Genomic DNA, 60,948 nt, shown 5'->3' on the forward strand with positions numbered 1-60,948 from the left:
GGGCAGGAAAGACCATGAGATTTCTATCTAACAAACCGGCAAAGAGCCAGAAGTGGGCGAGTGGGCCAGCCCTGAGGAAGGAAAAGCCAAGGCATAGCACCAGGCCCTGAGTTCAAGACCCAGTACTGACAAAAACAAACCCACCAGTGTCCACTTCAGCCTGACCCCCTGCAAAGAGCCCAGGACTCGCACATTAGGCCCGTGCTCTGACACTGAGCTACTTTGACCGCTTTTCTGAGGAAGCTTCTTTCTCACTGACCCCTGCTCAGTGCTCACAGCCCCGCCTGCTCACCATGTGCTCTCCACCCAGAGAGGCTCTGCACCTCAGCGCAACCCTGGCTCTGGGCTCCTTCCTCTGTCCTGGCCTCCTGTGTCCACCCCCCCCCCGTCCCCCGTCCCCGACACACACACACACACACACACACACACACACACACACACACACACACACACACACATGTCCAGCTCCTCACTACCTTTGCACTTTCTGTGTGATCTGGCTGAAATACCTCTCCTCTAACCAGCACATGTCTCCTCTAGCTTGCCAAAGCCTCCGTTTCAATGTCCTCCAAGCTGGGCTTAGAGACATATTCCAGTAGTCCCAGCTTGGGAAGCTGAGACAGGAAAGTCACTAGAGCTTAGGAATGTTATGCCAGCTTGGGCACCGAAATGAGATGCTTTTTCTTTCTTATTTTTCAGTCCTGGGGCTTGAACTCAGCGCCTGAGCACTGTCCCTGGGCTTTCTCAAGGCTAGAGCTCTACCACTTGAGCTGCAGCACCACTTTTGGCTTTTTCTGTGTATGTGGTACTGAGGAATCGAACCCAGGGCTTCACATATGCTAGGCAAACACTCTGCCACTAGGCCATGCTCCCAGCCCCTGAGGTGCTGTGTCTTGAGAAGACCTTAGTTGAGCGAATGTCCTTCGGCCTCGGGGAGGCCCTCTCTGAGAACCACATCTCCACTGTGGCCCAGTCCAGCATGGTTTCCTGCTTAGTCTTCATCTCAACTTGAGTATCTCCTTTGCCCCCCCTTCTCCCCCCTCCTGGACTACCAGCGAGCCACATGGCCTGCTGCCCATGTTACCTGACCCTGCTGGAGCCCGGGGCCCTGGCAATGTCACCTGTGACCCCGCCGGAGCCCTGTGGGCCCTGCCAGGCAGTGCAGCCCCACGGGAGCCTCTCAGGGCCTGGCAGGGGCCCAGGGCTGCCCAGGAACCGGCCTCCAGCTTGTCTTTGCCACCTGTGCCTGAACTCGTCAGCAGGCTGAGAGCTGGGAACTGTAAGCCGATCCCCAGGCAATCCCCTCTGGGGGCTACCCGGACAACACTCTAAACAAAGTCCACAGAATTGCAAAAGGGTGTCCAGGGGGCTGGCATTTACCTGCTCCCCCTCCCCAGCAGACAAAGACTGCCCTGCTCAGATGCAGGCTCTGGAGTCTGGTTTCAGTCCTGTGCAATTTAATGCTGCCCAGAGTCCTGGGGCCTCCCCTCCCCCTGGGCCAGAGCTCAGGATGTGGCACTTGGTCCCCAGCAGAGCCCTGCTGGGGCCTCATGTCCCCCCTCCCCCGCCCAGCACCTATGCCTGGCCTGATCGGACACCAAGCGGATGGATGGTCAGACCTGGCTGGTGGAGGGGGACCCGCTCTGTACCTGGCACACAGGGGCCCCTGGAGCCCAGAGTCTGCCCCCTGCAGCCCTTCTTCCACCAGCTGGGGAGGCCATTCTGGGGAGGCCTGCAGAGTCCCTGGGGGCTGGCCACCCCTGTGCTGGCAGCGAGCAGCTGGGGACAGGAAAAGTGGGGCCTGCCAAGTCAGCAGGGTGAGGCAGAGCACTGCCCACGCTGCTGCTCCCTTGTGAGCAGAGGCCTCACAGCCGAGAGCTCAGCGTGCCCGGGGTGGGGGCGGCCTCCAGGGCAGAGATGGCTCCAGAGGCTGGGCAGCGTGCGGGGGTCGGGCTGCCTTGTGCCAGGGACTGTGGACATCAGTAATGGCGTCACGGCGGGAACAGCACGTGGAGGCGAGGGAGTGTGGGCTCTGACTTTGTCCTTCCTAGAAAGTGACCAGTGCCTGTGGACTTGCAACACACACTGAGCACGGGCAGGAGTCGAGCCCCTGTGCCTGGCACAGGCTCAATCGAGGGCCACCACGGATATGCCACAGGGCCGAGCTGGTCCTGCATTCCTCCAGCCAGCTGAGGGCCTGGAGTTGGCAAGAACGCTTGGCCAGCCAGGCGCAGGGGCTCACAGCTGCGCCCTAGCTATTCCGGAGCTGTGATCTCAGGATTGTGGGTCAGAGCCCGCCTGCCCAGGCAGGAGAGCCACAGAGACTCTCATCTCCAATAAACTGCCAAAAAGCTGCTCCTGAGACCTCAGCTGGATCCCAGAGTCGGCTGGACACAGGGCACCCCGAGGGCATCTCAGTGGCAGAGGTCCCAGCCGGGAAGAGCGGCACAGGACAGCCTTGGGCTGTGAGGGAGCCGGTGGAGCAGCCCGGCCAGCCTGCGTGCTGCCAGCCACTCCCCTACACTGCTCCCGGCAGGGACAGCCCACTCCTCTCCAAGGTGCTCAGGAGGCAGGAAGGCTGGGCCTTGCCACTCAGTGGACACACCTCGAGGATGATGCCTCAAAGATGGGCCCCCGCCCAGCCCCCAGAGCGGTAGCCTGGTTGGAGAAGGGGCCTCTGAGATGCAGCCCAGGTGAGCTCCTGGGTGTGGAAGGGGCAGAGGTGGCCCTGCTCTGATGACAGGCAGACGCTGGATCCCAGTTACTCGGAATCTGGAGGAAGAGGTCAGTGCAAAGCCACCCAGGCAGGAAAGCCCCTGAGACTCTTATCTCCAGCTAACTGCCAAAAAGGTGGAGCTATGGCTCAAGTGGTACAGTGCTAGCCTAGAGCAAATGAACTCAGAACAGTGCCCAGACCCTGAGTTCAAGCCCCAGGACCGACACAGGGTAGGAGTGGGGTCAGAGGGAGATCTCGGACACAGAGTGACGCTGAAAGATGGCAGTGAGGTGAAATGGCAGCCCTGGTGTGGTGTGACCAGGAGCCCAGGGACGCTGGAGTCACAGCCCTAGAAGAAGCCTCTGAGGGAGCCCCCAGACCACACTCGGTTGCCGGCTGGGTTTTGGCCTCCAGAGGACTTCCGCTGTAAATCACATCCACGGTTCCCGTGGTGACAGCTCAGGTGCCATCCTGAGGCTCAACAGCGTGATCCTGACCTTCTCCAGCTGGACCCTGCCCGCACCTCCTTCCCTGCCCCCAGACTCTTCCGGTGTGTCCCCAGGAGCCTGGGCTCACTGAGTGAGTCTGAGTGACTCCCGTGAAGTGGGAGGGGGTTCAGGGAAGTCATGGGGGCACCAGGGAAGAAGGCCGTGGGAAGCCTGGTGCCGGGGGTTCACGCCTGTAATCCTAGCTGAAATCCAGAAAGCTGAGCTCTGAAGATCACAGTTCAAAGCCAGCCTGGATAGGAAAGTTTATCAGACTTTTATCTCCAATCAACCAGCAAAAAGCCAGAACTGGAGCTGTGGCTCCAGTGGTAGAGTGCCAGTCTTTTCTTTTTTTTTTTGCTAGTTGTTGGGCTTGAACTCAGGGCCTGAGCACTGTCCTTGGGCTTTCTCAAGGCTAGCGCTCTACCACTTGAGCCACAGCACCACTTCCAGCTCTTTCTGTATATGTAGTATGGAGGAATTGAACCCAGGACTTCAAGCAAGCTAGGCAAGCACTCTATCACTAGGCCACACTCCTGGCCAAGTGCCAGGAGTAGAAAAGCTGAAGGGCCATGCTCAGGCCCCGAGTTCAAGCTCCAGTACTGGAACAATTAGTTAACTGTGGGCAGAGAAGACAGCAAGAGCAACACCTGCCATGTCTGAGGGAGCCCCATCATGGGGTGGTGAGAGATGGGAGGGGCATTGGGGCTGGAGGTGTAGCCCCAACCAGTGAGTAAACACACCAGGTACCCAGTTCAAGTCTGCGACTCAGACGTTAAAAAAAGAAGAGAAAGAAAGGCCTGGGGCAGGGGTGGGGGAAGCAGGGAGCAGGGGGGTACACACCGGTCCCCATGCCCGCCCAGCTGGTATGCCAGCCGTCAGGCCTGCCTGATGCAGCTCCACCTGTGCCCCCAGCAAGATGACAGGTGCTGTGAAGCCAGGCAGGGCCCTTGACCCTCCCCTCTCCCAGCCACCTGCCCAAGGAAGTCAGGTCCCTCCTCTGCCTCCTCCTCCTCCTCCTCCTCCTCCTCCTCCTGCTCCAGCCCAGCCCAGCCCAGGGCCACCTGAGCTGCCGCCCCCTCGCCACCAAAACTCAAGAGAGAAAATAGATGGGGCTTCCAAGGGGCTGCTGAATGCAATCAGCCAAAAAGGCCCCAGAGCTTGGGGAGATTTGATTCATCAGCGTAATGGCTTTGCAACCTGAGTCTGCGGAAGGGGAACTGGGGTTCAGGCTTTTGTCTCCATGCCAGCGCCTAAGCCCCAGCAGGTAGGAATGCAGGCTCTGCACCCTGTTCCAATCCCAGCACTGAAACCCGAGCAGTGGTGCAGGCACTGTTGACTTTGGCTCCTGGGCCTGGCCTGGGCTTCCTTAGACTGCCGGATTCCGCTGTGTGCAGAGGGCTTCCGGGCGCTGTCCTGGGATCCCGGGTTAACTATGGCCATAAACCCTTTTTGTTCCAAAATGCAGACTTTATGCCTCTTACTTCCGGACAGGGATTTGCGGTAGACAGAGGGGGCTGGGGCTGGGTTTGTGATTCCATGAAAGGTAACTATGGTTACATTGCCCCCACCCAATGGCACTCTCTTCAGGAAGGCAGAAAATGGCCAGACCTGGCCTTCTCTTGTCCAGATACCCCTGGACAGCATGGACGGAAATGAGACTAGCAGGAAAGCCAGGAATCTGGAATTCATGTCCAACTTTCATCTCTCTTTTACTTTTGTGCCAGTTCTGGGACTTGCCTGGGTGCTGTACCACTTGAGCCACAGCTCCACTTCTGGCTTTTGGGTGGTTAATTGTGAAGATGAGAGTCTCATGGACGTGAAAGCCCGGGATGCATTCGATCTGCAGTCCTCGGATCTCAGCCTCCTGGATAGCTGGGATTACAGGTGTGGGTACCCGCGCTGGGCCTGCTCTGGTCTGTAGGTTTGGATGGTCTCACCGTCTAGTTTCCACGCACTGACTTCCCTGGAGCCCCAACGCCAGACCAAGCACCGTGTGTTCCATTCATCCACAGACTGGGGACCCAGGCTCCAGGCATACCCCAGGTACCTTACAGGTGACACGCCAGCTCCTGGAGTGTCACCAGTAAGGACATGTTTTGGCAGAGTCCTGGGTTTGGATGGTCTCGCCAGCATGGCTCCAGTCTCAGTGCTTTCTGGAGCTTTCAGACTTAGCACAAAGCTCTACTCGTGGTCAGAGTGTGCTGGGGGTCTGGTGGGGAGCTGGGTGGCCATGGAGGGCTGAGTCTGTGAGGGACCATCCGTCCCCCCTGTCCTCAGGGCTTGGCTCCTCTCAGGATGCAGGCCTGGAGCGGGAGCGGGGGGGGGGGGGGAGGAGAGCTGGCTTCGCCCCTGCTTCCGAAGCACCCATACACTTTGCACAAATACAGTGACCTAAAGTTGAGCTGGGAGCGCCAACCTTTTCACGGAGAAAGATTTAATTTATTGGGAGCGCAGAGTCACAAATCATACGCCTGGAGATTTATCGCCTCCAGAGGCGAAATTGACCAGGGAGAGAAGGCGGCCGTCCAGAGCTGGGCCCACTCCTTTAATAAAGTTGGAAACGTGAAATATGCCGTCCCACCCGGGCAGGCGGGAGTTACCGAGGAAGCCACAGGACCCAGAGGGAACCCCAGAATATGAGGTTCAAGTGGTGCTTGGGGGAACAGGGATAAGAATAATGATGGTGAAGCTGGGTGCTGGTGGCTTATACGTGTAACCCTTACTACCCAGGAGGCTGAGGTCTGAGGATGGAAGTTCAAGGCCAGTCCAAGCAGGAAAGTCCCTGAGATTCTTAATTCCAGTGAACCACCAGAAAATAGGAAGTGGTGGTGTAGTTCAAAGTGGTAGAGCGCCCAGGCCCAGAGTTCAGACCACTACTAGCATAAAAAGAAAAGAATAAATAATGACGATGAAGCCCGATGCTGGCAGTTCACCCCTATAATCCCAGCTCCCGGGGAGGCGGAAATCTGAGGACTGCAGTTCAGAGTCAGCTGAAGAAGGAAACAAATCTATGAGAGAAGAGTCTCATATCTCCAATTAACCAGCAAAAAAAAAACAAACAACAAAAAAAACCCCAGAAGCACAGTTATGGTTCAAATGGTAGAGCACTGTCTTGAGCACAAAAGCTCAGGGACAGTGCCCAGGCCTTGAGTTTGCAAACACACACACACACACACACACACACACACACACACACACACACAGACACACACACACACACACACACACACACACGAGTAACCCAGTCGTTGAGGCTGACGTCAGTTGTGAGGAGCTGGCACTCACTCTTCATCCTCACTGCTTTGGAAGCTGGGGGAGGCCGTGCACTTCTTATCCTCCCTTTTATCAGCAGAGGACATGTCCGGCTGGGGACGCCACGCATCTGCTGGCCCCTAAGCCTCCCAGCTTCCCAGCGGCCACAGTTCACAGGAGACACAGCTCAGAACTCAAGCCACGGGGGGCTCACGTGGAGGAGTCTGCTCTGACCACGGAGGCAGGGCTAGGACCACGGGAAAAAGCTCAGGGCCACTGGAGGTGTGCAGGTGCTGTGAGTGGCGGGGTCCCCACGCCCACCATTGCTGAGGACTTGCAGGGCTGAGCCCTGAGCTGCCCTTTCTCCACATCTGGGCTGGGCCCTAGGGGAAGTGGGCAGTGCCGGGAGGGCCAGGCGCAAGCTGGGCCGAAGTCACAGATGGAGCTGAGTGGCCGAGGGTCAGGCCATCCTCTTACCTCTCCGTGGACACCCCACGGGTCCCTGCCCTGGCCAGAGGCTCCTTCTGCCCTCCTTTCTGCGGAAGACCATACACACACCCCTTAGCAGAAAAACCAATCCCTGCCCTGGTCCGCTGTAGGGCACCAGTTGGGAGCTGCTGGCCCCAGACCCGGGTGCTGTGGGGGAGGGGCCAGGCGTGGCCACTTAGTGTTCTCTATGGGGCCCCCCCTCAAGGGGACCCCAGGGGTCAGGGCAGGGTCTGAGCTGGCTCCTCAGAACATTCCAGAATCAAAAACAAGGCCTGAAATCCAAGCCACCAAGGATCTACAGGTGGCTCCAGCTAGTCTTCCAACAGGCAGACTCAGTGGTGTCAGACGACACCACTGGCCCAGGAGTCTGTTTTCTGTGCTGCTCTCCAGTGGGCCATCTGATCTGATTCATTCTTCCACCAGGCAGCACCTGAGACCCGAGGATTGTGGTTCGAAGCCAGCCTGAGCAGTGGAAGTCCGAGAGACTCACCTCCATCTAACCACCAAAAAGCCTGAAGTAGAGCTGTGATTCAAGCGGGAGCATGCTAGCCTTGAATTGAAATGCTGTGGGCCAGTACCCACGTCCCGCACAGGATGGGGGAAGAGAAAGAGGGCCAGGCTGAGGAGAGCCAGGGGTGCGTGTGCACTTGAGTACAGTGGGTTTGTGTCTGCACGCCCACGTGCACAGACAGTGCAGGTGTGACGTCACCGGTGGCGTGTGCACAGGCGCCCACACGGGGCAGGCAGCTCTGTCGGTGGCATGCGTGTGCCCACAGGTGCTCTGACACGCCAGGAAGGCTCCCTTCCGTGGTCTGCTCTCTCAGTCTGGTGTGCAGGCTCTGGCAGGAACACTGTGGCATCTGCTGGCCCCTGTGGGCCTGCCCTGTCCCTCACCCACGCCCAGCTGCTCAGGCTGGCACAGCAGGTCTTGGCCCCCCAGTCCTGAGGCTCGGCTCTGCCAGGGGCTGTTTTCCCTCAGCTTTGGGGCCACCTGCCTGTCCAGCCCCCACCCTCACCCCCACCCCGGCACTCTACTTACTGTCTTTCTCATCAAGAGTTTTAAATTATAAGCCTAAATGAGGTCTATAAATTTGACTTCATAAAATCCCATTGCACATCATCTTCCAACAGAAACAGCTCTCTAAGAAATATTTTCCTGGCCACCCTCTAGCCCCCCTAGGGCCATATAACATTTATCCTAATATTAAAATGGCAGGTGTTCTATAAATCGTGACTCTCCCCCCATCCTCATTGATTTCCCCACAGCCTCGGACTGGCGTGGAGAGCGAGTGTGAATATCAGTCTATTCGATTGAGATTCATACCCTATTTGGGGGTCAAAGGGCGGGACCTTCTGAGCTTGAACTCCTATCAGCCTAAAACTGATCAATACGTGGGGATATATTGGGGCTCAGCTGCTCACACAGATTAAGTACCACAAGTGGACACTGAGGGGCCGGCTGGCCTGGCGGGGTGCAGCACCCAGGATCACACTGCCCCCCTGGCCAGAGTCTACGGCTCCCTCTGGGCCCTGAATGGAGACAGGGCTGCAGGCCAAGGTGTAAGGACAAGACTGACAGGAAGCCTGGCCTGGTGGATGAGGGCTTCAGGCCTGCCTCACCCAGCTGGAGCACATGGGAGCTCAGAGACAGCCCCAGAGGCCTGGGAGTGGGGTGCTTGATCACCAAAGTCAGGAGTTGGAGGCGTGGCTCAGTTGGTAGAGCGCTAGCTGAGGAGTCAATGTGATAGGTACCAATTTCAAGTCCTGGTCTCACACCTAAAAAAAAGAAGTAAACAGCCCTTCAGTCAGGCACAGTGGCTCACGCCTGCCATCCGAGCTGCTCAGGAGGCTGAGCTCTGAGGATCGAGGTTTAAAGCCAGACCTGGAAGGAAAGTCCATGAGACTCTTATCCCAGTTAATCACCAGAAAACTGCAAGTGGCGCTGTGACTCAAAGGGGTAGAGCACTGGCCTTGAGCAAAAATGCTGGACAGTGCCCAGGCCCAGAGTTCAAGTCCCAAGACTTACCAAAAAAAAAGTCATAAAAAAAAAAAGAAACAACGTGGGGCTGGGAGTTTGGCCTAGCGGTAGAGTGTTTGCCTAGCATGCACGAAGACCCGGGTTCGATTCCTGGTACCACATACATAGAAAAAAGCCGGAAGTGGTGCTGAGGCTCAAGTGGTGAGTTCTAGCCTTGAGAAAGTCCAAGGACAGTGCTCAGGCTCTGAGTTCAAGCCCAGCACTGCCCCTTCCCCCCCACCCCTCACAAAAACAAAAACAAAAACAAAAAAACAATTTAGCCAGGTGCTGGTGGCTCACGCCTGCTGTCCTAGCTACTGAGGAGTCTGAGATCTGAGGATCACAGTTCAAAGCCAGCCTGGGCAGAAAAGCCCCTGTGAGACTCTCATATCCAATTAACGAGTCAAAAACCAGAAACAGCGTTGTGGTTCAAATGGTAGAACTCTAGCCGTGAGCGCAAAGAGGCTCTGTCTTCAGGCCCCACAGCTGAGTAAAATAAAATTCAAACGCAATTTACACGTTAGCTAAGGTGCTCTGTTTCCAGGTTCAGTAAACCTGTCCTAGGCTCTCGCTTCTCAGTGGACTCTGGGGCTACCTCCTTCCTCGTGGGAGTCTCCACCCTTGACCCTGGGCTTGCAGGGGCTCTTCTGACCCTGATTCACTTCAGACCATTTTGTGAGGAACCCCAATACCCCGAGGGCAGGGCGTGCTCTCTTCTCTGCAGTGGGTGATGGGGGCATCCTAGGACTTCCTGGGCACAAAGTCAGCCTAGCAAGCGTCCAAGACAGCCCTCCCAAGTTCTTGTCCCGTCCTATGCTTTGCAAAGGGAGCCATGGAGAGAGCTCATGGACTCCTCCTCTAGAGCTGTGAGCTGGGGCCCCCTCTGCAGGGGTGTCCTTGCTGAGTCCTGTGGTGAGTCCCCCAACTCCTGTGTCCTCATAGATCACTGGCCTGGCTGCCGTGACACCTAATGTATGCACGCGGTTAAGTTATTAGGGAGATAAATAATTTGAACTGTGACCTTTTACCTTTTCCCCCAGCAGGCGGCCGCCCACTCAGCCAACCTCCGCGCCGCCCCAGGACTCATTTCATTAAGGAGCACGGGCAGCTGGCCGGCCTCCCAGGAGCCCCTCCAACAGAATTTCTTCATGGAGATGAGAAATAGGAATATGAAAATTTAAGCCGAGTGGATGTAATTTAACTTTGCATTATTCATCGGGGACACAAATCCCTTCTAATATTGTCGGATTTGGAAGGCCAGAGCAGGGTCACCGGTCACCCTTTGGGTGGCCAAGGGACTTGTCCATCCCCTGCCCCCTCTCCCCCAGCCCCATCAGCCATGGAGAAACAAGGGCTCTGCTGGGCGAAGGGGGGAGGGGCCGCATGGGCTGCAGGTGCCCCCTGGGTGGGGGGGAGGGTGGCAGGCCTCAGATACCAGGACATCAGCCTGGGCCTGCTCCCTCCCTCAGAACTCCCGGGTGCTTAGACCAAGAGAGAGCCACCATCCTTTCTGGACCTCCTGGGGGCGGGGCAGTGCACAGGAGTGGCCTTTGCCAGCTGGGGGAATGGTGGCTTGTATCCATATCGCTTGCCCTGCGCCTCTGCAGCTGCATGTCCTTCCTGTGCTGGCCCCAGATGTCCCATGGCTGCCGTCCTGTCACCTAACCACACCCTTATTTCCTAAGTCCTGCTCATGGGAACCCAGTTCAGACCTGAATGCTTCTTTTTCTGTTCCTGGGCTTGAACTCAGGACCTGGGCACTGTCCCTGAGCTTCTTTTTGCTCTACTACTTGAGCCACAAAGCTAAGTCTTAGGGACTTTCCTGCGGGAGCTGGCTTCAAACTGGTCCTCAGAGCTCATTCTATCCTCTTTTATGGTATGTGGGGGGGGGTTGGGGAGACGCAGCTCAGGACAGGAAGTGGGGCAGGAGATACCCGTGGGATGCTCCGAGCTCCAAACTAAGCAAAGAGAATTGGACATGGTAAACACCAGTACTCTTTTTGTATTTTCACATAAAAGATGATTCAGCACAGTTGCTTTAAATATTCAGTTACAACTCTCTCTGCTGGGTCATAGTTGGCAGGGAGACATAAGTGTGAGGCCAGCTGGGGCTACAAGAGCGACCCTGTCCCAAAAAAGAAAAAATGAAGTCACCACCAACAAAAATAATCTCTCCTTGTTGCCTAAGCGTTTATGCTTACCTTATAAGACAAGCTCTGAAAACCTTACAGATCAATTACATTCCCTTAAACACTGAAACTCAATGTTGGATTTCTTTTTCTTCATTTCTGGCGGTGGTAATGGGCTTGTATTAGGGTTTGATCCCAGGGCCTCATACTAGGCAGGCACTGGACCACTGAGCTGTGCCTCTACCCCTTTTTTGTTTTGTTTTGTTTTGCTGGTTGTGGGACTTGAACTCGGGGCCTGGGCTCTGTCCCTGAGCTCTTCCATTCAAGGCTACAGTCCTACCCCTTGAGCTATAACGCCACTTACGCCACTTCTGGTGATGAGTTGGAGATAAGAGTCTCATGGTATTTAGTGCCCCGGCTGGCTTTGAACCGAGATCCTCAGATCTCAGCCTCCTGAGCAGCTAGGGTTACAGGCGTGACCCACTGTGCCCGGCTGCACGAATCTTTGGTTTTTTTTTTTTGAGATAAGGTCTCCTCTCCTGCCTGGCACTTAGTGCTAGTCCAAGGCGTCCTTACTTTAGTCTTCCCACTCTAGCTGGGACGAGGGACACGTCCCACCAAGCTCAGCTTCTTCTGCGGAGATGGACTCTCTTGGGCTTTTCCATCTGGGCTAACCTGGAACCTCCGTCTTCCTCCTCTCAGTCTCTTGTGTGGCTGTGATGATAGATGGTTGAGAAATGGGGTCTCTCAAACTCTTCTACCCAGGCTGACCTGAAGCCTCGTTTGTCCAGCTCTCCATGAATTTAGGGTTATAGGCAGCCAAGTTTGTTTGCTTTTAAATTGGTCTCAGTTGTTAGACATTAAAAAAGAAAAAAAGTTCCGTTTGGGAATGTGGCTTCGTGGTAGAGTGCTTGCTCAGCATTCATGAAGCCCTGGGTTCGATTCCTCAGTCCCATATAAATAAGAAAAGCTGGAAGTGGTGCTGTGGCTCTAGTGGTAGAGTGCTAGCCTTGAGCAAAAGAAGCTCAGGGACAGTGCCCAGGCCCTGAGTTCAAGCGCCAGGGCTGGCCAAAAAACAAGTAAGTTCCACAGAAAGCACTGGATAGGCCAGCAGGAGCTTCTCAGTCCCCCACAGGACCCAGGACCCACCCAGAAGCCCAATTCCTTCCCCTGAGCCCTTGGCTGGGATGCAAGCTGTCTTATTACTAACGGGCACACGATGTAACCCAGACAGAAGCCCCAAAAAGCAAATATGCAGACTTTAACCCAAACTTGGAAATGTTCCTGCGCTTAGTTTTTGTTTCCGTTTTTTTTCTTCAGATTCTTTTTCCAATTCAATTATACTTACTGTGAAAAATAAAAAACAAAACAAAACAAAACCCCAAGATACCGTTTGGGTGTAACTTTCTGAAACTAGGGTGGGATGGGGCCGCAGAGACACTGACTGCAGCTGGACCTGAAGCTGCCCGGAAGTCCTGCTGACCCCCAAAGCAGTCTCCTCGTCTCTGCGCTCTGCTCTGCCCTGACCTCCCTGCCTCCCCCTCCCTGGCCTCCACCTCTCCACCTCTCCTCAGGCCCCATAACCACACTCAGGAATTGGGATAGCAGCTTACACAAGGAGACATGTGGCAGAGCCCGCACAGGCCCAGGGGACAGCCAAGGACTTCTCAGCATGAGAGGACGGTCAGCAGGCCCTCTGGCCTCTCAACCCCCACTGTTGGACTGCAGGCGCCTGTCAACCTCTTAAGACAACTCTGTTTAAAAACCCCTGGGTGGGGAGGGGTGGTGAGGACCAGGGCAGGAGGCAGGCCAGGCCAGCCTGCAGGGCGGGGCACTGACCCTCCCAGACCCTCAAGCCACGCCCACCTGCCTGTGGGCTGCACACAAAGGGCCAGATGGGTGGCCAGATGCAGGGGGAGTGGGGTGCAGGCCGGAGGATGGGTGTGGGGATGGATGGACCAGGGCGCTGATCCGCACGGCCCCCCTGCACAGGGGCTGGCTTCAGTCCTGGGCCAGCCGAGCCTCTCCTGCCTCTCCGGAGCCAAGCCCACCCTGCTGTCGGTTTCCTAGGTCAGCAGTTCACCTCCTGGGGAGGGGACAAATGCCTGCAGCCTGGGCTGAGGTCTAGATCCAAGGGGCTCAAGGGCTGCACCAGGGCCTCTGGACGGGAAAGTATCAGGAGCAAGGGCTGCAATGCCCCGAGTGAGACCTGCCAGGGAGGTGACACTGTCCCTGAGAGAGGGGACGCTGCCCGATGGGGACCCAGTCCATTCATGGTGGCTGCTGTGTCCTCCTGGTTACAGTGGGACAGTTTGGGGGGGGTCTCTGAGCCTCTGGGGCTTCCCCCTTCATTCCTGACTCATCTTTTCTGGGACACCCCTCCTCTGCCACCCCTCCAGGGCTTCTACCCCATAGTGTTTTGTTTTGTTTTGTTTTTTTGCCAGTCCTGGGCATGAGCTCAGGGCCTGAGCACTGTCCCTGGATTTTCTCAAAGCCAGAGCTCTACCACTTGAGCCATAGTACCACTTCTGGCTTTTTGCTATATATGTGGTACCAAGGAATTGAACCCGGGTCTTCGTGCATGCTAAGCAAGCACTCTACCACTAGGCCAAACTCCTGGCCCCCATAGTGTGGTTTTAAATGAGACACCAGACTCCAACATCTAACCCCATACCCAGGGCCTCCTCTCCCTCCCCTTGCCCCCTCCCCCTCCACACCTGGGCAGGCTACTTCATGGGCTCGTGCCAGGACAGTCACCAGCAGGCCCAGGAGCCCATGGGCAGGAGCTCAGGCAGGCCCCAGGCACCCTGTCCTGTGCCACATCCCTTCTGAAGGAGGCCTGGACTGGAAGGGACCTGGCTGATACCCTCTCACTACCCTGTCATATCCCAGCCACTCTGGGGGGCCCTGAGCCCCCCAGCAGCAGAGTCACAGCACTCAGCAAACCAAGGTAGGAGTCAATTTACTATCAGGGCAGCAGCTACTCCCCACCTTCCGGCTGACAGCAGGGCTGCGCGTTTCAAGGCGACACCACACGCAGGCGGTCGCCTTATGACGTCCACCATCAATACCCTCCAGGATGAGACCACAAGAGTAGGCTAAGCATCTTTTACAAGAACAAAACCAACTTGGCAGCTGAGCCTGCCAGGCTATTCCACAGCCATTCTCATTCCGATTCCTTCCCCACCAGTCACAGCCCACACTTGAACCCTCCAAAATTTGTCCTTGGAACCTGTAGGTGACAGCTCCTCCGCCCCCAGGGACCCTGGAGGCGCAGGCAAGGTGAGGAGACCAAGGAAGAGGACAGGCAGGCCCACGGGCCACGTGAAGACACATGCACACCTCCTGCCTGAAGGCACCGCAGGCTCTGAACTTGATTGTCCTTTGATGACCCACTGTGGAGGAGTGAGCCACAGGCAGGCAGACAAGGGGAAACCAAAGATGGGAACAATCTGAGAGACACAGCCCAAGGGGCAGAGGTGGGGTGGGAGAAGGTAGAAAGGTGAGTGCGCCTGGCACTCCACAGGGCTCAGGGTCCCCACGTGGTCCCCACCCCACCTGCTTCCACACGGTTATCAGATTCCCTGGAGAACAACCCTTCCCCCACCTTCTACTTAGAGAAATGTGACCACCACGGAAGAGCTGGGAGGGCAAGCAGAGCCCTGGCCAGGCTAAGCCACAGCCACCCCGAGAGGATCCATCCATAACCGTGCCAGGTCCTGCGTCCAAGGTCCTCCAGACTCCCCTGAGCTCAGGCAGCTCCCTGGGTGGTGGCCTCAGACACAGGGCCCCCGTGTGGGGTTTTGGCCCTGGTCTCTATTTCTGGCTCTCCGCCTGACTCCCAAGCTTACCACACACCCCACAGGGCCACAGTCTAAGAAACTCCAGGGCTCTCAGCTCACCGGAAGGAACCAGCGGGCGTGGTGGCTCACGCCTAGCTACTCAGAAGGCTAAGAGCCGAGGATCCAGGTTCAAAGCCAATCCAGGCACTAATTCCAGGAGGCTCTTATCTCCAGTTCCTACCAGAAAACTGCAAGTAGTGTTGTGACTCAAAGTGGCCGAGTGCCAGCTTCGAGTGAAAAAGTGCAGGGTCAGAGCCCAGGCCTGAGTTCAAGCCCCATGCAGGACTAAAATAAAACCAAAAACAAAACAGAAAATAGGAAAGACCTGTTGACGTTGGGGCAGGAGCTCCATTAGAGGTGGGAATCTGTGGGCAGCGTGAGGAACAGCCTTTCCAGAACATTCTAGAAAGTAAGAGGAAGGCTAGAGGAGGACACATGCCGCCAGCCTTGAGGCTGCAGACGCCGCCTGTGCTGTGACTGGGCGCCCTGGAAGGCAGCTGACAGCCAGCTTGCCCCTGTCCAGGCTTCTCCTGGGGTCAGGGATCACTGGGAAGAAGCAGAACTTCTCAGGTGAACCCAGTCCAGGCAGAAGGCCAAGTGTGGCTCCAGAGTCTGGACTGACCTCAGGACCTGGCCGTTGTGAGAGCCAAAGTGCGGGGCAGGGCCTGGGGCCATGAGTGTGGGTGAATCCATGCCAAGAGGGTCTCCCTATTCTGTCTGGAGACTCAGGGCTGACCGGGCCGGTCCCGGAGTGGAGGGAGCGAGGAGAGGGCCTCTATCCTGAGTCTCTAGAGCGCGGTGGACCTGTGGTGTTAGCCCCCTAAAATAACACCCCTCTGACAGTCTGGCCAGTGCAGCCCGGCTCTTTCTCCCGAAGGCTAAGGGCACAGGTCTCACCACCCCAGCACTACGACAGCCAAGGCCTGGTGTGGGCCTGAAGAACAAAACTCCTCTTCATCCATCTCTGTCAGGGGTGTGTGGAGGGGTTACCTCAGCCCCACCCCCAGCCACCCCATTTCCTCTAATGGGACACTTAGTTTAATGAGGAGAGTTTGCATAAGAGAAACCTGCTAATTAAAATTTAAACCTAGTCCTGCTGAGACTAACTGCAGCTCAGAACAAAACATTAGAAAGTGGGTGGGGCAGCCAACCTCCCCAGGGAAAGGGGGGGCCCAGTCCCCACCCCCTAGCCTGGCCCTCGCTGCTCCTCCCGGGCACTGCCTGAGGACAGGATGGTCAGAGCCCACAGCGCCCTGGCCCTGTCTCACCCCATGCCTGCTGCCTGCCCCGGGGGCCCTCTACCTGGGGGGGTGGGGCTGGGGGAAGAGTGGTTGACGGTTGCCCCTTTCCCCCTGGCAGCTGCTGCCTCAGCCATTCTCCTGGGGTGGGCAGGGGCGCTGCCTGGCCTTCTGTGCTGCATTGTTCTCCTAGCAAAGGAAGAGTGGGGCACCCGGGCAGAGGTCAGGTCGTGTGTCCCCGTGTCACTTCCGAACATCACAGGCCTCAACCTATGACCTCTCAGAGGTCAAACAAGGCTGCCAGCCAGGGTGGGCCAGCTCAGCTCTGGGATAATGGGGCGTGTGTGTGTGTGTGTGTGTGTGTGTGTGCACGCGCATGTGTGTGTGTCCTGAGGCTTGAACTCAGGGCCTAGCCACTTAAGCATTTATACTTAAGGTTAGTGCTCTACCACTTGAGCCACAGCTCTACTTTTTTGCTAGGACTTGAACTCTGGGTCTGGGCGCTGTCCCTGAGCTCTTTAGCTCAAGGCTAGCCCTCTACCCTAGCAGAGGAGCCTTCTGGGGTGGCGGCAGCTCTGGGTGGGGGAGGGCTTGTCTGGGGCTCTCCCTGGGCTCTGCACTGCTCACAGAACTTCCAAGCAGTCCCGTGGGCAGACGGCCTGCAGCTGGACAGTTTCACTCAGGCTGCTCCAGCCAGCAGAGGACATTCAACTGTGCTCCCCCTTCCTGTCACTTGTCACTTCCCAGTTCCCACTCCCTCCCCTTTGCCACAGTCTCCGAGGGTGTGCCCTTTCTGGACAGCAAAAAAGTCTGGAGTATGGCATTGCAGGTCAAGTCCACTCTGCTTCTTTCCCCTGTGGAGAGTCCCAGCGGCTGTGTGTGTGTGTGTCTGTGTGTTTCTGTGTGTGTCTGTGTGTGTGTGTGTGTGTGTGTGTGTATACCTGCACGCATGCTGGGACTTGAACTTAGGATGCTGTCCTTAGCTTTTATTTTATTTTTTCCATCAAGACTTGAACCACTTGAACCACAGCTCCATTTTGCTGTGATTCTCAGACCTCAGCCTCTGAGGTGGTGGCTAGTATCACAGGTGTGAACCACAGCTGCCGCCTGCCTGGCTTTGTTGTATTATTTTCAATAGGTGCTCACTTTTTTCATGAGGACTTACTTTGCCGCTGGGATGGCAGGTGTGTTCCACTTTTTAGTGGTTGAGAGGAAGTCTCGCTAACATTTAAAAGCTTGGCTGCAGTCGGGGGCTCGGGGGCTCCGCCTGTCATCCTAGCTACTCAGGAGGCTGAGATCTGAGGGTGAAGGTTCAAAGCCAGCTCGGGCACAAAAGGACCTGAGACTCTTGACTCTTATCTCTTGTTAACCTCCAAAAAAACGGGAAGTGGGGCTTAGCTCAAGGCTACGGCCATAGCCTTGAGCTGAAGAGCTTAGGGACAACGCCCAGGCACAGAGTTCAAGCCCTGTGACCCCCAATAAGTAAATAAATAATAAAAAATAAAAAAGCGCGGCTGGCCTGGAACATTTCCATCTCTCACATAAGCTGAGCCCCTGTTCTAAGCCCAACTTACTGTTTCGTTTTAAAGCTTCCATTCCTCGGGGGAGAATTTCTTTGTTACATTTCAACAGTTGTATTTATTTATTTATTTATTTATTTTAGCAGCGCTAGAATTTGAACTTGGGGCCCCAAGCACTGGGTTACTGGAGTCCAGCTATGTTGATTTTGTTTCGTTTGTGCAGGGCGGGGAATTCACCCCAGATCTGAAGAATGTTAGAAAAGAGCTAAGATGAGCTCCTGGAGCCCAGCATGGGGTCTGACAACCATTCCATGGAGAGTGGCTTTCCCACCAAGGCTGGCACTCCACCGCTTGAACCATAGCTCCACTCCAGCTTTCTGGTAGTTAACTGGAGATAAGTCTCTTGGGATTCTTCCTGCCCAGGCTGGCTTCAAACTCTGATCCTCAGATCTCAACCTTTGGAGTTCTACGATTACAAGTGTGAGCCCTCAGCCCCCAGCTTCCCTTCCTTTTTTTTTTCCCCTTTGGCGGGGGATGAGGGGAGTTGGTCACGGGGCTTGAACTGGGCTTGGGCGCTGTCCCAGAGCTCTTCAGCTCAAGCCAAGCCCCACTTCCCATTTTCTAGAGGTTAATTGGAGATGGGAATCTCAGGTCCTTTTGTGCCTGGGCTGGCTTTGAACCTTGATCCTCAGATCTCAGCCTCTTGAGTAGCTAGGATGACAGGCCAGGCTTGAGCCACCATGGCTGGCTTTTCCTTTCCCTTTTTAAAGGACGCCCTCTGCCTGCCTCCCTCCCTCTCTCCCTTGCCCCTTCCCGAGTGGTTCCTCTGCGTGCATCTCTCCCTGCTCCCTCTCATCCTGAACCATGGGAGGATGTACTTGTAGCCCTGCAGGCTCAGAGAGGCTGATGGACTTGCCCCAAGACACACAGCGCAGCCAGTGAATGGAGTGGAGGTCAGGCTCCCTCCCTCCCTTTCTCCCTCCTTCCCTCCCTTTCTCCCAGGCCTGGCTGTCTCTGACCCCCAGGGTCACTCTGAGCTCACTCTGAGCTCCCAGGACCCTGTCCTGCCCCAGTCCAAAGATACAAACAGCCCACCACCTGGCTGAGCCATCTCACCTAGATACTGGCAGGGACAGGGAGGGGGTACCATGCTGGGCTGTGTGATACCAACAGAGAGGACGACCCGCTCTCGCCCAGTGCACCTGCCTGGAGCTTGGGCTCCACCCCTAACACCCCGGTGGGAAAGAACCATGCCTACACCTGCTTTTAAATGCCAAGCTGGGTCTCGGCTGCTCAGGGTGGAATATTTTTATGATAAAAAATGAGCAGCAGCAGCGTGGGCTCAGGAGGGTGGGAGCCGTCACCCGCTGCCCAGCAGACTGATGAAAATTCAGCTTATGAAGTCGCTGCTCCCCCATTAATTAGAGGGGAGGGGGCGCCCCCGTGCCTCACGCACTGCGCCCACGGCCAAAAGCTTGTCAACATGCTCCAGGAAGAATGAAAATGTAAATAACTTTCAGATGATTCAATGTCATCAAGGTATGGAAAAAAGGTCGCCATACTGGGCTGCCATTTATCTCGTTGTGGATTTAAAGAGCTTTTTTCTATTAAATTTCTTAAAATTAATGTTTTATGTTGCTCCGAGTAATTTGAACAATTACGGGCTTAAGGAATTGATCATTATAGCCCCTGGGCTTTAGCGCTTCAGACGGGCTGTGGGTAAACCCACTGATTTATCAGGCTGCCCCTGTGCAGGTGCAGGGGCACACCTGGGTTTGGGACTCGCCTTCCGTCAGCTCAGGGGCCCAGGGCGCTGAAGCCGGGCGCGGTGGCTCACACCTGTAATCCTAGCCACTCAAGGAGGCTCAGATCCGAGGACTGCAGTTCAAAGCCACTCCGGGCACTAAAGTCCGTGAGACTTATCTCCAATTAATCACTAGAAAACCAGAAATGGTGCTGTGGCTCAAAGGGTAGGGCGGTCGCCTGAGCTGAAGAGTTCAGGGACAGCGCCCAGGCCCAGAGTGCAAGCCCCATCACCCACAAAAAAAAAAGGAAAAAGAGAATTAATTATTATGTGTTCCTTGCAAGGACTGTTTTGCCTTTCGGGAACCTTCGTTTAAGAACGTCATAGGCGATAGACTGCAAAGTCGGCAGGCGATGTGCTGTGCAGCCCTTCTGTGTCCAGAGGCCACAGCCGGGCCAGGGTTCCCAGCCAGCCAGGCCCCAAGGCGATGGTGCAGGGTTGGCTCTGCTGTCCTTGGTTGAAAACCCACGAGCTCGACAGTAGCTTCCCGGCCCACACCCCTCGGCTCAGGTCCCGAAGCTGGTAGCCACCGGCTCCCCCTCCACTGTCCTCCCCTCTCTTCCCAGGGGCCACCCCTCCCCATCACACCCAGAATTCTCTCTTGGGCTTCCCAGCTCCAGCCCCAACACACGCCACGGAGAGACCAGGTGCAGGGACCGGCTATTCCGGGCAGACACCCGAGCACTCCACAGTCGGCTGCACCTCTTCTCCAACCTCAAGAGACCTCTGCAGACCTGGAGCCCGGCATCACTCTTCCTCCCCCGCTCCTTCCCCACTGTCCAGCTCGCTTCTCCACCCCCAGCCTGGAGTCCGTCTGGGATTGGAGCCTGGTTCCAGGGCCTGGGTCTGCATTCCAGCCAGCAGGCTGAGAGGCTCAGGGCTGGGGTTCCATGCTGGCCAGTTGCTCAGTCCCTCAAGAGCCTGCCTGGACCCCCAGGATGGGCTTGGGTGCCCCTGTGGCCAGCCCCAAGGGCCCCTCACGCCCCCTGGCTCAAGGAGGCCAGCAGGAGGTGAGGCTGCCCGGCCAGAAGGACTAGCAAAAGCCCCCAGGGGCTTCATTAACTGTCAGGGCCTAAAAAGCCCCCTGGGGCATGGGGGAGGGCGGCTGTGGTCCTGCATAGCAGGGGTGAGGCTTCAGCATTTGTAACCGCTCAGAACTGCACCCCTCCAGCTGCTCAGGCCCCTGAAATCCTGGCTCCCTCTCCCAGCCAACCCCACCCCCCTCACCCCCTGCAGAGAATTCAAAGCACCCAGAGTCCTGCTTAGAATCTGCACTGGTCGCTAACCTCTCCCCCAGGCCAACCCAGGACCACCGCCAAGCCCTGCACTACCAGAGGCTTCCATGCCCACAGTTGCAGGACGCACGTCTCCAAACCCAGGGCTGCCCTGGGGTTTTGAGTGGCTTGCGGGTTCGCTGAGAGCAGAGCACTCCCTCCTCCCGGCTGTCAGGAGCTGAGGAAGTGGCCAGGGGACCTGGGCGGGCCACCCACTGCCTTTGCTCCGGTCACCTTAGTCCCCTTACTGGGCAAGGGCCAGCACCGGTGGCCCTGGAAACAGATGTGTGGAAGGAGGAGCCCACTCTGATTCGGTCCTGCAGAGCTGCGGTCTGTGAGCGTCCGAAGCCATCCGAGCCGGCGCCAAGCTGGCTCTCAGCCCCTTGGCGGCTCCAGTTCCCACCCTGCCCAGCCCCAGCAGAGCGGGACCGGGACCTCCCCGTTCCCTTCATCCTCCTCCCTCCCCTCCCCTGGGCCCCGGTCACAGCCAGCCACCCCCAGTCCTCCGTCCTGTGTCCTTGGGGCACATGGGACAGGCCCAGCAGCCCCCAGCTTCCCTTGGCCACACCCTGCAGGCTGGAGACCCCCCTCCCCGGCCCCTGATGAAATTGCCAGCCGACCCCTCCTACAAGGTCCTGGGGGAGGCTGCGAGGGCACAGCAGCCCCCAGCCTCCAGAGAGGGGCTGGCTCGGGCTTTGCCCCTTGCCCCAGGTCAGTCCTTCACGAGGCCTGTCACTGTCCATTCTGCTGGGAGGGGCGGGTGCAGCGGCTGCGGTCCCAGTGGGATTCACACTCCCGTGAGCCCATGAGCCCAGCGCTCACACTGCTCCAGGTGCCAGAGCTCAGGTCCTGGCTCTTCCCGGTCCATGCCCAGTCCCGGCTCCTGCCTGGGATGGAGGGCAGCAATTCCAGGGCACCCCTTCTTTTCGGGCTCTGGAGCTTGACCCAGATCAGGGCAAAGGGTGCCCAACTCTGGGTCCAGAGCCCAGTGCTGTGAGGAGCAGCCCGGCCTCTCTCCTGTCACAGGACACAGCTGGGCAGTTCTCCAGCCTCCACGCACGCACGCACACACACACACACACACACACACACACATGCCACGCCAGCCACTCTAGCTGACAAATTTATTGATGTCTTGGAAAGAGCTGATCACCAGAGATTAAGTAAAAGCCAGAGGACATTCACAGAACCAACAGGTAGCCAGCCAGATCCCGGTTTAGGGCGTGACTGCCACCCAGCTGCCCCAGTCTCTGGGGTGGCTGCAGGGGTCTCCTGGGACCACAGCATCGGAGGAGGCTGCTCCAGCCACCGTGGAGAGCTGACCCTCTGAGCAACAGGCTGCTTGGCGAGGGTGTCTGCTGGTGGCTGTATCCTGGGCCTTGAGGCCTGAGCTGGCCTTGAGGGTGGGGTGGGGTGGGGATTGAACCGTGTTGCCTTAAAGGCTTGACCATGACCTTGCAGAAGGGGCTGCAGGAAGCTCAGCCTCCACTACCAGCACTAAGAACAGAAAGATCCAGAAGCTCTGGGGAAGGATGCCAGAGCCCCTGGGGAGAGGGAATGGTGGTCCTGAGGCCCGGGGGAAGGAAGGGTGCTCTAGGAACTGAAAGCAGGTTGGTGAACCTTCCAAGTCTGGACTCAGGTCCGCAGCCGGCGGGGCAGGCCAGACCCTCCGTAGACGGGACCCAGGGAAAGCCCCAAGTGCTCGTTACCTGGTCCTAAGGGAGGGCATTGCCTGCAAAACAGCTGCCACACGGGTCACCCTGTGTCTGAGGAGGAGCCTGCGGTCTGCAGCCCCTCTCCCCCTGGAGGAGTTGGAGGGGCGGCCGGGCATCAACCCGGGACGGTTGCCCTCCGTAGCCCCCATCCGGCCGGCCCCAGAGGTCCTGGAACTGGAGCGCTTCCGCCCCTCACCACCTGCACCAAGATCCCCTGGTCTGCGCGGTGGAGCCAGGGGCCTCAGTCAGAACGGCGGCGCGTGGTCCACCTCGTCCAGCCAGGAGGCAGGGCTGGCGGGGAAGTCGGGGTAACCGCCGCTGCTCCCCGTGGACAGATCCGAGCTGGGTCCGTTTCCTGCCAGCGCCCTCATGGGTGGGGGGCCGCCGGGGGGTCCGGAGGGCACCAGGCCCAGGCTGGTGTCGGGGTACACCAGGCCGGACAGGAGGGGCTGCGGGGCCGGCGGCGACGGGGGCCTGCCGTAGGGGCTGCCGGGCCGCAGCTCCCGGTACTGCTCCGGCCCAGCCAGGCCTCCGTGCTCCAGCGCGAAGCTGCCGAGGGCTGCGGTGGGGCGGCCCAGGGCCGGGGCGGGCTCCCCGAGGCCGCAGTACAGGCTGCCGGCAGGACCCACGTCGGCCATGGGCGGCTCATCTGCAAGGAACAGAGAAACCCTCAGGGCTCGCCTGAGCGGGGTGCTGGGGTGACGGGCCGCAAAAGCCCCTCCCCAACGTTGCCACCGCTGCCACTGGGCTTTGTGTGGGACACCGCGGGGACGGGACATGTGGGGCCCCACCAGCTGGGAGCTCAGCTGCGCCCACCGCACCTCCGTTTTGCAGAGTAGGAAATCGAATCCCCAGAGGCTAAACTAGTGGCCAGAGGTCACAATGCAGTCCCAAGAGGAGGGGGTACTTCAAGGTATGTTGGGGTGCCCCTGGTGAGGGCCCACAGATGACGAAAGAGACTTCCTCCCCCCTCAAAAGTCCCGAAGCCCGGACATTTACTGCCTTTCCTCCGCAGGAGGAGCCGAGGGGAAACCCCAACCCTCCCTCCAGAGGGGGAGCAGGGGGGTCGCGGGGACTTTGCTCCCCATCTGGCGTGGTGGGGCTGGCCAAGGTCTATGCAGGAGTTGCTTCCAGGAGGAAACTGGGAAGCTGAGACACCGGTGGAGCCCGGGTTCTCCCGACAACACCACGTGCCAGGCCGCGGGGCAGGGGCTCCGTACCCGTGAAGGACACCTCGGCGTCGCTGTCCTGGCCATCCTGGACGCTGTCCTTGTCTGACTTGGAGCTGCCCCGTGAGCGCTTCATGTTCCGGAAGTACTGTCCCCAGCGCTGCCGGCCTGCGTCCTTCTTCAGCCTCTTTTCCTTGGCCCGGCGGTTCTGGAACCAAACCTGGGGGGTAGGAGTGGTGAGGGCCGGCCGAGGCCCCAGCCCGCTCGCTCGGGCAGCTCCGGCGGGGGGAGGGAGAGGTGGGCGGCCGGGGCGCTGACCTGCACCACGCGCATGTCCAGGCCGGTTTCGGAGGACAGCTGCTCGCGCACGTGGCGGGCCGGCTTGGGCGAGGTGTTGTAGGCGCTCTTCAGCGTCTCCAGCTGCTTGGCGGTGATGGTGGTGCGTGGCCTTTTGGCTGTGGCCTCTGCCTCTGTGGAGGAGGGGGAGCCCTGGGGTCACCCCAAATGCCCAGGGCCCGTGCTCTCCACGGCCTTGTCAGACTCCGAGGGCACCACGAGTAAAGTGAGAGACGTGGCTGCGGCCCCAGGGGAAGGGGTGTCCACTGCTGCCACCAGTTAGTTAATTTTAAATTAGAACCTCTGTCCCACTTGGCACGGCCTCTGCCCCTGGCCCTGTAACCTGTATTGTAAAGGGTGGGTGGGCCTGGGGGTTCTCGGGGGACGTAGGGCCGACCCTCCAGCACCTGGAGGAGGCCCTGGAGGTGAGGATCTTGCCCGAAGGCCCAGCCTACTGACCTCGCTGCTTGGCAGTCTCGTAGTCCGCCTTGCACACCAGCCGGCTATCCTCCATGAGGTAGAACTCGTCCCCCGTGGCCAGCTGCCGCTTGCACACAACGCAGGCGAAGCAGTGCAGGTGGTACACGAAGTCCTGGGCCCGGCGCACCACCTGGGTGGGCGGGATGCCCAGCTGGCACGCGGCACACTTGGTCCCGAAGCGCCTGCAGACGCAAAGGCACAGGGCTTGGCTCAGTCTCCGCGCGGCCGCTCCTTCGCCCGGAGCGGGTCGGCGGGCGGAGGACTCGGGAGGAAGCTCCACGGGCCCCGCATCGGTCGGCCGAGCAGACCTGAGTGAGGGTCCTCAGGCCCGTGGCCTGGGATGGGTGGAGCCCGCTCCCCGCCGGTGGCAGAGCGCGGGTCCGGGTCCGTAGCCACCCTTGCCGGAGAAAAGCCAGCGGGGCTCAGGAGCGAGTGCGCTGCCCAGAACTCCGTAAAATTGAGCTCCTTTTTTTTTCCTTTCCTTTTTTTAAAAATGACTTTTATAATTGACAAAAATTATTAATTTGGGTGCCAATAGTGGGGCTCACACTCTGGGTACCCTTCCTTAGCATTTTCTACTCAAGATGGGCTCCACAGCTCAAGTCTCGGCCCCACTCCCGGCTCTTTGATCAACTAGTCTGGACTGCCGCTGTGCTCCTCAGATCTCAGCCCTGCAGTGGCCAGGTTCCCAGGCAGGAGCCACCGCGCTCACTCCCATCACTGTTATTTTTAAATGGTGTTTTTTGGCGTTCTAACCAAGTCGCTCCCCGACGCCAGCCCGGGTGACCGGAGGGCTGGGGCCTGGCTGTTGAGCCGCAGCAGGGCCACACTCCCCTCCGCGCTTTCTGCCGCAGGCTGTGTCCCGGCCCCCTCCCTCCCCTCCCCAGCTCACTTGAAGAAGTCGTCCTTGCAGTAGACGCTCTCCCCGCGGCTGAAGCAGCGCTCGGCCAGCGGCGTGTGGCAGTCGCTGCACTTGAGGCACTTGCTGTGCCAGTGGCGGTCCAGTGCCTTGAGGATGAATCTGTCCAGAATGTGCTGGTCACAGCCGGCGCACAGCGGCATCTCTGTGGACACAGGAGTGGCCCAGTCAGAGGCAGGGGTGGAAAGGTTACCTTCTCCCCAACCAGAGCCAGCCGTGGGGTCCCCGGGCCCACAGCTGCACGGGGACCCCATTTTCTTGCACCTAGCTAGCTGGAGCCCAGCTCCCCAGTTTAGGGAGGCAGAAGCGATTTTAGAGATGGCCTGGTGGCAGCCTGGAAAATAAAAACAAATGAGTCTGGATGTGTGTGTGGAGCAGGAAGGAGGGCCCTGGCTCTGAGGCCAAGGGTGGCAACTGGGCGATGTTCACAGACCAGGGAAGGGCACATGCCCGGCTCCAAGGAAAACCTCACCTGGGAGGGGGCAGTTGTCTGGGAACGCTGACACTACAAATTGGAACAACAACTCCATACCCTCCAGGGTATCAGTTAAGCTCCTGCAACTTCAGACTTTGAACAACTAAGCCGCGTGGCTTCACTTTCTGGAGGCTGCAGCAGTGTAGGTGCCCAGCTCTGGGGCCTGACCGGACCCTGCAGCCTTAACAGCTCCAGCCCTCCCCACCTCTGGGCAACGATGCCCGTGGGTGGACTGGCCGAAAGGACGGGCAGTGCTCAGCTCTGGGGAGGGTGATCTGCCCGCTGCGGCTCCCACTGGGGTCCCCAGGGCTTGCGGGCCTGGGGAAGGCAGGGGCTCCGGGACGTCCCCGGGTTGGTAGGTGGGGACCTGTTAATTTAGATAGGGCCTCCAAGACGAAAGAGCCCCGCGCAGAGCGAGGCCTCCTCGGAGGTGGCCCCGCTCCAGCTTCAGGGCCCTTCCCCACCTCCGGAGTTTCAGACCTGGAAGCTCCAGCGGGAGAACATGGCAGGGAGTTCCAGGGGCTCGGAGGAAATCCGCCCACCTCCCGCCAGCGCTGCCCAGAAACCGCCATGGACGCGACCCCGCGTCCAGCAAAGCCGCGCGGCCCCGGCTGCGACCCGCACCCCGGGGCCGGGCCATCCCGCACGGGCGCGGCCGGCGTGGCGCCCGGCGACGCCGGTTCAGCACCGCGGCGCGGACAGCGCCGGGCCCGGGCCGCGCGACCCGCGTCCGGCAAAATCCCGCTGCGCCCCGCCGAGCGCGCCCGGGCTGCGGCTGCGGCTGCGGGGCGATCCCAGCCCGGCGATCCCTGCCCGGCGATCCCAGCCGGGCGATCCCAGCGGGGCGATCCCTGCCCGGCGATCCCTGCCCGGCGATCCCTGCCCCGCGATCCCAGCCGGGCGATCCCAGCGGGGCGATCCCTGCCCGGCGATCCCAGCGGGGCGATCCCTGCCCCGCGATCCCTGCCCGGCGATCCCTGCCCGGTGATCTCAGCCCGGCGATTCCTGCCCGGCGATCCCTGCCCGGCGATCTCAGCCCGGCGATCCCTGCCCGGTGATCTCAGCCCGGCGATCCCTGCCCGGCGATCCCTGCCCGGTGATCTCAGCCCGGCGATCCCTGCCCGGCGATCCCTGCCCCGCGAAGCCCCGCGCCGGCCGCGCGCTCGGCAGATGCTGCTCGGAGCCATCGCCGCCATCCATCCCCTCCCCCGACCGTCTGAAAAACCCGGCCGGGCCGCGCGAGCCCGAGCCGCCCGCGTCCCGCCTCGCCATCCCTCTCGCCCGCCCGCCGGGGCCTTGGCACCCACAACCCTGGCGGGAGGCCGGGCCGCGGGTCCGCGTGTTGGAAGCCGGGCGTTTCCCGGTGGACCCGACCTGGCGGCCCGCTGGTGGGCAGAGCCGCGCGCCCGGACGCGTCCGCCAGCACCCGAGCCCGGGAGGGTGTGCGTCCCGCCCGACGACGCTGCCCCGCCGCGGGGCCTCGCCTCCCAGCTCTCCCGGGAGCCCGGCGCGGGGCCGCCCAGCGTCCCCCGAGACGAGCCTGGACGAGCGGAGCTGGCCGGCCCGCGCTGCGGCTCCGCTCCGCCCGGGCGGCCGGGCACCCACCTCGGCGCAGGTCGGCCCTCCGCGCCAGCAGCGCCAGCAGCAGGTCGCTGCCGGCCGCCTCCCGGGCCGCGTCCAGCTCCCCGCGCGCCTCCATGCTGCCGGGGGTCGCCGCCCCCTGACCCCAAACTCCCCGGGCGCGGCGATCCGGAGCCCGTAGACCCGAGACTGGCAGCGCAGCGGGGCGCGGAGCCCGCGGGCGGCCGGGGCCCCCCGAGCCGCGGGCCGCGCGCGGGGCGGAGCGCGGGGGCGGGGCGGAGCGCGGGGCGGAGCCGGGGGTCGCGGAGACGCGCCGGGGGCGGCCGCGTGGGCCCGGCCCGAGGGCGGGGACGGCGGGAGGGCCAGGTGGAGGCGGCCCCGGCTCGCGCCTCGCGGGCGCCCGGAGGGCTGAGGGCCCCGGGGGAAGAGGCGGCGAGAGGGGCGCGCCAGGCGCTCCCCGGGAGCCGGGGACCCCGGACAGGGCGAGGGGGCCCGACGTGGCCCCAGACCGCCCCCGAGCGCGGCCGCGCGGGTGCGGCCAGCGAGCTGCTCCGGCCGCCCGGGGAAGCGGGCGCGGCCGAGCCGCGGGGCTCCACCGCGGGCCTCGGCGGCTCGCCGGCCCCGCCCGGCCGCTCGAGCCCCCGCGCCGCGCCGAGGTCCCGGGACGGAGCGCGGCGGGGATCCGGGCGGGGAGGCGGCGGCCCCACGTCTCCCCGCGAGCCCCCGCTCCCTCCGCGTCCCTCCCTGGGCCGGGGCGGCCCGCGGCCGGGCTCCGCACTGGCGGGAGCGGAGGGGCGGCGGCGCGGCCGTCGGTTGGGTGTCCGCTCGGGCGGCGCGCGGCGGGCGGGGAAGGGGCGGCCCCAAGCTGCCGGGCATCTGGACGGCCGCCCACAAAGCCTCCATTATGCTCCAACGTCCGCGGGCGGAGCGGTCCTGGGGAGATGCTGGGCGGGAGCCGAGGGCCGCGCCGCCCCGCGCCCGGCCTCGCGCCCGCCGGCTCGGCTCCGCGGCCTCCTCCCGCCCCTGCGCTCCCCTCCCTCCCCGGCCCCTCTCCTCCTCCCGCGTCCCCGCAGAGCCCCTCCGCGCCTACCCGGCGTCCCGCCGAAGCTGCGGAGGACGGCGGCCGCGGGCGCTCCGGGCCGCTCGGGGTCGCGGTCGAGCTGGGCTTCCAGAAGCATGGTGGCCCCGGGTCCGCGTGTCCCCCGCCTCCGGGACGGCGCTGTCCGCGGTACTGAAGGGGGCGCCCCCGCCCCCCGGCCCCGCCCCCCGCGCGGAGGCCGCCGGAGGCCCGCGGGCCGCGCGCTGGGGTCCCGCGTGCGGGGCTGCGGGGCCCATCTGCGGGCGCAGGCCGCCGGGCTGCCGGCTTCCCTCTCGGGCTCGGATGCAAACCCAGCCACCGAGGCCCCTTCCGTGGCCATCACCTTCCCCCCGTGGCAGGGCGGCGAGGGGCGGCCGGGGCCTCTGTGCCGAGGGGTGGCTTGGGCTACCTCCCTCGGACGTCCCCCGAGGTTGCACAGGGCCGCGCTGGCCCCGGTGAGGCTCCGGAGGGTCTGGTGCCAGCGTCTGATGGTCACCTCGGCCCAGATCAACTCCATGGAGACATCTACAATCATTCCCCACTTGTCCGTGTGTCTGTCCTCCCGGCTGCCGCCCGGAGGACTTCTGGTTCAACACAGGAAATTCTAGAATTTCAGATGCCTCGTCTGTGAACCTGTCCCCACCCCGTGGCACTGCAGCCGCTGGCTCCCGCTTCCAAAGAACGATGACCATCTTCTCAAATGTAAGATTTTATTCTTAAAATGTGCACATTATAGCTTAGATACAAAATATTCACTTTCCTTGCACTTAAGAAATTTCAATTATATTTTCACGTCCATTGAGTTTTAATCAAAATCTTTCCATTAAAAATAAATAAGCATTTATATTACTTCCATATTATATTCATTGGTCTCAATACCTTTTTAGTGTGTGTGTGCTGGCCCTGGGACTTGAACTCGGGGCATGGGTGCTGCTGCTTCACTTGAGCCACAGTTGCACTTGTAGCTTTTGGGAGTTAACTGGAGGTGAGTCTCATGGACCTTCCTGGCTGGCTGACTTCAGACTGTGACCCTCACATCTCAGCCTCCTGAGTAGCTGGGATTCCGAGCCACATGCCCCACTAGCACTTCTTTTTTTTTAAGGTCTACACCTTGCCTAAAGGTGGCACCCCAGACCTGAGCAGGAAATCCAGGTGTGTGAGTCCTGGCCAGCTGCAGGATGGCCCAGCACAGCATGGCTGCCAGTCTGCCCACATTAGCCCCAGAAGTCCAGGCTTGTCCTCAGGAAGCAGCCTCTAGTTCAGCAGGAGAGAAGCGGAAGGCCAGCCCTGCCTCCCACGGGGCAGCCACAGAGGTAGTCTGACAGGCGGCTCAAAGCTTTTCCTTGCAGCTGTGGGAAACCTGCCAGACAGCCCAGACAACCTCCAATAAGCTAGGCACACAACCAGCTTCAGGCAGGCTCCTGGTTTTCAAACGCAGGGTTTCAGAGGTGAAAGGCATCGAGTGAGAAGATCCTTTCCAGACAACGTGAAGTGGGAGCTCGAGTGGGAGCCGAGGCAGCGAGGCCATCCCCGCCCTGGAGAGGACCAGACCTCCAAGCCCAGGGCCCCAGAAGGGAAGGAAGGCCCAAGGAGACAGCGGCAGCAGCCTTCAGGCCACAGCCACGACAGTCTTACAGGACGCTGTGCCCATCATCCTTAGGGACACTTACTGTATAAAATACACCACAGGCAAAGCGGACAGAGTATTTACAGCTCTGCTGGTCGTGCCTATGCACATGTGCGTGCACACACACACACACACACACACACACACACACACACACACACACACTGGCCTACTTCATCCAAATAAAAGGCCACTTGTGAGACAAGCCAACAGCCACAGCGTCTCAGCAGCAATGCCCCTGGAACAGCAAGCTGCTGGGCGCTTTAATCTTACAGTGAGCTCAAATTGTTAAAACAATTGAAAGAAAAGCCATCCCTGAGGCCTGGAGAGGCAGCCTGGCCTGAGAGCACCTTCTCTGCAGCTTCAGTCCAGGACGGCCTGGGCTCCCAGGGCTGAGGAGTGGCTTGGGGCTACCTCCCTCGGACGGTCCCGCAGAGGGTGGACACAGGGCCGCGTTTGTATTCCTTTGGGGTGTGAAGATGGGGACAGAGCAAAGGCTCCTGTGGGCCTCCTGGGGCCCCCACCCTACCCCAAGAGCAGACCAGTTCTCATGACCCCATCCCTGACCTTCCAGCTAGCCCAGGGCTCCCTCCAGAGGGACCAGACTGTGCTGTCCCTCAGTCCCTTGTCACCAGTAAACTAAAAGGCACCGCCACCACCCTGCCTCAGACCAGCCACCACCTCACAGCCCCGAGTCATTTCATGAGACACAGTAACCTACAGAACCCACTGCCCCTGCCCGGGGCCTTTGTGTGTAGAGCAAGTGGCCTGCGGGGCATGGCTGATGGAAGCCTGGGTTGCCTGCAGGCAGAACCTCAGCTGACAAGGCACAGGTCCATACGCACAGCCCCAGCCGACACGCACAGCCCCAGCCAACAAGGCACAGGTCCACACGCACAGCCCCAGCCGACATGCACAGCCCCAGCCAACAAGGCACAGGTCCACACGCACAGCCCCAGCCGACATGCACAGCCCCAGCCAACAAGGCACAGGTCCACACGCACAGCCCCAGCCGACACGCACAGGCCCCTGCACACAGCCCCAGCCGACACGCACAGGCCCACATGCACAGCCCTAGCCGACATGCAGACCGACACGCACAGCCCCAGCCGACAGGCTCAGGTGCACATGCACAGCTCCAGCCTACACACACAGGTCCACACGCACAGCCCCAGCCGACAATGCACAGGTCCACACGCACAACCACAGCCGACACGCACAGCCCCAGCCGACACGCACAGGTCCACACGCACAGCCCAGACTACACACACAGACCGACACATACAGCCCTAGCCGACACGCACAGGTCCACACGCATAGCCCCAGACTACACGCAGACTGACACGCACAGCCCCAGCCGACATGCACAGCCCTAGCCGACAAGCACAGGTCCACATGCACAGCCCCAGCAAACACGCACAGGTCCACACGCACAGCCCCAGCAGACACGCACAGGTCCACACGCACAGACCCACATGCACTGTCTGGCCGTGGGCCGCTTCTGTACTGGAGGTGTGGGGTGGGAAGGCCGCCCTGCTTCAGCTCTGCTGTGTCCCTAGGGCGGGGGGCTGGCAGGCAGGAGCATAGGGAGGGCCCTGTGAGACCTGCCCGTTCTGACCTGGCACAGTGAACACGCGCTGGGAAAGGACACAGTGCCAGCCAGGCATGTGTTTCCACAAGAGCCGCCGGCATTCCTGATGGGCTGAGTCTGGCCTATTTACAACATCCCTGTCGTCAGGGTGAGCACTGAGGAGTGCTGCTGAGGCCGCCACACCGCTGGGAGGTGGACACTGCTGGGAGGTGGACCCCGCTAGGAGGTGGAGCGGGGCGGGAGGAGGCCACCACGTGGCTGGGCGCTGGGGGGCGGAGCGGGGCGGGAGGAGGCCGCTAGACGGCTGGGTGGTGGAGCCGGACCTTCCACCGCTTGGAGCTGGAGCGCACACGGAAGAAGAAGTACATGAGCATGAGGAACAGGGAAGAGGCCACGTAGAGCACCACACACAAGCTCATGTCCAGGCTGGAGAAGCCAACGCCGAGGAAGGGCGCGGAGGCCTCAGCCTCCTCCCGGGCCCGGGGCCCCTGGGGACTCTGGAGTCTCAGGTCCAGCCCGTGGTGCAGGCTCTCCAGCAGGTCTGTTCTGGGGTCCACAACGTGGCGCGGATGGAGGCTTGGGGCATCTTGGTCTCCCTGGAACGTCCCCAGGGGACCAAGTCCTCTGCCCTTGGCCTGGCCCCTGCCCGCCGCTGCTCCCTCACCAGCACCTCCCAGGTCTACAGAATACGTGTCCACGAGGTTGTTCCGGCCATAGTGCCGCTTCAGGAACAGGAGCACCTGGCCCTCATTCCAGCTGTCCAGGCCCTTAATTTCCTCGTGGCAGGCCGGGCAGAGCTCTGGTGTGGGCCACGGCACCTTTGGGGACGTGGGGTCCTCACTCAGATGGCCTAGGAGAGGAAAGAGGCAGCCCAGTGAGGAGAGGCATCCAGTCCAGAACACCCACTCTCTGCACACAGGGCTCCGTGCTCCCTGACCCAGACAGCACCCCCTGCAGGTCCCCTTCCCTCTGACGAGCCCACTTGCCACTCATCTGACCCTACCCGCTGCCACCCACCCTGCCTCTGGCCTTCTCGGCGGTCTGTGCCATCCTTTCCAGGCATCACAAGGCCTGGCCGCTCTGTCAGGAGCCCCCGCCCACATTCCTGGCACCCGACCACCCCCCTAGGCCCTAAAGGTGGCTCAGGGCTCCTGAAGGGGGACATGCTCACAGCCCAGGACCAAGACAGCCGCTCAGCTCCACTCCACTCCCTGCTCCCGCCAGGAGGTGAGCACCCCAGCCCCACATGCCCGGGACTACACCCACAGTGCCTCCCCTGGGCTCCGGCAGTGTGTCTTGATCAGACGGCGGCTGCCACCTGCCGAGGCAGTCCACGCGTGCACGTGCATGGCTGGTTCCGAGGCTGACTCCACCTCCCATCCGCGGCCCCTCTCCTTCTTCCCTGCATCACGCCCACCATCCCAGCTACTCAGGAGGTTGAGATCTGAAGATCACGGTTCAAAGGCAGCCTGGGCACAAAAACTGTGCGGACCTAACCCAGGACCTTGCTCTTGCCTACAAGTGCTCTTCCACCGAGCTACACCCCAACCTAGGTCTGTGAGACGCTTATCACAAAAAGCCACAACTGGCTCTGTGGCTCCAGTGGTGGAGTGTTGGCCTTGAACGAAAGAGCTCAGGGACAGTGCCCTGGCCCTGAGTTCAAGCCCCAGGACTGACCAAAAAAAAACTTCCGAGGAGGGTAAGGGCCACCCTGGGAGGCGGGGTGTGGTCTAGGTGAAGGGCACATCTGGAGTGCGGGAGGCCCCACACCTTCTTCCTGTCCCTTCCTTCCCTAGACAAACCCGGGTCGGGCGCAGCTGCTTGCCCCTTTCCACATGTCTCCAACATGCACTGGGGGCCGGAGGCTCAAAATAAACCTCTCTCCAGCCTCTCTGAGGAGGACTGCTATGCAGGCGGCTGGCCAGCACGGGAAGCGGACGCAGGCCTGTGCCGGTGGATGGAGGCAGTGCGGCCAGACCACCCAGAGGACACACCACGAGCTACTGCTCTTACTGCAGTATGTGGGCATCCACTGGCGGGTCCAGCCCCAGAAGCCTTTGCTGAGCCAGTGCAAGGACCACAGAAGCTCTACAGCACAGGTCTGGGCCCTCCATGCCCCTGGCTGATTATCAGTGTCTGCCGGCCACCCTCAAGTGTCCCTGAAGGGAATGCTGGCCAGGGGATGCTGGCTATGCCTGGCCCTTCAGCTGCGTGCTAAGTGCCACAAGCACAAGGCAGGAGGGAATGAGGCAAAGGCCCGCGGTATCTTCTCTGGGCATGTCCAGTGAAGGACCTGGGTGAAGTCATGGTGGACGTAGGAGCTGGCAGATCCTCAGAGGACCTGACACCGGCAGCAGAGCCAGGTCCCCCTCCCTTCCTCTACAGGCTGGAGGCAGGGCTGGGAAGTCGGCACTTGAGGCTTCTGAGGGAAGGGAGGAGGCTGGGAGCCCAGCTGGCAGCCCTGGAGTGCAGCGCTCTGGGGGGCGCAGGCGAGGGGGAGGTGTCTGAGAGGGGAAATCCCAGCACCAGGACCTCAGCCCAGCTCACGGTGATGCCTTGAGACAGCAGCTGACAGGGAAGAGAAAATCCCACAACACGAGGCGCCATCAGCTCTTAGTGCAAAGAAAAACCAATTCTCTTTAGTGCTTTAGTTGTAATGTTCTATAATACAGTGGATTAAATGAAAACCAACAGTTTATGGGTATTTTCTATTCATCCTCATTAAATTTATTTCTCAGTGGAATTATTTTTAAGCCTAATTTTAATCTGCCATTGATTTGTGAATATTTTGAATTTAGTTAACGCTGAGAAAACACATATGTCCTATTTAGTTTTTAAAAACAAATCTACTTTTTTGGGGTTACAGACTAAACCTAGAGAGGCTAGGCTTACAGTCTAAGAACAGCTCTGTGTGTGTGTGTGCGTGTGTGTGTGCTTACAGTCTAAGAACAGCTGTGTGTGTGTGTGTGTGCGCGTGCGCGCGCACATGCATGCGCACGCACGCTAGTCCTAGGGCCTGAACTCAGGGCCTGGGTTTCACTCTAGATTAGCATTCTACCCTTTTACCCACAGCTCCCTTGTAGCTTTTTGGGGGGCGCAGTTTATGGGAGAGAGTCTCATGGACTTTCCTGTCTAGGCTGGGTTTGAACTGCAATCCTCAGAGCTCAGCCTTCTGAGCAGCGAGGGCTATAGGAGTGAACCACTGATACCACGCTACAATGTAGAAATAAAAATTCCTTACCAAAAGTTATACCCCAGGTTTTCCAATATCCCAATTATTGACAGGGGGTAAGGGTGGCGGGCTATTGGGCGAGGGCCAGGAGCTCAGGCCAGAGGACCAGCTGGGAAGCCAGGACACAGGGGTCTGGGAAGGCAGCCAGCCACCCACCCACCCATGCACAGCCCAGCACAGCAGTGGGAGCTCAGGGAAAGCAACAGCCTGCCGGCACAGCGGCCTAGGCCTCTTCCCGCAGGCTGCAGGTCCTCCAGGCCCGGGCCAGCTTTCCCTCATGGGCCAGGCGGCCATCCCCACACTCACCGGCCAGGCGGCTGTTGACTGCGTTGTGCTTCCTCCACAGCCAGAGGACAGCTTGGTCCAGCGTCTTCACTGTGTCCACAGACTCTTTGGCCATTGCCTCAAAATGCTCACCACACTCCCTGCACCCAAAGAAAGTGTGGACGTATCTCCTCATGGTCTGCAGCACGGCCCCTGGGTCATCCTCAAAGCCTGTGGGGGAAGAGCCACGGCACTGGAGCCCACAGGCCACCCAGCCCAGAGGTTTTGCTGCTCTCACAAAGCAAGTCTCCACCGAGCAGCCTGTGGACACAGCCCTGCCACCCTAACACACGCAGGGGTGCAAGGGTGTTCTCAAAGCATGGCTTAATAGCCACACCAGAGAGAAGCATGCCAGCAGCAGGAGATCCAGCAAGCCCTGAGACTGCAAGGGCTGACACCCTGACTGCCCCAGGTCCTTGGCCAGACTCACAGTCACCTGTGCCCTTGGCCTCGGGCTCTGGCAGCTACACATGATCTCACCTGGTCCCCAGCAACTCCCGCCGCAGAACAGGTGGTGCCAGGGTGGTGGCTGTGCTCTGCCCCCGACACCCCTCTGCCACCTTGTTGTGGGCGGGCAGCAGCCAGGGTGCCTCGGGGGGACGGCCAGACAGCAGGCCAGCAGGAGCCTGCACTCTTTGAGACGGTAGAACCTTTCTAAATGGTGGTGATCTTAAAGAACAACCGCTGGTGGCACACACCTGTTGTCCCAGCACACGGAAGACTAAACCAAGAGGATCTGCGGGTCAAGGACAGCCTGGGCTACACAACAATCTCCAGTCTAGTCTGAGCTAAATAACAAGACTCAAAATGAAAAAGTCAGGCTGGGCGCCAGTGAATCCCACCTATAATCCTACCTACTCAGGAAGCTGAAATTGGGGATCACAGTTCAAAGCCAGCCCAGGCAGGAATGTCCATGAGACTCCTGTGATTAACCATGACTCCAGTGGTAGATCACTAGTCCCGAGGGGAAAACCTAGGGGATGGCACTCGGGGTGAGCTGAAGCTGGGTGCCAGTGGCTCACACCTATAATCTTAGGGAGTCATGAGGATAAGATTAGGGGAATCACAGGTCAAAGCTGGCAAGATGCAGGTCAGATCCTCTACCTGAGACCCCCCTCTCAACCCAGAGCGGTACAGAGGGCTCATGCCTATTACCCTAGGCCCCTCCTGAGGTCAGGAGAGGGTTCCAGGCCAGATGATGCAGAGGATCCAAAAGACTCAGCAGAAAGGATGTGGGGTGGTACTGGGAGCATAGAGTAGTGGTAGAGTGCCTCGCTTGCAGGAAGTCCTGGGTTTGATTCCTTAGTACCACACACTCAGAAAAAGTCAGAAATGGTGCTGTGACTCAAGAGGCAGAGCACTAACCTTGAGCAAAAAGTGTCCAAGGGCAGTACCCAGGCCCTGAGTTCAAGCCCCACAACTGGCAAAGGGAAAAAAAAAGAATGTGGGGTGTCAGCAAGTATCTAGCTATGCTCTCAGCTATGGTGGGAAGCAACAGAAAGATTGTACCCAGGTATGTACCTGGGTAAGAATCAAAACTCTAGGCTGGGAGTTTGGCCTGGTGGTAGAGTGCTTGCCTAGTGCCTAGCATGCACAAAGACCCAGGTTCGATTCCTTGGTACCACATACATAGAAAAAAGCCAGAAGTGGTGCTGTAGCTCAACTGTTAAAGAGTTCTAGCCTTGAGGAAAAAGCCCAAGGACAGTGCTCAGGCCCTGAGTTCAAGGCCCAGGACTGGCAAAAAAAAAAAAAAAAAAAAAGAATCAGAATCAAAACTCTAGCTGGGTACCCATCATCCTAGCTACTCAGGAGGCTGAGATCTAAGGATTGTGGTTCAAAGCCAGCCCAGGCACTAAAGACTGTGAGATTCTTATCTCCAATTAACCATCAGAAAATCAGAAGTGGCGCTGTGGTTCAAGGGGTAGGGTGGTAGCTTTAAGCTGAAGAGCTCAAGGACAACAGCCAGGCCCAGAGTCCAAGCCCCACAACCCACCAGGAAAAAAAAAAAGTAATAAGCAGGTGCTCACACTTGTAATCCTAGCAACTCAGGAGGTTGAGACCTGAGGATCTTGACTCAAAGCCAGCTTGGTCAGAGACGTCCAGAAAGTATTATTATGCTCAATTATTCAGTGAAATGTTCAACTGGAGGTATGGCTCTGGTGTAGAATACTTGGCAAAACGCCAAGTGAAAGAGCTCAAGTCCTGGCACCAGATATCAGTACCAAACCAACAAAAACACGGTAAAAATGACTGGAGGCTTAGGGTAGAGCACCTACCTAGCCAACACAAAGACCTGACGTTGAACTCCAGTACCACCAATAAATAAAAATTTCAAAAAAGTCAGCGCGGCATCCGTAGCCACAGCTCACAGCACTGCATGCGAAGCAGGGGCTTGACGGAGGGCAGCGAGAAGGTGGGGAAAAGCCAATGGAGCAGGAGCCAGGACAATGTGTGTGGACGGTGAGGCTCTCTGCAAGATGGCGGGGTGTCTGTCTCCTGGATCTGGACTGGCCACGAGGCTGCTGGTCTGTGTCTCTGTGAAGGGGGAGGCAGCACATGGTGGAGTCCTGCGGCTGGGCCTGTGTGCGGGCAGGGCCACAGGCCATGTGATCAGCACGAGGAGGCCATCTCCAGACATCTGCCTCACATTGCAGTAATCCCCTCCCTTCTCTTCCCAGCCCCAGACCTAATCGTTAAAGTGGACACCAACCCTAAACCTCTACCTGGGGGAGGATTAGGATGCATGGCTGGCGCTTAGTAGATGGGGCTTAAATGTGCAATAAGGAAAGAAAACCTCCAAGACTTAATCCCGCACTGTCTGACCCAATTCCCGGGGCGGAAGACCGCCCTGCTCACAGTGCAGAGCCACCCCGGGACAGCCTGGCTTCTTACCAGCTGGAACAGGATCCTGAAGCCTCTGGGCCCTGTGGAGCGTCCAGGGCCTACCCCTGCTCCTCGGGCACCACCTGCCAAGCTCTCTTCTTAGTCCCGGGGGGTCCTCTGAGGTGGGTGCCTCCTTTCTCTCCAGAACCCCCAACATGGACAGAGCACCCAGGTCTTGGGAGCAGCCCCACGTTTCATTTCAGGAATGGCCTGAGTGGTCTGCCGCATTACATCATGTGGAACTGCTGTTCTTTGCCCCTTCCCAAGGGCGTCCCTATTATCTGTGTTTTGCTCCCTTTTTCTGATTCTCTTGGCTGGGGAGTTAAGAGGCACCCTTCTCCACTGGACTCTGAAACTGTAACCCTTACTTCCCTGAGGAGAGAAGGTAAACGAGACCCCGACAGAGGTCATTTTTGCAGTGTGATGTTGTGGCTTAAAACAGGCAGCATCTGTCTCGCAGCCCTGAGTTCTGGATGCACCAGCAGGATGTGGTCAGAAGGTGCAGTGCGACTGTTTCCTCAGGTGCTTAGTGTCTTCCTCGCCCTGGTGCCGGCTGGCAGGAAGCTGGGATGACTGTGGGGTGAGAGCACCCCGGGCCCCGGATGACTGACTAGCTGCCAGCAGAGGGCCACAGCCACAGGAAGGATCCCACACCTGTGACCAGAACTGACTCACCTAGTCCACAGCAGATGGGGGACCAAGCTACAGCACAGCACTCTGCACCGGGGCAAAGGCACCGAGGGGTCTGCAGTGCTACTGCAGGACACTCTGCCTAAGTCAAAAGGCTGAGCTTTGGCTTAGTGCAGGCACACAAGCACCCAAGAAACAACACGGCAGCCATCAGGCATGGTCTCCTCCCACAGCTGCCTGGGCCTGCTGGACACATCAAGTCCCAGCACACACCAGTGCCCTGGGAAGACAGGTAGTTTTGCCTTGCATGCTCTGTAACCATCAACCTCCCACTTGAGGTAGCCCCACCTCTGCCACTCCCAGGGGCGCCTCCAGCAGCCGGCTCTCATGCAGCGGGTGGCTACGGAAAGGAGTAGAGAAGAGATTGCAGCCAGCGCTCAGCACAGATCTGAGGACGCAGAGAAGGGGCTGGGAGGTTGGTCCTCACCCGGTCCACCCTGGTTGAGAACAAGGTCTCAGCCTGAAGCAGAGGACCAAGGCTAAGCCATACCTGGATTCTGACCCAGGAAACTAAGACGATAAACCTCAACTGTTTTAAGCTACTCAAGTTGGGCAAATGTGTTACATAGCAATTGAGAGCTAATACACTTATCTGAAGAGCTTTCTTTCTTTCTTTCTTTCTTTCTTTCTTTCTTTCTTTCTTTCTTTCTTTCTTTCTTTCTCTCTGTTTTTTTGTGGGTCATGGGGCTTGAACTCTGGGCTTGGGCGCTGTTCCTGAGCTCTTCACCTCAAGGATACCACCCTAGCCCTGGAGCCACAGCACCAATTCATGTTTTCTAGTGGCTAGAGGTGAGAGTCTCACGGCCTTTAGGTTTTCAGTGCCAGGGCTGGCTTTGAACTGCGATCCTCAGCAGAGCCACCACGCCTGCCTCCGCCGCCTGTGTTTGCAAGTTAAAGAGACTGGAGCCCAGCCTCTTCTCCCACAGGCACAGTGGTTACTCCTCCTGCTTACATGTCTGTGCACACCATGGACAGCAAGGCAAGCCCTGGCAGGAGCTTCCAGTGACACGTGAGTTGCACGGCATGCTAGCGCCAGACTGGCCAGGGCTAAGCTGGCTGGGGGCTGGTGTACCTGTGCCCAGTAGCGCTTCCGGGTGAGTTGAGGCCTCAACCGTCAGAGTGTGGAATAGCTTCCAGAGGGAGCAGGGGTAACCCCTCAGTTCAGGCCTGCTGCCTTGGCACCCCACCCACTTTATGTGGTTGGTGAGAAAGATCCCGGATATCTAGGCAAGAAGACACAAGGAACATAAGACAAGTGTTAACATTCAAGGCAACCATCAGTGGCAGGGACCTGAAAGTATCATTCACCAAAACCTCCTCACAGGGCCAGGTGCTCGTGGCTCATGTCTAGAATCCCAGCTACTCTCAAGACTAAAGTCTGAGGATCGTGGTTTGAAGCCAGCTCAGGCAGATAAATCTGTGAGACTGTTATCTCCAACTCACTAGCATAAAGCTGGAACCCTGTGGCCCTGAATAGAAAAGCTGAGCAAGAGAGTGTGAGGCCTTGAGTTCAAGTCCCAATACCAGAAAAAAAACCAACCTCTTCACTATGTACAACAGATGCCAACCTCTAACCACGTGAGGTGACACCCACACCCAGTAAATGTGAAGGCACAGATAAATGATATTAAGCAAAAAAGGCACTACGTCCTCGCTCTTCCTCTTCTTTGCTGCTGATCCTGGGGCTTGAACAGTCGGGGAACTATCCCTTAGCCTTTTTGTGCAAGGGGCTAGCTTTCTATTACTTGAGGCACAGTTCCATTTCCAGCTTGGTACTTGATTGGAGAGAAGAGTCTCACAGATTTTCCTGCCTGGGCTGGCTCTGAACCAAGATCCTCAGAGCTCAGCCTCCTGAGTAGCTAGGATTGCAGGCAGGAGCTGCTGGTGTCCGTCCACCCTTTTGTTTATATGCAGGATCCACTAGGATGGAGGCACCACAAGGGGCTACCCATAAGCAATGCAGGTGGCATGCTGTGCTCGCTCTAAAGAGGCACACAGCATGGCTCAAGAGCAGAGGGCCCCAGTGAGCAGGGGCCAGCGCACCCTGGCAGCCCAGGCCGTAGGCAGTCCATTCATCTGGTTGGTGCTAAGACGCTCTGCTGCCTCTCTGAAGGCTGCTGAGCTCTGGCGTCTGTGGGGCAGGACGTCTACTACCTGTTTCATGCTACGAGACAGTGCTATGGCCCGAAGTTTGGAGAGAAAGTGCAAGAAAGATAAAGCTTGTTTCTAAGCTGCAACACAGAGCTGGCAGTGCTGATGGACAGAGGTCTAGAACTCTAGCATGGACAAAGGTGAAGCTGGACAGTCAAACCTCAGGGCCATAGAAGAGGCCCTTATCTGGCCAGAGAGGTGAACAGGCAGAGCTCAGACCACACAGGGTAATCTGAGAGGTGGTCTCTGGAACCTTCCACACTCACCAAACACGTCATCACCAGGTAGGAAAATGTAAAATTTAGTAATATTAAAACAAAACAGAGTTTGGCCTAGTGGTAGAGTGCTTGCCTAGCACGTAGGAAGACCTGGGTTCCATTCCTCGGTACCACATACATAGAAAAAAAAAGCCAGAAGTGGTGCTGAGGCTCAAGTGGTAGAGCTCTAGCCTTGAGAAAGCCCAAGGACAGTGCTCAGGCCCTGAGCTCATGCACTAGGATGGGCAAAAACAAACAAAAAACCCCCCCACAAACCCAGACCAAGGCAGATGAGGGAGTCAGAGATACAATCCTGACACTTGGGGAGCTGAGGCAGAGACCCTGTGTCAACACCACTCCCCCTAAAAACCCAACCCCCCCCCCCAAACCCTAGTGCTGTTCCCTACAGGACACGGGTCTAAATGCAGGCCACGTGGGCAGGTGACGTAGGGATGCACTGGGACGGCTTACCCAGGTCCGTGTCAGGTCAGCCATGTCAGAACCAGGGTGACTGTACAGAGAAAGGTGCCTGTTCTCCCTGTAGATCATGGGTCCCGAGCACCAGCGGCCTGCAGGGGGACCGGCAGCCCGGGCGGGCAGGGGTCTGGACTTACCCGCATCTTATTGTTGACCAGGTCGAGGACAGCATTGTAGGGGATCCTGTCCAGGGGCAGGGTGGTCAGCCACTCCCGCAGCATCTCCAGCAGCTTCCTGACAGGAGGTCGGCCAGGGAACAGCTGAGCCAGGGGCACAGGGGGAGCCTGAGAGAGTGCCCGAAACACCACCCGCCCCCAGGGCGCCCAGCAGGCTGTGCTCCACGTGGCAGAGCACACAGAACCCGACCAACGCCCACACCAAGGAACTAAAATGGGGCCACGCTCAGAACCAGGGCTCTGGGGTGGGAGATCCCAGGTGGTGCGGAGAAGACAGGTGGTCATCACCCTGTCCTCTGCACCCTGACCACCTACGCCCATGCCTTTTCTTTGCGGGCCCCAGAGCTTGACCTGTGGGACTGAGAACTGTCCTTAAGCTTCTGTGCTCAGGGCTAGTGCTCTACCACTTGAGCCACTGCTCCCTTTCCAGCTTTCTGGTAGTTCACTGGAGTGGGGTTATGGGCTTTCCTCCCCCATTTAGCTTGAAGCCATAATCCTCAGATCTCTCCCTCCCGAGTTGCTAGGATTAGAAGCGTAAGCCACCAGAGCTCTGCCACCTGTGCTTTTTTACCTGTTCACACACCAGGTGACTGCTTCAGGGTAGAAGACCCAGTCAGAGCATGGCAGTACCCAACTCTCGAGGGCTTGCTGGCCTTCCAAAAGCTCTGATGCCACACTCAACTCCATACCAGGGAGCTAGCAGTGCTGTGCTCCTTCTTAAGGAGCTTGGATTGGGCATCGCTTTCCTATTACATAGGCAAGCAGAGGCTACAGAGAGCTCTTGAAACTTAAGCTGTGATATTACTAATGATGAGCTCAAAATGAAAGGCTAGACCAGAAGCAGTACACACACACACACACACACACACACACACACACACACACTAAGCAACGCTCCCAGCCCAAAAGTAGTATTTTTTTAAACATTAAAATAATCTTATGGGGCTGGGAGTTTGGCCTAGTGGTAGAGTGCTGGCCTAGCATGTACGAAGACCTGAGTTGGATTCCTTGGTACCACATACATAGAAAAAAGCTGGAAGTGGTGCTGAGGCTCAAGTGGTAGAGTTCTAGCCTTGAGAAAGCCCAAGGACAGTGCTCAGGCCCTGAGCTCAAGCCCAGGACTGGCCAAAAACAAAACAAAACAAAACAATTTTATTTATTTATTTTTGGTCAGTTGTGAGACTTGAACTCTGGGCCTGGGACACAGTCCCTAAGCTCTTCAGCTCAAGGCTACCACCCTACTCTTTGACCCACAGTGCTACTTCCAGTTTTCTGGTAGTGAGTGTCTGGGCTGGCTTTGAATCACGATCCTCAGATCTCAGCCTCCTGAGTAGCTAGGATTACAGGCATGAGCCACCATGCCCAGCTAATACTAAAACAATTCTTTTCCTAAACTGACTAGAAATAAATTTGTTTTCAGAGATTTGGTCAGTTGTGATCTAAGCTCTCCCCCTCCACCCAGGCCCTGGCTGCCCAAGAGGAGAAGGGACAGGAGGGAGGATACAGAGCCCACTTTTCCTGGGAGACAGTAACAGCTGTGCACAATAGTCACTTATTTGTCTGAAATGTTTCATAATTCATTATTTACTTAAATATAAATTCTAGGCTGGGAGTGTGGCCTAATGCTAGAGTGCTTGCCTAGCATACACTATGCCCTGAGTTCAACTTCTTGTTACCACATACACGGAAAAAGCTGGAAGTGGGCTGTAGCTCAAGGGTAGAGCACTAGCCTTGAAAAGGCCCAAGGACAGTGCCCAGGCCCTGAGTTCAAGCCCCAGGACTGGCAAATAAATAAATAAAAATTCTACTTCCCTTTCTTTCTCTATATCCTATTGTAAGCGCTGGCTATACAAATGGCAGAACAGAAATGGTCCCACTAGAGCTGGGTGTGGTGGCTCACACCTATAATCCTAGCTACTCAGGAGGCTGAGATCTGAGGATCAAGGTTCAGAGCCAGCCCAGGCACAAAAGGACCTGAGACTCTTGCCTCTGATTAACCTCTATAAAACGGGAAGTGGGGCTTGGCCTAGGTCTAGGGGTAGGACGGTAGCCTTGAGCTGAAAACCTCAGGGATAGCACCTAGGCCGAGTTCAAGCCCTGTGACCCACCAAAAAAAAAAAAAGAAGAAGAAAGAAATGGTCCCGCTAGGATCCCACCCTCTGGCTAGAGCAGTGCTCCACTCCAACCCCTGCCGCTTGAGACGTCTGGGTACCCTGGAGCTGGTGGAGAGGGTTCTGTATATGTGAGCACTGGGCACCAGTGGCTAGCAGTAGGGTCGGGGAGGCGGCTTGGGGCTGGGCAAGCCAAGAGTTCAGAGAGCGTCAAGACTGCAGCCAGGCCAAACAGCTGCTGCCGTCAACATCACGCAGGCCCAGGCCTATGTCAAAGGACTGGGACGGCTTCGTCCCTGGGCTCTATCAAAATAATGTCTGGCCGCAGAAGACAACAAATGCTTGACTTTGAACTGTGAGGCTGCAAGTTCTTGGCAGGAGCCACAGACTTCTGTACCCACAGCAACATCCTGCCTATACCACACAGCCAAGCAGAGGTCCTGGCTGGCGCAGGAGGTGCTGTGTGGACAGCAGCGTGTCCTCCTCAAGGGCCTGGCTTCCTCTCCTGGCTCTCTCTCCCCTGGGGCTGGGGTCCTGCTCTTGGAGCAGAATGCACCTTGCAGTGCCAGCACTCTGCTTGGCACCATGAGCCGTCTGCCCGGCCTGGGCTGGATGGGGAGTGTGACCTTTGGCTAGCTGGTAGCATTTGGTCACCAAAGCCTGGTCAGGTCTCCCTTCGCCCATGCCAAGGTGTGGCAGCACCCTGTGCCTGGGATTTCCTCACACAGCTTCTGGAAGAATCCCAGCATCCTGGCCACCTCTCAGATGCTCCTCCACAGCTTGTATTTGGCCCCAAAGAGTTTGGGCCCTGACTCCTCTCCCTCAGTGGCCTCAGTATGGTTTCAGGCACCACATTTTATGGTGGGGAGTCCTCAACAGGAAGTCCCCAGCACCCCACAACCCCACATCCAGATAAGCTACCCGGTATTTTTCAAGTCACTATCCATCCCCCACTCCAGAACCCCTTGGAACCACCCTGACTTGGGGGTGTCAAGGCTCCTGCTCTCCCCTCTCCAGGCACCCAGAGTCCATCCTTTCAGATACGCTCAGTGGGACACAAGCCTCTGTGCTCCAGATCCCGGCCTGCCTCGGGCAGACAGCAGGCCTGCAGGGAACAGACCAGGGAGTCACGATGCACGCAGGAGCCACTGGACTGCGGGTGGGACACCGGCCCGAGATGGGCTACCTCCTCCACAGAGCCCCTTGCCCCCCAGCTGCCCGCACCTTGGCCACGATGGTCACAAAGTCTCTGAGGGTCTTCAGCTCGGCTCCGGCCAGGGACCTGTGGGTGGCCAGCTCCACCCTCAGCAGGTGGTGCAGCCCCGATTCCAGGTCTGCCATGTACAGCTTGGCCCTGAGACACAACACAGGAAAGTCAGCTCCGTAAACCCTTTGACTTCCAGGGAGTGCCTCGAGCGTCCCTCCCAGCAGGGTCACCTGTCCCCTGCAGCCTGTCCTACTCCACTCTTGCTTCAGTCCCAAGCACATACTTGCCTGTCAAATTCTCTCCAAACCACCACTTCTGAATGTTCTTCTGTGCGAGGCTTTTCAGGCAAGACAAGCAAGGTTTTCCTCACATCTGGCAGGGACTTCAAATAAGAGGAGAAAAACGACCGGAGAGGCTTTGCCCTGAAAGAAAGAGGAGGGCGCTGCCAGGCACACCACTGTGGGCCATGATGGACCACAATCACCAGGTCACCCTACGCCACGGCGATGGCTGTGTGCATGCGCGCGTGTGTACTGGGGAGGGGGTGCACCAGCACTGCGGCTTGGACTCGGCCTTGTGTGCTTTTTTTTTTTTTTTTTTGCTAGTCCTGAACTTGAACTCAGGGTCTAAGCACTGTCCTTGGGCTTTCTCAAGGCTAGAGCTTTACCACTTCCAGCTCTTTTCTATGTGTGTGGTACTGAGGAATCGAATCCGGGTCTTCATGCATGCTAGGCAAGCACTACACCACAAGGCCAAACTCCTGGCCCCCCCCCCCCCACATTTTTTTGTTGTTTGTGGGGCTTGAACTCTGGATCTGGGTACTGTCCCTGAGCTCTTCAGCTCAAGGTTACTCCCTACCCCTTGAGCCACAACACCACTTCCCCTTTTCTAGTGGTTAACTGGAGATACGAGTCCCACAGTCTTCAGTGCCTGGGCTGGTTTTGACCCACGATCTTCAGATCTCAGCCTCTTGAGTAGCTAAGGTTTACACATGTGAGTTACCACGCCTGGCTCTTGTGTGCTTCTGGCTCTGCTTGTTCACACTTAGCTGGTCCTCTACTACTTGAGTCATACCTTTTTGCTGGTTAAGTGGAGCTACTCACATATAATACTGAGTCTCACCAGGCATAGTGGCTCATACCTGTAATCCTAGTTACTTAGGAGGCTAAGATCTGAGGATTGTGGTTCAAAGCCAGCCCAGGCACTAAAGACCATGAGACTCTTACCTCCAATTACCCACCAAAAAGCCAGAAGTGGTGCTGTGTCTCAAGGGGTAGGACAGTAGCCTTGAGCTGAAGGGCTCAGGGACAGCGCCCAGACCCAGAATTCAAGCCACACAACAACAAAAAAAAATCCCAAAACATTACTGAGCCTCCAGAGTGACTGGGATTATGGGTGTGAGCCATGGTTATGGATGTCTTCCCCATCTGCAGGATGGCTAGGGGCGCAGAGGCAGCCGTGTACGGTGGCCACGGCGGCCACGGCTGCACCCAGGAGCGGCACTCCTCCTGAGAAGAACAGGAATCCTCAGATCACTGCCGAGTTACGGCGGCCTAAGAAGATTCATGTGCGCTTGGCGGGACCTTAAGACAGTGGTAAAGCTGGTCTGAGCATCTGCCAAGATCAGCTTTATCCCAACAGTGATCTCAATGTGCCTAAGAGCCCTGGCCGACATGCCCACAATCTGCCAGCTGAGCAGGCGTCTGGAAGCTGGGCCTGGGGAGCACTACACGGTTCTCTGTAGGGTTCTGGGTAGATGCCACGTGCAGCACTGCCTGCTGCCATGGCGCAGGACCTATGGCGAGTACCCAGAGCTCACCAATTCCAGAGCGCACAGTGGCGCAGGCTGTAAAAGACGCTTGCAGCGTACACACCACACCACACCTCCAGAGCCAGCAGCCGCTGTCAAGCCCAGCTCCCAGGACCTCAGTGCCCTCAGCTTCTTTTCCAGACTGAACTCAAGCTAGGCACGTGCGCCCCTGGGCCATGCACCCAGTCCCTTTTACTTTAGCCATGGGAGGAGCCCACATTTTTGTCTAAGACTAGCATTGATTTTTCCGGTTCTGCTTTCTGAATGGCTGTTATTACAGCTTTGCCTACTGGTTTTTCCGTGAAGAACTGTGGTATTAGGGCTCTGGGCAGGGTCCTCACTGCCCTGTGAACCTTCGCAGTGCTGGGAAAAGCCCATGTGGCAACAGCCTTTGCTACTCCTGAGGTGTGCCCTTGGCCCGGGGAGGCACTGGATGTCTGTACGCACTGTACTCCTGCTGGAGGCTTGCTGGTGACTAGGCCTTCAGGGTAATGGCTTAGGCAAGGACAGCCCAGGGCAGGCAGGACAAGGCAGAGCAGGGCTCATTCTGCCCTCCAACAGCAAGGAAACCACAGGCTCCCTGCAGCCTAGAGGCCTTACCAAGTTTTCCTACCTGCTTCCTTGCAGGCTCTCATTCATGCAGTGTCCAAGGGGCATGGAAGCACTGGGGCTGGGCACGTGAGGGCTTCTGCTGCCTCCTTTAGGAGAAAGAACCCTGGGCCTCACCTGCTCTCATTAGCACTTCAGACAAAGCACTCACTGCCTGTGGGATGTGAGTCTACACACTACACACCTTTTTCCTGAGGCAGGGCCTAGAGCCTACCCACCTCCCATGTTAAGAGGGGGCACCGATGCTCACAAACCATGGACAGACAGAGCAGTCAGGGGCTCCGCAGACAGACATCTGATCCCTGGACTTGGCCTGCTTTGCCAGAGGCACAGATGTCCTCATATCCTACCCAAACCAGCAAATATTCCTTAGGCCACACAAGGCGACAGTGGCTCACACCTGTAAACCTAGGCTAAGTCTGTGGTCTGAAGCCATCCTCAAAATAGTTATTGGCTTTATTGTTGTTGGTTGTGGGGCTTAAGCTTAGAGCCGTCCCTGAGTCTTTCTGCTCAAGGCTAGTGCTCTACCACTTTGAGCCATAGTTCCACTTCTGGTTTTCTGGTGCTTAACTAGAGATGAGAGTCTCATAGATTTTCCTGCCTAAGTTGGCTTTGAACTGCACTCTTCAGATCTTAGTCTCTTGAGTAGCTAAAATCACAGGTACGAAACACCAACACCTAGCTCTCCATGAGACTTTACCTCCAACGAATCATGAAAAAACCCAGAAGCTGGCTGGGCGAGGTGGCTCACACCTATAATCTTAGCTACTCAGGAGGCTGAGATCTAAGGATTGTGGTTCAATGCCAGCCAGGGCGTTAAAGACAGTGAGACTCTTAGCTCCAATTAAACACTAGAAAAGGGGAAGTGGGGCTGTGGCTCCATGGGTAGGGACAGCACCCAGGCCCAGAGTCCAAGCCCCACAACCAATAAAACAAAACAAACAACAACAAAACAAAACAAAAACCAGTTAAAAAAAAAAAAAAGACCAGAAGTGGAGCTGTAGCTTAAGTGGAAGTGGTAGAGCACTAAATTTGAACACAAAAAAGCTCAGGAATAATACCCAGGCCCCGAGTTCAAGGACTGGCACGCGCACACATGCTCGCGCGCGCGCACACACACACACACACATTTCTTAAGCCAAACTGGTACATACACATTAATGAGTCCATGAGATCCATTTGGGTAAATCAAGTAACAGGAAGGAACAGAAGAAACACCTAGCGACTGCAGAAATGCCTTGTCTCCAACCACCGCTCTGTGTACCATGATGTTTTCATATGGAATCAAGTCCAGGATCACCTGGAGGAAAGAAGATGACACCACCCTCACTGAGATGGGCGTGGTGGGAAGACTCCACCTCACAGCAAGGCTGTGCCTGAAAGATGCTCATCATCAACAAATGGCTCTGCTGGTGCCCTGTCCACGCGAGCCACGTGGCACAGCAGGCATGCTGGCACAGCCTTCCTCCCTGCACGCCGCGAGGTGGTAGAGCATGCAGCTCTGTCCCCGTTGTGGTACAAGTGCCAAAGCACCATGGTCGTGAGAATGAGTAACCAGCACTCAGACCAGAATCGGCACCTTCATTTTTAGTCGAGTTTAAGCACCCAAGGATTGCATGCCCATGGACAGAAACCATGAAGTCACTTCGCAGTTTTCCACACCAAACGGAACACAGCCGAACTTTTACTTTACCTTTAAATCCAGCACATCTCCTATAAAATTTCTACTGATCAAGCAGCACCCTGGACACTCATCAGCAATACCCTGACTGCCACATGTGGCCTACCATCAAGTTGGGAGGCATGTTCCCTCACTGCCAGGCTGCTCCCAGAAGCAACCGGGATGCAGGTGGCCTCAGGTGCCAGGGCTCAGGCTCAAGGCACAGCACTGGTCTCCACAGCAGAGAGATCTCAGAAATGGCATCTTTCTTTCTTTCTTTCTTTCTTTCTTCCTTCCTTCCTTCCTTCCTTCCTTCCTTCCTTCCTTCCTTCCTTCCTTCCTTCCTTCCTTTCTTTCTTTTTGTTGGTCGTGGGGCTTGAACTTGGGGCCTGGGCATTGTCCTTAAATTCTATTCAAGGCTAGTGCTCTACCACTTAGAAACAAGTGCCACCTTTGGCTTTTCTGGTGGTTAACTGAAGACGAGTCTCAAAGATTTCCTGCCCAGGTTGGCCTTGAACAACAATCCTCAGTTCCCAGCCTCCTGAGCCGCTAGGCGTGAGCCGCCAGCGCCCAGTCATGACCTTATTTATACTTGGTCAAATCAGATGACACACAACGACAAGTTACATCAAAGTCTAACAATGTGCCACAAAAAACAAGGATGTGGCAAACAAGTCGAGTCCAGAGTCCAGCCACGAGGAGGGCTTGGTGATAGTGCAGAGGGAGGAAGAATGGCCTGCAGGGGAGGGGCAGCCAGGGCCTACCCTAAAACACAACACTTTTAATGCTATTTCCTTTTTTGGGGGCGGGGGGCAGGGGAGTTAATGGGGCTTGAACTCTGGGCCTGGGAGCTGTCCCTGAGCTCTTCAGCTCAAGGTTATGGCCCTACCCCTTGAGACACTGTGCTACTTCCCCTTTTCTAGTGGTTAGGTGGAGATAATAGTCTCATGGTCTTTAGTGCCCGGGCTGGCTTTGACCCAGGATCCTCAGATCTCAGCCTCCTGAGTATCTGGGATGACAGGCGTGAGCCACCATGCCCAGCTTATTGCTATTTCTATTGCAGCACCGGGTTTGGGCTCAGCGCCTTGTGTTTGACAGGAAAGTTCTCTGCCACTGAAGCTATACCATCAGCCTTCACAGCCTTCATTCTAGCATGCAGTCTACAGACCAGTCATGGGCTGGCATCCTGATGACTGATGAGAACTGCAGCCCACAGTAATGGAACTCAGTGGTGCTTACTGCCCACGCGCCAGCCACAGCCCCAAACCCGTGTCCATACAGTACCTCTCGTCCAACATAGGAGCCACTGCTTTCAAACAAGATGGCTACATATCGGCCACGGTGGCTGTTCAAGAGGGAAGGGAAATCGCTGGGCCTTTCAAGGGAAAGAAAAGAAAAGCTTTCAATGTTCTTAACACAGCAAGCTGCCACCATGCACTGAAATCCATGCCACTTACATAAACCTGTTTATACTTTTGGTGCTGGGGACTGAAGAGGGCCCCTGCTTGCTAAGTGCCTGTGAGCTGTACCCCAGCCCCATGCCACCTCTGTAATGGAGTTACTCACTGAATTGGGTCAAGAGGTGGGCAGGCTGGAGGCCGTGTGCCCTCCGTGTGGTTCTGCAGGAAGTCAATCATCGTCTGTCTGACTGTCTGCAGCTCCCTGTCGTGTCCTGCAGAGGCAAGCCTTCATTACGGCTTTGTCTGTGCCCATCTGCCCACCCCAGAGGTGAGGCCAGCACATTAGGTGGCAGTGCCCTTCACAGTAACCCTGGAGGATGTCCCCACACAGGTGGACAGGATGCAGGTCAGACAGTGTGGATTCACCACTCAGGAGACCATGCAACCCAAGAGGCCAAAGGCGGTGTATGGCTCCAGTGATGGGTCTCACAAACAGGACCATAAACACAGGCAGACTGGGTGCCAGGCATGGCAGCTGTCTCCCAGGCAGTACTGGTGGGGCTGGGCACCCCAGCCTTTCACGTGGGTTCACGGGGGTGCAGCTCACCTGTAAAAACCCATCGCCACATTCTTGCCATTCATACACTTCAAACACGATCTCGATTTTAAGAAGTAGTTTAAAAATATGCTGCTACTTTTCCAAGGAAATCACAGAAAGAAATTCTCAGCCACACTATTAAGGTTCAGCTCTTTTTTTTTCACCAGTCCTTGGGCTCGAACTCAGGGCCTAGGCATTATCCTTGGGCTTTCTCATGGATACTTCCACTTGAGCCATAGCACCACTTCTGGGCTTTTCCTGTGTCTGTGGTACCGAGGAAGCAAATCCAGGGCTTTGTGCATGCTAGGCAAGCACTCTACCACTAGGCCACACGCCCAGCCCAAGGTTCGGCTCTTAACAGAAGAGCTGGCAGTTCTGTGCTGGTACACTGAGGCAGGGGCAGCACCTCGCTTCTAAGACGATCTCTATTACTAGCAAATTTACAAGCCAAGCCAAGAGAGTCAAACAGAACGCATGGGTCCTTACCTTTAAAATTTTCTCCAGTTGTAAAATCCTTTGTAAAAGCTTTAAAGTACTAGAGGGAGGAAAAACCACACACAACAAATAAGAAATGGCCTTGGGGGGTGGGGTGGGGGTGGGGGATTGTACATACATTTAATACTTCTTACCCAGGACTCACAGCAACTTCTGCCACAAGTCACAGTGAGTGAAGACACACCTCTATGTCTCTGACCCCAGTGTTCCACAGTGATCAGAGCTAAGCCTGATCAGATTTCTATTTGATCCATTCCTAACCTAGCAGGACTACAAGCAGAACATGACAGAGCTGAATCCTAAAACGTAACACTCTCCTCAATTCTTGGTATCAAATATGAGACAGCACATGATTGATAGGGAGAATGAGTCACTAGCCCATACATCCAACAAGATGAAAAGAATTCCAACGAAACCAAGTACTTTCTTCATCAAAGGACTTCTGTAAACTGGCCAGCAAAGTGCAAATGGCCAAGAGAACATGGGTAAATGGCACAGCATGTATCTGGAGACAGAGACCCATATGGCCACCGACAGATGTGCTGGCCCCACATCACCAGGAACGTATAGATGATTCATAGTGTGCTTCCTGCTGCACCTATCCCGTGGGCAGACATCAAACACTAGAGGACAGGCCAGCCCAATGGGTTTGTCTTCCACGTCTCTAGGTCCCCCGATTCAGCCACTTCTTTCCAGGCCATCACAGGAGCCTGACCCAGGTGTAAAGCACTCACAGCAGTGCTGCTCAAAGTAGCAAGAGCCAGGGAGAGTCCCACAGCCTGCAGCAGGTCATCTCACACGAGGTGGGACCAGCAGTCCGTGGAACACCCCACACCAGGGGTGAATCTTGGAAAAATCATAGTAAGTGGAAGAAGGAAAGCTCAATGGTTTATGCTAGCACAGTATGACCCGAATGTGGAGCTAGACGCAAGGTAAGATGGGAACCTATCTTCACGCTGTGACCAGAACAAGAAGGCAAGGGACAGCAGGGCCCTGGCTTGCCAGGTCAGGCGCAGCAGGGAGTCAGCTGGAGACAGCGCAGCAGAGCCCAGACCATGCACATGGGCGGGAGGGGGGTGCATTCTACCAGCACACTACACAGCACAGACAGAAAGGGACTCCAGGAAGTGGGGCACAGGCTCTTAGACAGGACCCCAAAGGCAGCATGGCTCTGGAGGTGTCTATGTAACTGAGATGTGCTGCGGTGCACACTGTGGCTCTACACCCCTGCACAGGCAGCTCGTGCAGTGGAACTGCAACTGGGTCACAGGTTATAGCTATGCCCCCTAGTGGAACAAATGGGTACTGCTACACTAGGCCCATTTGTCAGACCCCCTAAATTGACAGCCCCCTCCCCCAGGTGCAGGCTGTGCGGGGCAAGGACTCTGCGTGTCAGTGGGGACAGTGTACTTCACTGACAGACAGACCCTCTCCACCATAGGCCTCTGGGATTAAGTAAGTCACTCAGACTTCTGTGACGGGGGAGGTGACCTGCTGAGAACATAAGTACATTTCTACCAAGCTTTACGAACAGAGCCAGAAACATGGACAGTACCAGAGATGCAATGGTCTTTTCACAGACCCCTGTGGGGAAGGTGGGGCCAGCTCGCTGAGCTGGGGCTTACCCTGAAGGTGGGGTAGAAGTGGATGTCATAAGCACGGCACACTTCCTGGTTCTTCTCTTCTGCACAGTCCAGGACTGCAACTCGGATGGCAGTGGCCCAGTCTACAAGGCAGGAGTGAGACCTTCAGTGGGCAGCTGCACTCCAGCTCCCCCGTGGCCCCCACACCAAGCTGCCTTGCCCTAGGTGGCATGGTGTGGGTACCAGCGGTCAGTACAGCACTCCGTCAGGATGGGAGCGGGACATGTCAGTCAAAGCTCACATGTGGGCCAGCACTACAGTTTAAACTCAGGACCTTATGCTTGGACCTGCTGTTGGTTTGCTTGGCTGGAATCCTACCATTTGACCCACTCCTCCAGCCCAGCTTTATGCTGATTATCTTGGAGGTGGAGTCTAGTGAACTTTCTACTTGGGCGGGTTTGAAGCTCTATCCTTTGAATCCCTCGGCCTCCTGAGTAGTTCAGATTACGGGTATGTACCACCAGCATTTGGCCAGATGGGTCTTCTACCACTGATAAATAACAGAGCAAACTGGCTTTTGCCATGCCTGCCAATCACTCAGCAGTGCACCTTGTTGCCGTCTCCTGATGGTTTGGAGATGCAGAGACCATGGTGGCTGCAGTAGCCAGTGGCCAGCTGCTCCCCAGGATGCTGAAAAGCATCTGCAGGCTGACCGGAAGGACAGGTGAGCCAGGCCCCCTCCACTGCCACCCGTCCAGTCTTTCAAGTCTGGACAGGGACTCTACCAAACTGGTAATATAGTTCAAGCACCAGCCCGGATGCACCCCGCGCCGGGAGGCCCTGCCAGGTGGGTGATGCAACAGCAGCACTTAGCACTTCTACTCCCCCACCCCCACCCCAGTCCTGGGCACTGTCCCTGGGCTTTCTCCAGGCTAGAGCGCTACCACTTGAGCCACACCACCACTTCCAGCTTTTTTCTATGCACGTGGTACTGAGGAATGGAACTGGGTCTTTGCGCATGCTAGGCAAGCACTCCACCACTAGGCCACACTCCAGCCCTAGCACTTCCATCTTTAAAGTTGTTTATTTTTTTTTATGCCACAACCAGTGCACTCCTAACTTTTTCACTCACTGCTAGCACTTCACCACTTGAGCCATGCCATTTTGCAAACATCCTTGCCAGGATGGCTTTGAACCCACATCCTCAGATCTTGGCCTCTAGATTAGCTACAATAGCAGCTGTAAAACTTTCTGCCCAGCTCTTAAGAGCGCCCAAACACTGTTCCCACTTATGTGGGCTATGTGAAAACAACTGGCATGCCAAGGCCACTTGAAATGCATGGGGAAAAAAATCACAGTGACCCCTGAATCACCCATCCCCTCTTCCCGGGGTCTCAAATTACACAGAACTGAGGAAGAACAGTTAATACTCTCATCCAGCTAGCGGCAGATGGCAGAGCACACTGAAACAGAATGCGCCCTCAGCCACATGACTGAGGTGGGGGTGCACCACGCTGGGCAGCTCCGTGGGAGACCACTTCCACACCCCCACCGCCCTCACCTGGCCACAGTCCCCCAGGCCCACGCTGAGCATTGGCAGTTTCCACAACACTTTCCCCCTACACTGTCTGTCCAGCTCGCTGGAACCCGGCAGACCTGAAGCTGACTCCAAACCTCTGCATGGCCTGAGAAAGCAGCACGAGAGCCCCTTTCACCTCTGACTGGCCTGTCAACACCCTTGCCACACTGGATGCTGACCCTGCCACCAGCCTGTGGGGGCAGCAGCCAGGGATTCCTCAGCACAGAGACCGGCTCTTTCTGTACAATTGTTCTTTGGCTTCTCATCATTCAGGAAAAAGGATGCTCTTGCCAGGCCCCTCCCCAGACTCGGGCAACTGCATGCCACTCAGGAACACAGGCCCCTCCCAGGTCCTCTGACCCGGCCTGCCTGTCTCCCCAGCTCATGACAAAGCTTAGACACTATACCAGGTCTCCCTCCCTACCTGTCTACCAGCCCAGTCTCTTTCCAATCAGCTGGTTTCCCCCAGTGCAGCTCCCCCCATGTTACCCATGTCTCTCCTCACGCCCTAGCCTCTAGAGATCAGGGACCTCTCTGATTTGTCCCCGGCCACTTCTGCCACGGGGGCAGGGAGACCACGTCTACATGGTCATGAGATCAGCACAAACGTGCTGGCAGGGAGGAAAGTCCAGTTCCACGGGAGCGTGTTCCCCGACCACCTGCTGCACCCGTCCCGTCCCGCAGAGCCACACTTGGGTGGGGCAGTGGGGCAGTGGGGCGGTGTATCCTGAGGTGTGCTGGCACCTCATGAGGGCTTTGTCTGAAAATCAGCCATGGCCAGGGCACTGGGAAGGCTGCAGCAGACGGGAGACTGTCAGTTACAGGCGCTGCAGGCACTGAAGAAGCCACAGTGGCTGCGGCCTGGCAGATGGATGGTATTCACAGCACACAATAGACACACTGCCTATTTTGTCAGACAAAATGCAGGACAGTGAAAAGGGTTGGCTTCAGGGTTTAGGCCCCTTTCAACCAGACCCTCCTCAGTCCCTCCCCCGTCAGGCCGCAGGGAGAAGCTCTGAAACAGAAAGCAAATGGCTTGTTTTTACCGCCTGGCAAGGGGCGGGGGGGGGGGGGGGGGGACCTTAACAGTGCCAGCTGGGAGTCACACAGAGGCTGTTCCTCCAGGTGACCTGCTGGGCCTTCACAGGGAGCAGCAGGGGGGCCCAACCGTCAGTGACCTCACTTCCCTGTGACCCTTTACTTCTGCTTTAGCACCGCAGGCTCAGAAGTACTTGTTGTAGACACAGTGAGTGACCTGTAAGTTATCTTCAGTGTATTTGCCATGTCACTGTCACATTCTAAAGACCAAGTCTGCCCAGCGGATGCAAGGCTAAGCACCAGGGAGCTCTGGAAGAAGATCACAGTGAAGATTAACCAACTTCCTGTCATGTAAATGCAGCTCAGTGTGGAAGAATCTGGCAAGGGTCAGCACCTCCAGTTGAGGACCTTTTCTGAGTGCAGGCCTTTCCCAGCAGGCAGCAATCCTCCTAGATGAGTGCCAAGTTCCAGCCACAGGGGTGTCTGGTAGGAAGGAAGCCATGGGTCCACCAGCAGAGCCCAGCACCCAGCGCCAGTTGGCTAAGGCTAGGATGGCAATCCAGACGCTTTGTTCCTGTCCTAAGAAGTAGGCCTGGGTCTCTATGGCCTCCATTTTCAGTATTTGGTTTGGCTCTCTGGGTTCCAATGTGCTTAATGATGTTAACACTTGGGTTAGTTAAACATGGATACATTGCACAGGAGACAAGAAAGGAACTCTGAGGAGCTAGTCCAATGCCCAGCCACTCAAAGAGTCCCAAGGCCACGCCCGCCGCTCCATCTAGAAGGACTTGCTTATGGAAACACCCCTGTATGACCGGCACTTGGACAACATAAGCAGACGTGGTCTCTGTCTGCTGCTTCCTCAGGGAGGCCCCTCCCTGGGGCCAGCTGGCACTTAGCTTCAGGCAATGGGAAAACAGCCACTTGGCACGGACAGCATGGCATTTCTGGACCCACAGGAGAGAGGCTGTCCCCACCACCTGGCTCGACTCCTTTGTCCAGCCCCTCCTGTCAGCTCCAGAGTCCAGGTGAGTACCAGGCAGGCCCCAGGGCCTGGGTTCTGCATCGCCCACAGGGCACCGCCTGCCCCTGGGGCCTGCTCTACCTTCCTCCAGCCCCTGGAGATTAGACCTAGCAGTCTAATCTCCAGGAAGCCCCTGTCCTAGCCAATCAGGAAGGAGACACTGGGGGCAGACAGGAAGGCCATGACAACAATGACCATAGCCACAGGCAGCACTGCCCAGGCCCACAGCAGAGTGGTCTGCACCCACCTGCCTGTCTAGCACTTTCACCCACACCTCCCAGTCCTCCAGGGAACATATAGGGCTCTGGAGTCACCGTGTATGGACTGGGTCAGAAGCCTGTCTCTCAGCTGGGTAAGCAAGGTGACGCAATCTCAGTCAGGTTCACACCTGAAACTCCCTTGCAGGATGGCCCTAGAAGCCTTCCATACTTTGTGTTCCTCATCAAGTTCCCCCAGAGCTCTGCTCTCCCATGAGTAAGCAGAAGGGAAGCAAGGCCATAGGGCCCCAGAAGACACACACACCTTCAGTGCCTGAATCACCTTCTGGTGGCGGTGCCAAGCAGATCAAGTACAAGCATCACAGGCAGAGTTGCCAGGACCACCCAGGCCAAGGAAAACAAATACAAGCTACCAAGAGAGCCCAGTCCAGACAATTTTCAACAACAGAGCCTGTTTGTTTCACAAAGTTCTTATAAGTGACAGGTTTAAATACTAGAATGCCTTTGGCGCCACCAAATAATAGATCTTTTTGAACGTTAAGCTGCCTTCTAAAAAGAAAAATAGGACCGGAAGTTTGGCCTAATGGTAGAGTGCTTGCCTAGCATGCACAAAACCCAGGTTTGATTCCTCAGTACCACATACATAGAAAAAGGCTGGAAGTGGTGCTGTGGCTCTAGCAATAGAGCACTAGCCTTGAGAAAGTCCAAGGACAGTGTTCAGGCTCTGAGTTCAAGGCCCATGACTGGCAAAAAAAAAAAAATAATAAAAGAAAAAGAAAAAGAACTATCTCTCCAAACTTGAAAAAGCCAGTGACGAGGTAGAGAAAGTTCACTCTATACCTCTGAGAAGCGGAAGTGACCCAGTCTATGAAAAAGAGTTGGGCTGGGGATGCCTGGCCCTGGGCAGGATGCCCCTCCCCATGCTGAGAGGGTGGGTGGGCACAGATTCTCTTCTAGCTCAGGCTCCCCGGAATGCCACCTCCTGCTGGAGGGCAGAGCCAGCCCGAGGCAAGGTGCTGGAGACAGGTGGTAGGGGAGGTGCGCAGGTGCTGTTCACAGGGCATGCAGACTGCACACAGGACGGCTGGCACCCTTCCCTTCCCTGCTGGGCAGCCCGGGGAGGGGAGCAAGGCACCTGGCACTGAGTGTGCAGGAGGTCTGCAGGGGAGCACAGGAAGGATCGCATGGGCAGTCAATCTCCTAGGAGGCGAAGGAAGAGAGAGAGGCGATTCCCATGTAGATGACCCCAGGCATGCCACGCTCTCCAGCCCCTTCCCACTCTTGGATCAGTCCTCCCCAACCTGGGGCCTAAGCTGACAGGCTGCGGTCCACCCTGCAGGGGAGGGCTGAGGAGGTCATTTCCATCAAGTCCCCAGGAGACCCAGCCTGGAAACCAGAGCCTAGGATTCTGGGGCTAGGCCCCTGACTCGGCAGCCTTGCCTCCAGCTTAGTTCTGGACATGCTGTGCCTGGGTGGCCCACAGGGTCCCCTCCTCATATTGCTCCTGACCGCCAGATCTGGCTACAGGTGTCTCAGGCACCACCACCTTGTCTTGCAGACACTAGCTCATTTAAGGGACCCTCATTTAGTCAATCACAGTATTAGGGCCTTAAGAGTTGGGGAGTTTTTTTGTTTGTTTTTCCAGTCCTGGAGCTTGAACTCAGGGCCTAGGCACTGTCCTTGGACACTTTTTGCTCAACGCCAGCACTCTGCCACTTGAGCCACAGCACCACTTCTAGCTTTTTCTATGGTTGTGGTACTGAGGAATGGAACCCAGGGTTTTGTGCATGCGAGGTGAGCACTAGGTTACACTCCAACCCTAGGGCCTTAGGAGTTTTTACTGTCTCATTTCAGAATTAACTTCCAGGGAGGCTTTTCAGACTTCCCTAAATGCTGGTTCACACAGACCAGCATGCCATATCTGAATTTGGGTTATGAATCTTACATTTCAGATACTAAACTGAAGCCAAAACCCAGTACAAACTATATTACTACTGAATGACCCTTCGCTGCCCCTCCACCTCCCCAAAAAGGGTAGGGGCAGTAGGGGAGTGTGGCTCAAGTGGTAGTTGGTGGAGCACACGGAGGCCCTGAGTTCCAAGACCCAACAAACATTTTGTCCCTTCCAGCCTCTGATCTCCTTTCTGCCTAATGCTCACCAGGACTTCAGAAAACTTGAGTTCCAAAACGTACACCAGAATGAACATGCGCTTGCGCCTCGTCACTGGGTGAGGGAGGGGGGAGAGCTCAAGACCCCCCGCCAGAGCTACCCAGCCAGGCTCGTCAGAACGCGGGCGCGGCGGTGAGCAGAGCCCTGCAGAGAGCAGCCCTTCACGGCACACCCTCGGGGTCCGGGAAAACACAGCCGCCGCATTCCGTCCACGGCTCCGGCCCGTGGGATCCGCCGCCGGAGGTGTGCTCCACGCGAGCAGGCGGGACCCGAGCCGCGGAGGCGGCGCCGCCAGCCCCGGGGTGTCCGGCCCCGGACTCCCGGGCTCCCCGGGCTCCGGTGGGCGCCGCCAGCCCCGGGGTGTCCGGCCCCGGACTCCCGGGCTCCCCGGGCGCCGCCGGCCCCGCGCGCGGCCCACCCTCACCTCGCACGTCGGCGGCCAGCGCCCGCCAGGTGGGCGCGTAGCCGATGCAGTGGCCGCACCACGAGGAGTAGAACTGCACCAGCCACGCGGCCGAGCTGTTGGCCGTGGCGCCGCGCACGCTGCCACTGTCCAGCACCCACACCGGGTCCTCGCCCGCGTGGTACAGCCGCGCCGCGCCGCCCGGCCCCGCCACCGCCGCCAGCAGCACCAGCACCCGCGGCAGCGCCGACGGCGGCGGCGGCGAGGCCCGAGGCCGGCTCCGGCGCCGCGCTCGGGCGCCCGGCCCGCGCGCCGCCAGCCCGGCCGCCGCCATGTTGGGAGTGGCGGCGGCGCGCCGACCTTTCACCCTGGCAACCGCCGTCACGTGGGCGCACGCAGGCCCCGCCCCCGGCGCCGCGGCCCCGCCCCGCGCGCTCGCCCCGGCGCCCGGGCCTCGCGCGGCCCCGCGCCCCCCCGCGCGCGCGTGCGCGTGTGCGTGCCGCCCGGGCCCCGCCCCCCGGAGCTCGCGGCCCCCGGAGCTCGCGGTCCCCGGAGCTCGCGGCCCCGGGGTGAAGGGCTCGTGGAGCCGGGCGGATTCGCAGCGCGGTGATCACCGCGGGAGGAGCCTCGAGGTCCACGTGGCTTGGCTCATGGTGTCTCGTCACTCGTCACGCAGCTCGGGACCGCCCGGACGAGGCGTGGAGCCCCGGCGCTCGCCGCGCACCCAGCCCTCAGGGGGCCCGGGAGGCCCCACGACCGGGCACAGCGCAGGGCCCCGAGCGGCCGAGCGCGCTCAGCCTGGCGGCCCCGCTGTGCCGGCGCAGGTGGTAGAGCGCCAGCCCTGAGGAAGCCGGGGTCACGGCCCGCCCCGGGCCTGGACACCTGCAGCGAGGGTCTGCTTCGCGCGTGTGCGTGACAGATGCGGTTCCAGCTCGAGGCCCGGCTCCGTCTCGGAGCAGCACTGGAGCCACAGCTCCGTTTCCTGCTCTTTGGTATTTAATTGGAGAGCGTTTCTTGGACGTTTCTCTCTGGGCTGGCTTTGAACAGGGATCCTCAGATCCCGGCCTCCTGAGTATCTGGGGTTGCAGGCGTTTTTCTGGTAGTAGAAAAATG

At 57.8% G+C, this 60,948-nt stretch overlaps 2 protein-coding genes across 3 annotated transcripts; both read right to left on the minus strand.

Moving 5' to 3' along the window:
• Positions 1 to 22,729: 22,729 nt before the first annotated feature.
• Positions 22,730 to 28,622, minus strand: Lhx3 (LIM homeobox 3). Of its 2 annotated transcripts, none has more exons than XM_090329250.1 (6): positions 28,535 to 28,622; positions 25,362 to 25,533; positions 24,449 to 24,651; positions 23,972 to 24,123; positions 23,705 to 23,873; positions 22,730 to 23,133 (listed from the first exon to the last, which is right to left on the minus strand). In XM_090329250.1, exons 1-6 carry the CDS (start codon positions 28,620 to 28,622, stop codon positions 22,730 to 22,732), a joined length of 1,188 nt encoding a protein of 395 aa, XP_090185376.1. The 2 variants fall into 2 exon arrangements, with proteins under 2 accessions (XP_090185376.1, XP_090185374.1); XM_090329248.1 differs by lacking the exon at positions 28,535 to 28,622 and adding an exon at positions 27,469 to 27,562.
• Positions 28,623 to 31,587: 2,965 nt separating this feature from the next.
• Qsox2 (quiescin sulfhydryl oxidase 2) lies at positions 31,588 to 60,208 on the minus strand. Its single transcript, XM_090330921.1, has 12 exons — positions 59,857 to 60,208; positions 53,446 to 53,546; positions 51,812 to 51,860; positions 50,894 to 50,999; positions 50,612 to 50,702; positions 48,822 to 48,967; positions 45,536 to 45,670; positions 45,266 to 45,395; positions 41,892 to 42,014; positions 39,942 to 40,092; positions 35,279 to 35,467; positions 31,588 to 32,590 (listed from the first exon to the last, which is right to left on the minus strand). Exons 1-12 carry the CDS (start codon positions 60,167 to 60,169, stop codon positions 32,037 to 32,039), a joined length of 2,088 nt encoding a protein of 695 aa, XP_090187047.1. The 5' UTR covers positions 60,170 to 60,208; the 3' UTR covers positions 31,588 to 32,036.
• Positions 60,209 to 60,948: the final 740 nt, after the last annotated feature.

The sequence above is a fragment of the Megascapheus bottae genome, chromosome 3 (genome assembly GCF_031878675.1).
Source record: "Megascapheus bottae isolate mThoBot1 chromosome 3, mThoBot2.hap1, whole genome shotgun sequence".
Lineage (NCBI taxonomy): Eukaryota > Metazoa > Chordata > Mammalia > Rodentia > Geomyidae > Megascapheus > Megascapheus bottae.

Bases quoted from the DNA above. Each gene is read 5' to 3' on its own strand.
- Lhx3 (XM_090329248.1), bottom strand. From the start codon at position 27,562: ATGGAGGCGCGCGGGGAGCTGGACGCGGCCCGGGAGGCGGCCGGCAGC. The intron at 24,124-24,448 runs GTCAGTAGGCTG...CCTCCTCCACAG, and splicing joins CGAGACTGCCAAGCAGCGAG to AGGCAGAGGCCACAGCCAAA. The intron at 23,134-23,704 runs GTACGGAGCCCC...TGTTCCTTGCAG, and splicing joins CGCCGAGGTGTCCTTCACGG to ATGAGCCGCCCATGGCCGAC.
- Qsox2 (XM_090330921.1), bottom strand. From the start codon at position 60,169: ATGGCGGCGGCCGGGCTGGCGGCGCGCGGGCCGGGCGCCCGAGCGCGG. The intron at 51,000-51,811 runs GTAAGGACCCAT...TTGCCTCTGCAG, and splicing joins AACTGGAGAAAATTTTAAAG to GACACGACAGGGAGCTGCAG. The intron at 45,396-45,535 runs GCAAGTATGTGC...GTTGTGTCTCAG, and splicing joins GTTTGGAGAGAATTTGACAG to GGCCAAGCTGTACATGGCAG.